The sequence below is a fragment of the Gopherus evgoodei genome, chromosome 13 (genome assembly GCF_007399415.2).
Source record: "Gopherus evgoodei ecotype Sinaloan lineage chromosome 13, rGopEvg1_v1.p, whole genome shotgun sequence".
NCBI lineage: Eukaryota > Metazoa > Chordata > Testudines > Testudinidae > Gopherus > Gopherus evgoodei.
This window is the reverse complement of record NC_044334.1, coordinates 19,381,750-19,452,632: the sequence shown is the minus strand read 5'-3', so window position 1 is coordinate 19,452,632 and position 70,883 is coordinate 19,381,750. Positions and strand designations below refer to the sequence as shown.

Sequence of the window (70,883 nt, the reverse complement as noted above, 5' to 3'; positions counted from 1 at the left end):
CTTCCCAAGTAGGGTGACCAGACAGCAAATGTGAAAAATCGGTATGGGAGTGGGGCATAATAGGAGCCTACATAAGAAAAAGACCCAAAAATCGGGGCTGTCCCTTAAAATCGGGACATTTGTTCACCCTACCGCCGAACTCGACGCTCCACAAACTCAGCACCCCAGGCAGTTGCCTGTCCCTAAATCTGCCGCTGTCTAGAGGTTCTTTCCTTAGTGACAGCCTTGGAAATCTCTAACCTTGGCCCTGCAGCTGCGTCTGCCAGGGACTGCTGTCCCCTATGGCATGGTTCAGTGGGGCTTGTTGCCACTCCCCCACTGACTACAAAGGTGCTTCCTACATCAGGGTCAGATGGCTGGTAGGGAGGACGGAGTTTGCTGGGCTTTGATTTTCCTATGATGCTCTACTGCCATTGAGGCAGAGAGCCAATAACAGCTGTGCAGATTTACATAAAGGCTCGGGATGGTTCTGCTGAGGGAAATTTAAGCTGGGAGCATGGAGCAGGTTCCAGGGTGACTGAAGAGCTTCTCCCAGGTGTGTGAAATCTCTGCACAATTCTCTGGGCTCCTGTGATTGTTCTCCTGGGGGCATGGTGCACAGGTAAAGACACCTCGCTAGACCAGGCTTTGCTGGCCCAAGGTTCTTTGGGAAGTAAAGGCCAATGAGAGCTCAGGCTAACATTTGTGGCAATTGTGTACATGGTGGTCTTGTTGTAGGCCCCAGTTCCCAGCTCGTGGTGACTCAGCCGCTCTCAGTGGCAGAACCTCCAGGAACTACAGTAAAGCTCTCCTGTGCTCTGAGCAGTGGGTACAGCATTGGCAGCGACAGGGTGCGATGGCTCCAGCAGAAACCGGGCAGTGTCCCACGGTTTGTGTACCACTATTACACCAGCAGTGACCAGGGCAGGGGCACAGGGATCCCAGTGCGATTCACCATCTCCCCTAACACCTCCAACAACCTCTGGAATTTAGTCATCTCTGGGGTCCAAGCGGAGGATGAGGCCGGCTATTACTGCTATACATGGGATGGTAAGAAGAACGCCTATCACAGTGAGACATACACAAGGGGAACTGAGATGAAAACCTCCAGCCTCTTGCACTGTGCCCTGCTTCAGCAGTAGTGTTTGAAGTAACAGTGGGAGAAATAAACACCAAAGAAGTAACAAAGGCAGAGGAGGGGGAAGGATTCTGTCAGGGAAGGGGGCTTGTATTCTTGTATGACTCAGACAAATCTCTGGTTCTGTCCCAAACCCTTGGTAAAGCAGGGTGTGGGAAGGTCACTAATTTGCATTCGAGTTCACTTGTTCACTGCCAAGAAAAAGGCTGTTCCTGGAAAGAAGAGGAGGAAAGAGACTGTCAAGGTAACACTCGTCTTCCTGCAGGGCCTTCTGATGCTCCACACTAACAGGGAAAAGCTGGAAACATTCTGCCTTCCTATCACTTTGACGAAACACCAGGGGGGCTTCCAGAGCTCCCAGCATATGGTGTATGGGACAGAGGCTTCCCTTGACAAGAGGGAAAAGGATGAGTGGGAAGCAGTAGCTGGCCGTGATCAGGGGAGCTCCGGGGCTTTGAGAGAGAATTAGAGGGTTCCAGCCAGAGACCTGTTTGCTACAGGTAGCCAAGCTCGTCTGGATTCCCCACCATGGCCTGGGCCCCTCTGCTCCTGTCATAAACAGATAAGTAAGAGTTACTAGAACAGGAGTACTTCATGTCTCTTTTGCCTGTAAAGGGTTAACAAGATCAGTGAGCCTGGCTGTCACCTGACCAGAGGACCAATCGGGGACAGGATACTTTCAAATCTTGAGGGAGGGAAGTTTTTGTGCTGTGCTGTTAGTGTTTGGTTGTTGTTCACTCTGGGGCTCAGAGGGACCAGACGTGCAACCAGGTTTCTCTCCAATCTCCCTGATACAGTCTCTTATATGTCCAGAATAGTGAGTACTAGGTGATAAGGCGAGTTAGGCTTATGTTTGTTTTCTTTATTTGCAAATGTGTATTTGGCTGGAAGGAGTTCAAACTGGTATTTGCTGAAAGGATTTTAATTTGTACTTGTATACTTAGATTGGGAGGGTATTCCCAGTGTCTATAGCTGAAAGACCCTGTAACATATTCCATCTTAAATTTACAAAGATAATTTTTACTGTTTTTCTTTCTTTAATTAAAAGCTTTTCTTGTTTAAGAGCCTGATTGTTTTTTTTTATTCTGGTGAGACCCCAGGGGACTGGGTCTGGATTCACCAGGGAATTGGTGGGGAGAAAGGAGGGAAGGGGGAGAGAAAGGTTAATTTTCTCTCTGTGTTAGGATTACTTTCTCTCTCAGGGACAGTCTGGGAGGGGAAGAGAGAAAAAGGGGGGAAGGTGGATTTTCCTCTCTGTTTTAAGATTCAAGGAGTTTGAATCACAGTAATCTTCCAGGGTAACCCAGGGAGGGGAAGCCTGGGAGAGGCAACGGTGGGGGAAAGGGTTTACTTTCCTTGTGTTAAGATCTAGAGGGTCTGGGTCTTGGGGGCCCCCGGGCAAGGTTTTGGGGGGACCAGAGTGTACCAGGCACTGGAATTCCTGGTTGGTGGCAGCGCTACAAGTACTAAGCTGGTAATTGCGCTTAGAGGAATTCATGCTGGTACCCCATCTTTTGGACGCTAAGGTTCAGAGTGGGGAATTATATCATGACAGCTCCTCACACCTGCTCACTGCCAGAATCACTGGTGTCCCACAGTGTTTCACTGCTTCCATATCTGGTAGCACCGTGTCTTTAACCATCGCTGGGGCCCTAGCAGAGTATGATGCTGGTTACTACTGTTCTGCATGGAGTGGAGGTGCTCATGCAATGATGCGATCGGATGAGAACAGAGGAAAACACCCCATAGGCTGGATGGGCTGGCAAATGTGTCTTACATATGACACTCTTGTTAATTCACCCCAGAATATTTGCTGCTTTCACAATTGCTCATATTCAGTTTGTGATCCACTATAACCCTCAGATCGTTCTCAGCAGTACTACTGCCGAGCCCATTATTCCCTAGAGAGAGTGGGCCCTGCAGACGTGTGAAGGGAAAGAGGAATTAGCGGTGATGGAGAATCCATGACTGGCTGCCTGCCGGGCTAGAAGATGGAATCCACATGGGGCGGTCTTTGCAGATATTTTCATGTGTTGCATCTGCTGGATGAAAGTGTTTCAACTGTCAAAACTGAGCGGCCCTGGAGCTCTGGGACAATATGTGGAACTGAAGACTACTAGAATAGACAGATTCAGCGTCTCCTCTACCCAATGATCAGAAGTTTAATAAACCCCTTGTGACCGGGGTCCCAGAGGAGCCACACTGAGATTACTCAATTAGGGCAAACTGCAAAGAATGGGGTAGACAATCCCCAGAGTTGGTGGTCATTCCATTACTTAGATCCACCAAGCTAGCCTCAAATAGCTTCTATAATACCCCACTCATTACCCAGAAGCCAAAACAGAGTTCCCTAAAAGCAACACAGCCTTAGGCCTCCATCCAGACACCCAAGTCAAATATGAGGAGGATTATTGAAAATCTTATTCATCATATAAGAAAATTCTACCAATCCCAAAGGATCAGACACATTACCTCCCAGGTTAATGAATATTTCAGATCTTACCCAGGTACACGCTTACAGCTAATTCTTAATAACTAAACTAAAATGTATTTAAAAAGAAAGGAGACAGAGAGAGAGTATTGGTTAAAAGATCAGTATGCATACAGACATGAGTGTAGTTCTGAGATCAATTTTATAGTAGAGATGGTGAGCTTTGTAGTTGCAAAGAGTTCTTTCAGAATTAATCCATAGGTTATATAGTCCAGTGTTCATATTCAGGATGATCCAGGTGGGACTGGAGATCTCAGTCTTACAACTCAAGCTTCTCCTGTATAATGCATCAAGCAGATCTGAGATGAGAGGATCAGGTCTTTTTATGCAGTTTTCTAGCAGACTCTTGACCATACGTCCTGGGCGAACAATAGGCTTTTGAAGTAACTTTCTACTTCATACTTTTCTAAAATGTCTCTAAAGGTTGATTCTGGGTAATTTAGCCAACGAGCTGCTTAATCCTTTCTGGCCATGTGTCACACCTCTTTTCCTTAGAATTGTGTGATGAGACCTGCCTCCAATTCACAACAACATAGTCCATGGTGACTTCCATGGACAATGACATCACGTGCCCTGGTAACACTACCACCTACTTACATGGATACCAACACTGGGAAAAGAGCTCAGATATTGCTAACCTCCTCTGATACAGTTTAGCAGCAGGCCAGCAGGGGAAGAGCCAGGACCATGTGACCAAGCTGCTCTCTGCAGATCACTAGCTAGAGCCCCATCAGCCTCAGAGTGGGACCCTGGAATCCTGCATGGTGGGAGGGTCCCAGAGTTTGTCTCCAGGCTGAACGCGGAAATCAACACAGCAGTGAAACAGACTCACAGCCTGATTTGGTGAGCTTGAGTTGGCTGGCATGGGCGAGCCGTGGGGTTTTGTTTGCGGTGCACACAGACCCACAATGAGCTGATGGTAGAGCTGGAAATTAGGCTTTGGGACCATGCAGGTTTGCAACTCCCTTTGGTGTCTCTGGGTCCTGCGTACCCATCACTGATGGATTAATCCAGACCCAAGAGTTCCTGGCTCCCAAATCTGTGCTAACTCCTCCAGACCTGTGCAATAATCAACTTGGGGATTTGTTCGTGCCACTAGTATAAAACTTGATGACAAAGAGAGCTAAAGACACAGGTCTCTAAAGCATCTGGCACAATGGAAGCATGATCCTGTTGAGGCCTCTGGGTTTCACCGTAACACGCATTAGAATAATCTGACCCATTTTCATTACCCTCTGGAGAATGGAGTTCAAAGTGTGACTGATGTCAAAGTGAAAAATCCATTTGGTGGTTCAATCAGTGTCCCCTGTTATGCCCAGTACAAATGACTGGAAATCTTGGAACAAAAGAGGCTCAGGACTGGATGCAGATGTCCGGGGAACTGATAAAACTGGGCAGAGGTTTGTGACTAGAACAATAGAGGCCTGAGAGGACAGGATTGGAATGGGAGAAGCAGGGTCAGGACGTCCCCACGATGTATCTTACTGCAGCCAGAGTGATCAGAGAGCACAGGGTTACCGGGAGAGCACAGAGCGGGACTCTGCCTGCTCTGTGTACTCAGCCCTTTGAAACAACCTCCCTTGGGTTGACTCTGCCACTTGATGACAGAGCTAGGACTGGAGAGGCAGGAGCCTTGGAGTGAGCCACAGATTTGCATGAAGGGGCCGTCCTCCAGCACTGGGGGTTTAAGAGAGAATCGCAGGGTTCCAGCCAGAGACCCGTTTGCCTCAGGAAGCCGAGCTCATCTGGATTCCCACCATGGCCTGGGCCCCTCTGCTCCTCACGCTGCTCACGTACTGCATTGGTAAGGGGAGTTGGTCTGGTGAATGAAGCAAAATAAGAATTTCTAAAAAGCTGTAGTGCTGCTCTCTCTGCAGGCAGCACTGAGAACATCGGTTCTGCTCCGGGCGAGGGGGCGTTCTGATGAGCTTGTTTCTCATGTCTCAGGTTTCAGTTTCCAGCAGCTCCAGTCACTGAAGGCGTCTGAGTTAGTGTCTCCTGGAGGGACCGTGACCCTCTCCTGCAGCCTGAGCAGTGGGGCCCTCGCTGATAATAACTACCCACGCTGGGTTCAACAGAGACTGGGGAATGTTCCTCGGCTGATCATGCACAGCACGAGTACCAGGCCCTCGGGGATTCCAGAGCGTTTCACTGGCTCCAGATCGAGTAACACCATGTCCTTGACCATCACGGGGGCCCTGGCAGAGGATGATGCTGATTATTACTGTTCTGTGTGGACAGGGAGTGCTGATCACAGTGACACTGTCAGATGGGGAAGTGATACAAAAACCTCCCTCCCCAGCCTGTACCCTGTTGGGCGCACTTAATCTTTGCACCGGGGGTCACAGGGGCAAAGCCAATGTTCTGGGCACAGACGGGTGCCAGCTTCTCTCCTTACAAACTTCCCCATGACACAGCAATACAGCCTGGGAGAACTGGAGCCTCCTTTTGAGGGCCTACAGTCGGAGTGGGAGATTAGTTTGAAAGGCGCCAAACATGGGATGAATTGTCTGGTGGTGTCAATCTGTGTAGCTCCACTGACTGCAGGGAGGCGAGGGCGATTTACACAGCTGAGAATCACAACCACAATGCCTGTCGCTGTTATCAGTTGGTGCTTGCCCCCTGTCCATGTGCCTGCAAAACCCCCAGCCCTAAAATGAAACATCAAATAATGACAATCCTAGTGATCTGCCCATGTGACCCCCAAGATCACATCCAGCCATGAACAAGTACAAGCACGAACCCCTTATGCTCCCCCTCCTGTGACCCGGTGTGCCTGGGGCAGCCCTCACTGGCAGTGCCATGTGCTGCATAAGGGAGAGCAGATACTCCCTAAACTGGTAGTTAACACTGAAGTTAGACTCAACAATCACTCACAAACTGTTCCTGATCCCCCACATTGGTTATCAAGGAGCTGAAAAAGAACCACACAGCCCCTTTATTGCATTCCAGTTCTCTGGCTCACAATCTGTGCCTAGGTCCAGTACAGTGAGAAGTTATTTTAAAAGCTCTGCTCACATATACAAAATGTGCTTCTGACCCCAAAAGTAACAACCACGTTACCAGGTCAATGTGAGTTTGGATCTTACCCAAAATACAACGCTGCCAGCCAGTCCTTTGGTGTCTAAACTAAAGGTTTATTGGAAAGGAAAAAGAACAAGAAGAGAGTTGCTCAGTGGTAAAGCAATCACATACATACAGACATCAAAGTCCATATATCAGGTTCTTAGCAGTATAGGTGAGTTTGCTGGCTTGAAATTCCCTCTGGAACTCATCCACAGTTTAAATGGGTCATTCAGGCCTTTGTTCAGAGCTTCATTTTATAGAAAATTTACTCCAGAGGTAAGAAACAAGAATGAAGAGAAAATGGAGATGATGCAGCTGCCTTTTGTATTCTTTTGCCACGTGGCTGGTACTTCCTGTGTCCCCAAACACAAGCTTTGCAGCACATGGCATGGCATGCCCCTACATGCATTGCTGACTCATCAGGTGTATCCCCTGGCTCCCTTCAATGGGTTCATGGTACAGCGGATTATGCTCAATGGGCCATCGAACAGGGTAGGCAGTGCTGATGCCAATCTGTCTGGGGTCATCACACAGCAACACAATGTACATTTGGAAATAGAGATATACCCTGAGTATCTAGAACTCACAGTACAAAGGTGATACAAACATAAAAACAAGATTATCATACTCAGCAAATTATAACATTTTCACAGATACCTTACATGGCATATCTGGTCAGATTCACTGCAATTTTATAATATTGGTATCAATAACATCACAAAGTGTTCTGCATATTCCATACAGCCAAAGCTGCCTCCCCAGCAGACTTCTCCTCAGTCTTTTCAACCATTCCTGTGTTGCTGGGAGACAATTCCTTTGTCAGAGAGGCTCCTCTGTTAGTTATTGTGAGGGATCAAAGACCCCCTCTTGGGGAATGGAATGTGTTAGACAGGAATTGCTGTCTCATTGTTTCCTTGTGCTCCCCCGTCAGTCCATCTGTCTGTCAGTCTCTCCACCTGGTGTCTCTCGTCTTCTTCACAGACTGTGAGCTCTCTGGGACAGGGACCACCATGTTTTTCTGGGTTTGTACAGCACCTGGCACAATGTGGTCCTGGTCCATGACAGAGGCTTCCAGGTGCTACCCAATGCATATAATAGCCAATAATGTTAATGGGAAGAAGGGCCTCTCTCTTACAGCAGTTTCCTAAGTAGCTCTTCTCCATGACCACTGACAGAGCCTGGGGAACGCGGCCCCTGTGCTCCGGGCTGAGCCTGTAGCGTCCCCCTGGGAGGTACCTCAGGCAAAGGCAAAGTATTTGCCCTGGTCACAGATCTGTCGCTTGGCCAGAAGAGGTCACTGGAGCTGCAGAAATCCCCTGGTGTCTGGTCGCTCTGGTGGTTAGTTTGCCAGGGTCCGCTCCCTCTCACCAGATAGCAGGGTGGAGCCTGCAGTGGTTTTGGGTTGACTCTGGATACGGCTGGCTGACGGTCCTGCTAAGCTTCAGTTCCCTGGCTGGAGGAGGGAGGGTGAAAGCCCAAATGTGTGATAATGTTACAGTGGAGTTAGAGTGACCCAGCCTCATCCCAATTGATTGGCACAATTAGAACAAGCAGACGGAGGGAGAGAAAAGGGAAAAGGAAAGAGAAGAATAAGGATCAGGAGCAATTAGTTGAAACTCCATTTCTGGGGGCAGCTTCAGCTTCTTCACTCTCTCTCCTCCTCCTTTCCCTCCTCCTCCGCTTGCCTGTTCCCCTAGACAACAGCTCTCGGGGTGGGCATTGGCTGGCAGAGTCCTGGTCCCCCTGGGGTCCTTTAGAGCATAAGAATGGCCATACAGGGTCAGACCAATGCTCCATCTAGCTCAGTATCCTGTGTTCCGACAGTGGCCAATGCCAGGTGCTTTAGAGGGAATGAACCGAACAGGAAATCATCAAATGATCCAGCCCGTCGCCCATTCCCAGCTTCTGGCAAATGGCAGCTAGGGACACTTCAGAGCATGGTTTTGCATCCCTGCCCATCGTTGCTAATAGCCATTGGTGGACATATCCTCCATGAACGTATCTAGTTCTTTTTTGAACTCAGTAATACCTTTGCCCTTCACAACATCCTCTGGCAATGAGTTCCACAGGTTGACTCTGTGTTGTGTGAAGAAATAGGTCCTTTGTTTGTTTTAAACCTGCTGCCTACTAATATCATTGGGTGACCCCTAGTTCTTGTGTTGTGAGAAGGGGTAAATAACATTTCCTTATTTATTTTCTCCACACCATTCCTGATTTTATAGATCTCTATTATATTCCCCCTTAGTTGTCTCTTTTCGAAGCTGAAAAGACCCAGTCTTATTAATCTCTCTCCATACGGAAGCTATTCCATACCCTCATCATTTTTGTGCCTTTTTTTCTGTACTTTTCCCAATTCCAATATATCTTTTCTGAGGTGGGACGACCAGATCTACAGGCACTATTCTAGATGTGGGTGTACCATGGATTTCTTCCTTTAGTCCCAAGGCCAGGCAGGGTAAGGGATGAAACTCATGGTACCTGGTGTAGATGGTGCCCTGCAGGTGAGGAGAGCCCTGCAGCGGTGACCTGGGAGCTTTCAGGGTAGCCCAGAGTGAGAGCAGGGCCAGTTACATGACACGGAGCCAGGAAGTGCAAAGAACATGATGGGGAGAGCAAGTCCAGATCTGCAAAGCTCTGCCAGGGGAGACGAACTCCGCTGTCTTGTTCTCCGGAGCAGCTCCTCCGGCTCTGTAGGGATCTCACAGAACAGGCTCATATCCCTTCTGTAAATATATTTTAAGGCTATTGCTGCGTCACTGGTCTGTCTGTCTAAGCTTTTATCCTGTGCTTATCCCAGTGGGACTGGAGCATGTGTGTGTGTTGCTGGGGGCGGACTGTGAGCCTGGCCAATGCTGCGCTCCCTGTTTGCCAATCAAGGACTGTTAGACTGTTCAGACAGCCCCATTTCTGTCTGGCCTCCAGTGACTGATCCCCAGGATCCCCTCTGAGCTCTCTCTGCTAGGGGCTGGCTTTGTGACCCTGGCTGGCCCAGAGTCACTTGGAACGTGGCTTTTACTCTTTGAGGGACTAATTCGTCCTTCTCCCCACACCTGCAGAGGGTGCACAAACGTGTGAAGCAGCAGAGCCGGAAAGGTCATGCTGCACGGCGGTGGGAGGATGCATGGAGCCTGCTCAGATTCATTTCCCACAGCCCCGTGTACCCTGCAGGGCTCCTCCAGCCCAGCGTGCAGGGGAGTTTCAGCTAAAGCCAGGGGATCTGTGACCATGTAGAACCAGACTCCCAGCAGGGGAGGTGCAGCAGCCACACAAGGGGCTATGGATCAATTTTGCTGCTCTTCATTGGCAGGTGGGGGTGGGGCTGGGTTCCCTGCCTCCCCTGCACATGGGCTGTTTGCTCAGGCTGTGCCCAGGGACCGGGCGTTTCCCATAACGGGAGTGAGGGAGCGATTGGGCTGCAGGGGCCAGAGGGGAGACCCTCTCAGGCAGGAGCCTTCTGTACTGGATGCTGAGTGATGGACGATCTACACCCCCAAGGGCTTTTCTGTCACCTATATTTACTCCTGCGCTGCAACCCGTCCTCTGCCCATTGCAGTGTCAAGTATGGGTGCCCAGGGCTCTGTGTGTTCTGCCCCTCTGAGGCGGGGAGAGGAGCACACGCAGACCCCCTGAAAGCCAAACTGCAGGAAGGAATCGTCAGCAACAGCAGAACTGGGGCATGTGTCTGATTAAACAAACGTGAACTCACTGCTTCACCGGGAAAGTTCAATCACTTCCAGCCATCATTGAATTGTGATAATTCATTGGATTTTATCTTTGATTAACTTGAAAGCAGAAAGTCCTTTACTACCTGAAATGGATACCAAACATCAGTTAAGCTCGGCTAATTAATGAATCACTAAATATCCACATACACAATTTTAAACAAGGATAGAGGCTTCTAGTATTTGTGGGAAAACAACCGTGGTTAGTACCCCTGAATTGCCCTCACAGAACGGTAGCCAGCAATCATCATAGCACTGCTCAATGCTTTATTCTGCTCGTGTGCGTACCTGGGGTCTGGGTTCAAATCCTCTTTGCCTCTGGACTTGCAAAAATGAATCTAGGAGCTGTGTCATCATCAACTAGTTCTTTCTGGCTGAAAAAAATATTAGTAATTTAGCTGTGTTTCTTGCTCTGTCTGAGATTTGCTCTCTTCATGCTGCCTTCTTCTTCTAATCTTTCTTGAGCCTCATCTTCCTTTTAAAAAAATTATCTTCTCTTGATCATGCTCTGTACCCAGTAAGCAGGGGGCAGATTTGCATGAAGATGTCGTTCTCCAGCACTGGAGGTTTAAGAGAGAATCAGAGTGTCCCAGCCACAGACCCGTTTGCCTCAGGAAGCCAAACTTGTCTGGATTCCCACCATGGCCTGGGCACCTCTGCTCCTCACGCTGCTCACATACTGCTCAGGTCAGCTGGGCAGGTTTATGTGCAGTGGGATTGTTATGGAGGAGGTGACTTTTCAAGGAATAAAGAAACTGAATTAATTATAATGTGTTTGTAATGTTGATTTCAGGGGTCAGTTCACAGGCTGTGGTGGCTCAGGAGCCCTCAGTGTTCATTGCCCCAGGAGGGGCCATCACTCTGTCCTGCAGCCTGAGCACTGGAGCCATCACCACCAGCAACTATCCCTCCTGGTACCAGCAGAAACCAGGCTCGGCTCCTCGGATGCTCATATATGAAACTAATAAGAGACCTCAGGCATCCCGCCCGGTTCTCTGGGTCCATTTCCAGTAACGACGCTGCCCTGGCCATCACCGGTGTCCAGGTAGAGGACGACGCTGACTATTACTGTGCTGTGTACACGGGTAGCAGTGGTGCACTATACACAGTGATACAGCGAGGTGGGGAACTGAGATAAAAACTTCCCCTTTTCTCCCCCTCTCTCTGCACTGGCTCTGCTGGGAACGGTGCAGGCTACAGTCTGGCTTCTGCCAAGAAAGAGTCCAACTGCTGATTAATTTCCAATTAGAATTCCAGCCCTTCTCTCCCAGGGTGTGGCCCTTTCTTGCCTCCTTCTGCCTCTCCTTTGCACAGGGAACAGCGCTGCCCTGTTCTCTAATTGCTCTCTGCAGTCTGCAGATCAGCTCAGGCAAATCTCTGTGTCTAGCCGAACGGGCCTGTGTTTTAAAACACTGGGCATGTGTCTCCTCAACTGGCACTCTTGATGGTCTTCGCACACAATCCCTGACACTGAATCACGATACACTGGGGGCCAAATCCAGAAGGGCTGCATAGGGGGGTATGAGCTAGACTCCCTTCAACACACACAGATGATTGAAATATGTCATTGTAACAGGTAAAATGCAGGTTCTGGAGTCATATTACTTTAATCCAAAGGCCATCTTGCTGCATCTATTATTTTCTGAGGGAAGATACTTTTGTTCCTTCCTGATATCTTACCTCTCCGCATACAGCAATGTACTAAGCTAGCTAGCTCCATGTTTTTTAACCTTGGGAGATAACAGGCCAGAAGTCTGATTTCAGTTGAACTGGTGTAAATGCAAAGTAATTCCATTAAGGGCAATGAAGTTTACTCTGTATCCACACTGGTGGTGTAAATGAGATCAGAATTTGGCCCATTGGCTTTGGGAAAGGGCAATGCACTGGCTGGTGTCTGTACAGTCTGCAAAGTCCATGTAACTTTGACTGAGTCCCACCCTGATCCCTTATGACAATATTCCAGCTGCAGGCTTGTGAGTGGAAAACACATTTCCCTTCCACACTCCCATCAGCAACAGCCTGTGGGCCGTGTCAGAGCTCCATTTCCCAATTAGTCACAGAGCTTCCCAGCCTGAGCCCATTCCTTCCCCACACAGCCCGGTGGGAACGGCTGCAGCTGCTGCTTGAATCTCTGGACCCTACAAGTAATCCAGGGCTACAAGTGGACTCCGTGCAATGCAGAAAATCACTTCTCCCCCTGTGCAGGGTTCTCCTCTGTACTGTGAATGAGCAGCCCTGGTCTACACTCACCAGTGTTGGGTATCAGTTACTAAACACTTGTCCTTTATGGCCCTTCTCCCATCTCAGAGTGGGAGCGCAGAGGTCACGGCAGCAGCAGCAGCCAGTGAGCAGGGAGCTGATTTGCATGAAGGGGCCGGTCTCCAGCACTGGGGGTTTAAGAGAGAATCGGAGGGTCCCAACCACAGACCTGTTTGCCTCAGGAGCCCGAGTGCATCTGGATTCCCCACCATGGCCTGGGCCCCTCTGCTCCTCGTGCTGCTCATTTACTGCACTGGTATTGAGGAGTCTTTCAAAATTACTCATAATTTTCTGCATATTTAATTTCCTCTTACTCTGGGGGCAGCGCTTCAGCTCCTCTCACTCTGTATTCTCTTTGTGATTGATTCTGTTCCAGGTTCTGATGCCCAGTTTGTGCTGACTCAGCCACCCTCAGTATCAGCGTCTCATGGGCAAACGGTTACGATCTCCTGTGCCAGGAGCAGCGGCAGCATCAGTGATAGCTGGAATTCCTGGTACCAACAGAGCCCTGGCCGTGCTCCAGTACTGATTATATATGAGGATAGCAAGCGGCCCTCAGGGATTCCAAGTCGATTCTCTGGTGCCATTGACAGCTCTGCCAATGCTGCCACTCTAACCATCTCTGGGCTCCAAGCCGACGATGAGGCTGATTATTATTGTGCTTCATATGCTGGCAGTGGCAATTCCACAGTGCTGCAAGCACAAGGGGAACTGAGACCAAAACCTCCCACAGCAGCTCAAAGAAACTCCTCTGCGTTGGTCTCACTGCGTCTTTGTGCTGCTTGAGGCCCTGCAGCGATATGAACTGTCTCTCCCCAGCCACGGTGTTACAATCCCAAATCAAGGGTACATTGTGAGGTAGCTTGTGTGTGTCTTGTTGGGGGACAGCCATGGAGGCAGCTACTCTGTGGGGATGCATTGAGGCATTGTACCGGCATGGGGTGGACATAGGCAAAGGCCTCTCAGGGCACTGGGGAGGCAGGGGCTGGTGAAAGGAGCAGCCTGTGCTCTCCCATCGCTGCTGCCCAATGCTGGCGATCCACAGGGGTGTGGCCCTGTCCACTCCTCACCTGGGCTGGCCGTGCTGCCCTTAGCATGGTGGGATGACACTAGGTGGTAGCTGACCCCCAAGCCAGCACTCCAGATAGCTCCGTATCTATATTGGGTCTGGCTCCCGTGCAGGTGCACTGAGATGGGAAGAGAGTTGGGATGTGTTTTCATGGGTGAGCTGCTCGTTCTTGAAACCCCTGCTGCATGATTCCCAAGCCAGACACACCTGGGGAGGAAGGGTTGGGCCGGCTCCACCTGGGATGGGATGTCATAGGGGATTGTACCAAGGGGCATTATAGCCAATAATAGTGTTTAAGCCTTAAACATGACTATAGAAATTCCAGGTCACAGGATGCCTGAGTACGAACGATACTTAATCAGACAGGTGCTAGGAAACCATGACACATTTTCTGAGAGAGAGAATAACTGGAATGAATTTTATCACATATGCAACTGATATGACCCCAACTCTGGAGGGGTGGCCAATATGTGGGGGCAGAATGACACTGCAAAGACATGTGGGGAGATTAAATCATTGGAGGCTGCAGGAAACCAGAGGAGACTTGGTGCTAAGAAACATAAAGCCTTCTCCCAGGGAAGGAAATGAACAGCACAGAGAGAAAGTGGGGTAGGACCACAACCAGGCAGTTCCACCCATGACACTGAAGTGATTTCTTTCTGGTTTGTATCGCTAACACTATCCTAGCAGTGACCCCTGGAAGGGGTGCGATTGGGCCTGGCATCAGAAGGGGAGGTAGCTGCAGAAAAATCTCTTTTGATAAGAAAATGACCCACAGGCTGAAGCCACTGGTGAATATACCAATGACCAGTAGGTGTCATCATTGTCCCGCAGTTTTGCCAGCTGTACTAAGGCTCCTTGGGACAGAAATGTCTAGCACAACCTGCGAACCCTGCAGGGAGATTTCCCTGTAACTGATTATTCACCCCAAACTAGGTACTTTTTGTACCATGCTTTTATAGCCACATCAGTCTCAAATGCAAATGGAAGTTATATGAAATGTTGGAGGACCCTGCATCTCCTTGTGAGCACCAGGCTGACGCGGCTTGACCACTGGGCTACACACAAACCATGGTACGTGTCCAGTGCCATCCAACGTAGACATGATGTCTACCCTCACTGTCCAGGCCGCCCATCTAGGTCTCATCTAGGGTATTTCAAATGAGGAAAAAAGCAGTTTACAGTGTTGCAGAGACGCAGGCTGAGAGCATTATCTGCTTTATTTAGTAACTCAAGGCGGGCTGGGATTGCTGCTGCCCAGCTGTGCAGATGACCTTCCTGGGGACTGAGGTCCCGCAGTAGGTGCATCACTGGAAAGAGCAGACCCCTGCTGCTCTCGCTGTTTTCATCCCCAGGGCTTTGTTGTTCCAGTGAATGTCCATCTGCTCACAGAGGCTAGAGCCTCACAGTCGATGCTTCTGGTCCTGGAGATGGGAAAGTCCCAGGTTGCTGGTTTTCTCTTCACTGCTCAGGGAAGCTTGGTTGTGGGATGGAAATTGCTTAAATCCTGCTCTGTCCAGCAGCAGGACACGTGAACAAGGGCCAATCTGGGTTCATTTGACGACAAAGACTTAATAGATTAAAGGGGTCCCTTCTCTCTTAGTATGCACAGTGGCCACTGAAGCTAGAAGGAGTTCAGGTATGTCTAGGACTTCAGGATTTTTTCCACCTACAGAAAGGACTGGGAGGATACTAGTGAGACCTTATTTCATGACTTCTAGAAGAGGTTTTCTGGAGGATTTTCCTGGAATAAATAGAGAATAAACTTCAGTTTGCGTCCATCTAATTCTCCAGAAAGTAGCAGAAAACCAAGATTAAAAACTTAATTGACACAGAGGATTTCAGACATGATGGAAGATGGACCTGAACTAAAACCTGGGTGTATCAGGCTTCATTTTGCAGTGGTCAGTGGTGGGACAGGGAACAGGAAAGCTCTCTGAAAAGTAAGAGCAGGCAGTGCTTAATTTGTGCCAGGGCTTGCCAGGGCTGAGCCCCAGCACTTCTAGGAGCGGCAGTTCATAGCTCCGCCACGGCCACTCTGGGCTTGCTGCATCAGGTATGAATGTAAAAAATTGCTTGAGCCCCAGCATCTCATTGCTTGAGCCTTGGCATCTCGGTCATTACGAATTAAGCACTGAGAGCAGGGAAGTCAATAAACTGTTTCCGCTTCACTGAGTTTAATCACTTACAAGGATGATCCCTCCTTTATCTGACTCGGGGCAGGGAGGTGCAGACATCAGCAGTCAGTGACCAGGGAGCAGATTTGCATAAAGGGGCCATTCTCCAGCTCTGGGGGTTTAAAAGCGAATCAGGGGGTTCCAGCCACAGACCCGTTTGCCTCAAAAAGCTGAGCTCGTCTGGATTCCCACCATGGCCTGGGCCCCTCTGCTCCTCACGCTGCTCACTTACTGCTCGGGTAGGTGGAGGGTTTTGCTAATAAGACTTGTCATCCCTTTTAGCTCACCTCTTTCGCTTATTCCAATAAATGGGGGAACCGGCTGATCTAACAATGTTCTCTTTGCTACTGATTTTGTTTCAGGGTCCTTGGCCCAGTTTGTGCTGACTCAGCCGCCCTCAGTATCAGCGTCTCCTGGGCAAACGGTTACGATCTCCTGTGCCAGGAGCAGCGGCAGCATCAGTGGCTACTATGTATCCTGGTACCAACAGAAGCCTGGCAGTGCCCCAAAGCTAATTATATGAGTGGAACAAGAGACCCTCTGGAATCTCCGACCGATTCTCTGGCTCTACAGACCTCCGCCAATGCTGCCACTCTAACCATCTCTGGGCTCCAAGCCGACGATGAGGCTGATTATTATTGTGCTTCATATGATGCAGCTACAATTCCACAGTGCTACAGAGCCATGGGGAACTGAGACCAAAACCTCCCACAGCAGCTCAAGTGAAACTGCTCTGCGCTGGTCTCACTGTGTCTTTGTGCTCCCTGAGGCCCTGCAGCGAAATGAACTGTCTCTCCGCCACGGGTGTTACAATCCCAAATCAAGGGTACATTGTGAGGTAGCCCCGGCTTCTGGCAAGGGAAGCCCTTGCTGGTAGACACGTTTCCACTCTGGTCAGGAGGGAGAGAGAGGTGGGTCTGTACCCAAGATAGGTGACGATTAGGGAGCCAAAAGCCTGAGGGTGGGTGAGTAGGGCCTCTGGGTGCAATTGTTTTACACATCATAATCTGTCTTTCATCTCTGGGGAGAAGAGTTGAAATCTGGACCCAGGTCCCCAGTGAAAATGAGACTGGTGGTTCCGCTGGTGTCCCCAGTTACATCCAGTACAAATGACTGGAGATCTTGATGTGAGAGCTCACGATAGGAAGAACAGAGGTGTTCCAGATATTCAGGTGGTTGCTGAAACTGGGCACAGGCCTGTGGCTAGAATGACAGATGCCTCAGGTCAGGGTTGGAATGGGAGAAGCTGGTACAGACCATTCCCATGCTCCATCCTACGGCATCTGCAGTGACCAGAGAGCACAGAGTTATCAATGAGGCGCAGAGCGGGACTCTGCCTGCTCTGTGCTCTCAGCCCATTGAAACAACGTCCCTTGGGTTGTTTCTGGCCCCTTTTTGACAGAACTGAAGAGACAGGAGCCATTGAGTGAGCAGCAGATTTGCATGAAGGGGCCATTCTCCAGCTCTGGCAGTTTAAGAGAGAATCAGAGGTTCCCAGCCAGGCACCTTTGTCTCAGGAAGCTGAGTTCATCTGGATCTCCCACCATGGCCTGGGCCCCTCTGCTCCTCGCACTGCTCACTTACTGCGTTGGTAAGCTGTGGGAAGCTATCTGCTGGATGAAACAAACTAAAAATTGATTAGCTGTAATGCTAAATATCTGTCATGTGCTCCATGCTAGGGGAATTTCTGATGGATTTCTTTCTCATGTTTCAGGTTTCAGTTCCCAGCAACTCCAGTCACTGAAGGTGTCTGAGTTAGTGTCTCCTGGAGGGACCGTGACCCTCTCTTGCAGCCTGAGCAGTGGGGCCCTCACTGATAATAACTACTGTCAATAACCTAGTCCCAGATTTGGACCTTAGCGTCCAAAATGGGGGTTAGCATGAAAATCTCCAAGCTTAGTTACCAGCTTGGACCTGGTACTGCTGCCACCACCCAAAAATTAGAGTGTTTTGGGGCACTCTGGTCCCCCAAAAACCTTCCCTGGGGACCCCAAGACCCAAAACCCTTGAGTCTCACAACAAAGGGAAATAAACCTTTTCCCTTCCCCCCCACCCAGGTGTTCCTGGAGAGATACAGAAGCAACCTCTGTGAATCTAAGCAGAGGGACTCCACCTCCCCGTTCCCAGTCCTGGAAAACAGAATACTTCCCTCTTCACCCAGAGGGAATGCAAAGTCAGGCTAGTAAATCTAACACCCACAGATCTCCCCCAATTCCCTGGTGAGCTGTAGACCCAATTCCCTGGAGTTCCTCACTAAAGAAAAACTCCAACAGGTTTTAAAAGAAAGCTTTATATAAAAAGAAAGAAAAATACATACAAATGGTCTCTCTGTATTAAGGTGACAAATACAGGGTCAATTCCTTAAAAGAAATATGAATAAACAGCCTTATTCAAAAAAGAATACAATTTAAAGCACTCCAGCAACTACAGACATGTAAATACAAAGAACATATAAATCCCTATCTGACCTTTGGTACTTACAACTGGGAAACAGAAGATTAGAAAGCAGGAAACAGAAATCACTTCTCATCCGAAGAGCATACAGGCAGAAGACAAAGAACTCAGACACAAACTTCCCTCCACCCAGAGTTGAAAAAATCCTGTTTCCTGATTGGTCCTCTGGTCAGGTGCTTCAGGTGAAAGAGACATTAACCCTTAGCTATCTGTTTATGACAACCACGCTGGGTTCAACAGAGACTGGGGAATGTTCCTCGGCTGATCATGCACAGCACGAGTACCAGGCCCTCGGGGATCCCAGAGCGTTTCACTGGCTCCAGATCGGGTAACACCATGTCCTTGACCATCACGGGGGCCCTGGCAGAGGATGATGCTGATTATTACTGTTCTGTGTGGACAGGGACTGCTGATCACAGTGACACTGTCATATGGGGAAGTGATACAAAAACCTCCCTCCCCAGCCTGTACCCTGTTGGGAGCACTTATTCTTTGCACCGGGGGTCACAGGGGCAAAGCCAATGTTCTGGGCACAGACTGGGTGCCAGTTTCTCTCCTTACAAACTTCCCCATGACACAGCAATACAGCCTGGGAGAACTGGAGCCTCCTTTTGAGGGCCTACAGTCGGAGTGGGAGATTAGTTTGAAAGGCGCCAAACATGGGATGAATTGTCTGGTGGTGTCAATCTGTGTAGCTTCACTGACTGCAGGGAGGCGAGGGCGATTTACACAGCTGAGAATCACAACCACAATGCCTGTCGCTGTTATCAGTTGGTGCTTGCCCCCTGTCCATGTGCCTGCAAAACCCCCAGCCCTAAAATGAAACATCAAATAATGACAATCCTAGTGATCTGCCCATGTGACCCCCAAGATCACATCCAGCCATGAACAAGTACAACCACGAACCCCTTATGCTCCCCCTCCTGTGACCCGGTGTGCCTGGGGCAGCCCTCACTGGCAATGCCATGTGCTGCAAAAGGGAGAGCAGATACTCCCTAAACTGGTGATTAACACTGAAGTTAGACTCAACAATCACTCACAAACTGTTCCTGATCCCCCACCTTGGTTATCAAGGAGCTGAAAAAGAACCACACAGCCCCTTTATTGCATTCCAGTTCTCTGGCTCACAATCTGTGCCTAGGTCCAGTACAGTGAGAAGTTATTTTAAAAGCTCTGCTCACATATACAAAATGTGCTTCTGACCCCAAAGGGTCAGCCACGTTACCAGATCAATGTGAGTTTGGATCTTACCCAAAATACAACGCTGCCAGCCAGTCCTTTGGTGTCTAAACTAAAGGTTTATTGGAAAGGAAAAAGAACAAGAAGAGAGTTGCTCAATGGTAAAGCAATCACATACATACAGACATCAAAGTCCATATATCAGGTTCTTAGCAGTATAGGTGAGTTTGCTGGCTTGAAATTCCCTCTGGAACTCATCCGCAGCTTAAATGGGTCATTCAGGCCTTTGTTCAGAGCTTCATTTTATAGAAAATATACTCCAGAGGTAAGAAACAAGAATAAAGAGAAAATGGAGATGATGCAGCTGCCTTTTGTATTTTGCCACGTGGCTGGTACTTCCTGTGTCCCCAAACACAAGCTTTGCAGCACATGGCATGGCATGCCCCCACATGCATTGCTGACTCATCAGGTGTATCCCCTGGCTCCCTTCAATGGGTTCATGGTACAGCGGATTATGCTCAATGGGCCATTGAACAGGGTAGGCAGTGCTGATGCCAATCTGTCTGGGGGCATCATACAGCAACACAATGTACATTTGGAAATAGAGATATACCCTGAGTATCTAGAACTCACAGTACAAAGGTGATACAAACATAAAAACAAGATTATCATACTCAGCAAATTATAACATTTTTGCAGATACCTTACATGGCATATCTGGTCAGATTCACTGCAATTTTATAATATTGGTATCAATAACATCACAAAGTGTTCTGCATATTCCATACAGCCACAGCTGCCTCCCCAGCAGACTTTTCCCCAGTCTTTTCAACCATTCCTGTGTTGCTGGGAGACAATTCCTCTGTTAGTTATTGTGAGGGATCAAAGACCCCCTCTTGGGGAATGGAATGTGTTAGACAGGAATTGCTGTCTCATTGTTTCCTTGTGCTCCCCCGTCAGTCCATCTGTCTGTCAGTCTCTCCACCTGGTGTCTCTCGTCTTCTTCACAGACTGTGAGCTCTCTGGGACAGGGACCACCATGTTTTTCTGGGTTTGTACAGCACCTGGCACAATGTGGTCCTGGTCCATGACAGAGGCTTCCAGGTGCTACCCAATGCACGTAATAGCCAATAATGTTAATGGGAAGAAGGGCCTCCCTCTTACAGCAGTTTCCTAAGTAGCTCTTCTCCATGACCACTGACAGAGCCTGGGGAACGTGGCCCCTGTGCTCCGGGCTGAGCCTGTAGCGTTCCCCTTGGAGGTATCTCAGGCAAAGGCAAAGTATTTGCCCGGTCACAGATCTGTCGCTTGGCCAGAAGAGGTCACTGAAGCTGCAGAAATCCCCTGGTGTCTGGTCGCTCTGGTGCTTAGTTTGCCAGGGTCGGCTCCCTCTCACCAGATAGCAGGGTGGAGCCTGCAGTGGCTTTGGGTTGACTCTGGACACGGCTGGCTGACGGTCCTGCTAAGCCTCAGTTCCTTGGCTGGGGGAGGGAGGGTGAAAGCCCAAATGTGTGATAATGTTACAGTGGAGTTAGAGTGACCCAGCCTCATCTCAATTGATTGGCACAATTAGAACAAGCAGACGGAGGGAGAGAAAAGGGAAAAGGAAAGAGAAGAATAAGGATCAGGAGCAATTAGTTGAAACTCCATTTCTGGGGGCAGCTTCAGCTTCTTCACTCTCTCTCCTCCTCCTTTCCCTCCTCCTCCGCTTGCCTGTTCCCCTAGACAACAGCTCTCGGGGTGGGCATTGGCTGGCAGAGTCCTGGTCCCCCTGGGGTCCTTTAGAGCATAAGAATGGCCATACGGGGTCAGACCAATGCTCCATCTAGCCCACTATCCTGTGTTCCGACAGTGGCCAATGCCAGGTGCTTTAGAGGGAATGAACCGAACAGGAAATCATCAAGTGATCCAGCCCGTCGCCCATTCCCAGCTTCTGGCAAACGGCAGCTAGGGATACTTCAGAGCATGGTTTTGCATCCCTGCCCATCGTTGCTAATAGCCATTGGTGGACATATCCTCCATGAACGTATCTAGTTCTTTTTTGAACTCAGTAATACCTTTGCCCTTCACAACATCCTCTGGCAATGAGTTCCACAGGTTGACTCTGTGTTGTGTGAAGAAATAGGTCCTTTGTTTGTTTTAAACCTGCTGCCTACTAATATCATTGGGTGACACCTAGTTCTTGTGTTGTGAGAAGGGGTAAATAACATTTCCTTATTTATTTTCTCCACACCATTCCTGATTTTATAGACCTCTATTATATTCCCCCTAAGTTGTCTCTTTTCGAAGCTCAAAAGACCCAGTCTTATTAATCTCTCTCCATACAGAAGCTATTCCATACCCCTCATCATTTTTGTTGCCTTTTTTTCTGTACTTTTCCCAATTCCAATATATCTTTTCTGAGGTGGGACGCCCAGATCTACAGGCACTATACTAGATGTGGGTGTACCATGGATTTCTTCCTTTAGTCCCAAGGCCAGGCAGGGTAAGGGATGAAACTCATGGTACCTGGTGTAGATGGTGCCCTGTAGGTGAGGAGAGCCCTGCAGCTGTGACCTGGGAGCTTTCAGGGTAGCCCAGAGTGAGAGCAGGCCCAGTTACATGACACGGAGCCAGGAAGGTGCAAAGGAACATGATGGGGAGAGCATCCAGATCTGCAAAGCTCTGCCAGGGAGACAGACTCTGCTGTCTTGTTCTCTGGAGCAGCTCCTCCGGCTCTGTAGGGGTCTCACAGAACAGGCTCAGATCCCTTCTGTAAATATATTTTAAGGCTATTGCTGCGTCACTGGTCTGTCTGTCTAAGCTTTTATCCTGTGCTTATCCCAGTGGGACTGGAGCATGTGTGTGTGTTGCTGCGGGCGGACTGTGAGCCTGGCCAATGCTGCGCTCCCTGTTTGCCAGTCAAGGACTGTTAGACTGTTCAGAGAGCCCCATTTCTCTCTGGCCCCCAGTGACTGATCCCCAGGATCCCCTCTGAGCTCTCTCTGCTAGGGGCTGGCTTTGTGACCCTGGCTGGCCCAGAGTCACTTGGAACGTGGCTTTTACTCTTTGAGGGACTAATTTGTCCTTTTCCCCACACTTGCAGAGGGTGCACAAACGTGTGAGGCAGCAGAGCCAGAAAGGTCATGCTGCACGGCGATGGGAGGATGCAGGAAGCCTGCCCAGATTCATTTCCCACAGCCCCGTGTACCTTGCAGAGCTCCTCCAGCCCAGCGTGCAGGGGAGTTTCAGCTAAAGCCAGGGGATCTGTGACCATGTAGAACCAGACTCCCGGCAGGGGAGGTGTAGCAGCCACACAAGGGGCGATGGATCAATTTTGCTACTCTTCTTTGGCAGGTGGGGGTGGGCTGGGTTCCCTGCCTGTCCGGCACATGGGCTGTTTGCTCAGGCTGTGCCCAGGGACCAGGCGTTTCCCATAACGGGAGTGAGGGAGCGATTGGGCTGCAGGGGCCAGAGAGGAGACGCTCTCAGGCAGGAGCCTTCTGTACTGGATGCTGAGTGATGGACGATCTACAACCCCAAGGGCTTTTCTGTCACCTATATTTACTCCTGCTCTGCAACCCATCCCCTGCCCATTGCAGTGTCAAATATGGGTGCCCAGGGCTCTGTGTGTTCTGCCCCTCTGAGGCGGGGAGAGGAGCACACGCAGACCCCCTGAAAGCCAAACCGCAGGAAGGAATCGTCAGCAACAGCAGAACTGGGGCATGTGTCTGATTAAACAAACGTGAACTCACTGCTTCACCGGGAAAGTTCAATCACGTCCAGCCATCATTGAATTGTGATAATTCATTGGATTTTATCTTTGATTAACTTGAAAGCAGAAAGTCCTTTACTGCCTGAAATGGATACCAAACATCAGTGAAGCTCAGCTAATTAATGAATCACTAATTATCCACATACACAATTTTAAAGAATGATAGAGGCTTCTTGTATTTGTGGGAAAACAACCGTGGTTAATACCCCTGAATTGCCCTCCACAGAACGGTAGCCAGCAATCATCATAGCACTGCTCAGTGCCTTATTCTGCTCGTGCGCGTACTGGGGGTCTGGGTTCAAATCCTCATTGCCTCTGGACTTGCAGAAATGAATCTAGGAGCTGTGTCATCATCAATTAGTTCTTCCTGGCTGAAAAAAATATTAGTAATTTAGCTGTTTCTTGCTCTGTCTGAGATTTGCTCTCTTCATGCTGCCTTCTTCTTCTGATCTTTCTTAAGCCTCATCTTCCTTTTAAAAAAATTATCTTCTCTTGATCATGCTCTGTACCCAGTGAGCAGGGGGCAGATTTGCATGAAGGGGTCGTTCTCCAGCACTGGGGGTTTAAGAGAGAATCAGAGTGTCCCAGCCACAGACCCGTTTGCCTCAGGAAGCTGAGCTCGTCTGGATTCCCACCATAGCCTGGGCCCCTCTGCTCCTCACACTGCTCACTTACTGCTCAGGTCAGCTGGGCAGGTTTATGTGCAGTGGGATTGTTATGGAGGAGGTGACTTTTCAAGGAATAAAGAAACTGAATTAATTATAATGTGTTTGTAATGTTGATTTCAGGGGTCAGTTCACAGGCTGTGGTGGCTCAGGAGCCCTCAGTGTTCATTGCCCCAGGAGGGGCCATCACTCTGTCCTGCAGCCTGAGCACTGGAGCCATCACCACCAGCAACTATCCCTCCTGGTACCAGCAGAAACCAGGCTCTGCTCCTCGGATGCTCATATATGAAACTAATAAGAGACCCTCAGGGATCCCAGCCCGGTTCTCTGGGTCCATTTCCAGTAACGACGCTGCCCTGGCCATCACCGGTGTCCAGGTAGAGGACGACGCTGACTATTACTGTGCTGTGTACACGGGTAGCAGTGGTGAACTATACACAGTGATACAGCGAGGTGGGCAACTGAGATAAAAACTTCCCCTTTTCTCGCCCTCTCTCTGCACTGGCTCTGCTGGGAACGGTGCAGGCTGCAGTCTGGCTTCTGCCAACAAAGAGTCCAACTGCTGATTAATTTCCAATTAGAATTCCAGCCCTTCTCTCCCAGGGTGTGGCCCTTTCTTGCCTCCTTCTGCCTCCCTTTGCACAGGGAACAGCGCTGCCCTGTTCTCTAATTGCTCTCTGCAGTCTGCAGACCAGCTCACGCAAATCTCTGTGTCTAGCCGAACGGGGCCTGTGTTTTAAAACACTGGGCATGTGTCTCCTCAACTGCACTCTTTGATGGTCTTCGCACACAATCCCTGACACTGAATCACGATACACTGGGGGCCAAATCCAGAAGGGCTGCATAGGGGGGTATGAGCTAGACTCCCTTCAACACACACAGATGATTGAAATATGTCATTGTAACAGGTAAAATGCAGGTTCTGGAGTCATATTACTTTAATCCAAGGCCATCTTGCTGCATCTATTATTTTCTGAGGGAAGATACTTTTGTTCCTTCCTGAGATCTTACCTCTCCACATACAGCAATGCACTAAGCTAGCTAGCTCCATGTTTTTTAACCTTGGGAGATAACAGGCCAGAGTCTGATTTCAATTGAACTGGTGTAAATGCAAAGTAATTCCATTAAGGGCAATGAAGTTTACTCTGTATCCACACTGGTGGTGTAAATGAGATCAGAATTTGGCCCATTGGCTTTGGGAAAGGGCAATGCACTGGCTGGTGTCTGTACAGTCTGCAAAGTCCATGTAACTTTGACTGAGTCCCACCCTGATCCCTTATGACAATATTCCAGCTGCAGGCTGTGAAGTGGAAAACACATTTCCCTTCCACACTCCCATCAGCAAACAGCCTGTGGCCGTGTCAGAGCTCCATTTCCCATTAGTCACAGAGCTTCCCAGCACTGACCCATTCCTTCCCCACACAGCCCGCTGGGAACGGCTGCAGCTGCTGCTTGAATCTCTGGACCCTACAAGTAATCCAGGGCTACAAGTGGACTCCGTGCAATGCAGAAAATCACTTCTCCCACCTGTGCAGGGTTCTTCTCTGTACTGTGAATGAGCAGCCCGTGGTCTACACTCACCAGTGTTGGGTATCAGTTACTAAACACTTGTCCTTTATGGCCCTTCTCCCATCTCAGAGTGGGAGCGCAGAGGTCACGGCAGCAGCAGCAGCCAGTGAGCAGGGAGCTGATTTGCATGAAGGGGCCGGTCTCCAGCTCTGGGGGTTTAAGAGAGAATCGGAGGGTCCCAGCCACAGACCTGTTTGCCTCAGGAACCCGAGTGCATCTGGATTCCCCACCATGGCCTGGGCCCCTCTGCTCCTCGTGCTGCTCATTTACTGCACTGGTATTGAGGAGTCTTTCAAAATTACTCATAATTTTCCGCATATTTAATTTCCTCTTACTCTGGGGGCAGCGCTTCAGCTCCTCTCACTCTGTATTCTCCTTGTGATTGATTCTGTTCCAGGTTCTGATGCCCAGTTTGTGCTGACTCAGCCACCCTCAGTATCAGCGTCTCCTGGGCAAACGGTTACGATCTCCTGTGCCAGGAGCAGCGGCAGCATCAGTGATAGCTGGAATTCCTGGTACCAACAGAGCCCTGGCCGTGCTCCAGTACTGATTATATATGAGGATAGCAAGCGGCCCTCAGGGATTCCAAGTCGATTCTCTGGTGCCATTGACAGCTCTGCCAATGCTGCCACTCTAACCATCTCTGGGCTCCAAGCTGACGATGAGGCTGATTATTATTGTGCTTCATATGCTGGCAGTGGCAATTCCACAGTGCTGCAAGCACAAGGGGAACTGAGACCAAAACCTCCCACAGCAGCTCAAATGAAACTCCTCTGCGTTGGTCTCACTGCGTCTTTGTGCTGCTTGAGGCCCTGCAGCTAAATGAACTGTCTCTCCCCAGCCACAGGTGTTACAATCCCAAATCAAGGGTACATTGTGAGGTAGCTTGTGTATGTCTTGTTGGGGGGGACAGCCAGGGAGGTAGCTGCTCTGTGGGGATGCATTGAGGCATTGTACCGGCATGGGGTGGACATAGGCAAAGGCCTCTCAGGGCACTGGGGAGGCAGGGGCTGGTGAAAGGAGCAGCCTGTGCTCTCCCCATCGCTGCTGCCCAATGCTGGCGATCCACAGGGGTTGTGGCCCTGTCCACTCCTCACCTGGGCTGGCCGTGCTGCCCTTAGCATGGTGGGATGACACTAGGTGGTAGCTGACCCCCAAGCCAGCACTCCAGATGAGCTCCGTATCTATATTGGGTCTGGCTCCTGTGCAGGTGCACTTAGATGGGAAGAGAGTTGGGATGTGTTTTCATGGGTGAGCTGCTCGTTCTTGAAACCCCTGCTGCATGATTCCCAAGCCAGACACACCCTGGGGAGGAAGGGTTGGGCCGGCTCCACCTGGGATGGGATGTCATAGGGGATTGTACCAAGGGGCATTATAGCCAATAATAGTGTTTAAGCCTTAAACATGACTATAGAAATTCCAGGTCACAGGATGCCTGAGTACGAACGATACTTAATCAGACAGGTGCTAGGAAACCATGACACATTTTCTGAGAGAGAGAATAACTGGAATGAATTGTTATCACATATGCAACTGATATGACCCCAACCCTGGAGGGGTGGCCAACATCTGGGAGGGCAGAATGACACTGCAAAGACATGTGGGGAGATTAAATCATTGGAGGCTGCAGGAAACCAGAGGAGACTTGGTGCTAAGAAACATAAAGCCTTCTCCCAGGGAAGGAAATGAACAGCACAGAGAGAAAGTGGGGTAGGACCACAACCAGGCAGTTCCACCCATCACACTGAAGTGAATTTCTTTCTGGTTTGTATCGCTAACACTATCCTAGCAGTGACCCCTGGAAGGGGTGCGATTGGGCCTGGGCATCAGAAGGGGAGGTAGCTGCAGAAAAATCTCTTTTGATAAGAAAATGACCCACAGGCTGAAGCCACTGGTGAATATACCAATGACCAGTAGGTGTCATCATTGTCCCGCAGTTTTGCCAGCTGTACTAAGGCTCCTTGGGACAGATAACGTCTAGCACAACCTGCGAACCCTGCAGGGAGATTTCCCTGTAACTGATTATTCACCCCAAACTAGGTACTTTTTGTACCATGCTTTTATAGCCACATCAGTCTCAAATGCAAATGGAAGTTATATGAAATGTTGGAGGACCCTGCATCTCCTTGTGAGCACCGGGCTGATGTGGCTTGACCACTGGGCTACACACAAAGCATGGTACGAGTCCAGTGCCATCCAACGTAGACATGATGTCTACCCTCACTGTCCAGGCCGCCCATCTAGGTCTCATCTAGTGTATTTCAAATGAGGAAAAAGAGCAGTTTACAGTTGCAGAGACGCAGGCTGAGAGCATTATCTGCTTTATTTAGTAACTCAAGGCGGGCTGGGATTGCTGCTGCCCAGCTGTGCAGATGACCTTCCTGGGGACTGAGGTCCCGCACTAGGTGCATCAATGGAAAGAGCAGACCCCTGCTGCTCTCTGCTGTTTTCATCCCCAGGGCTTTGTTGTTCCAGTGAATGTCCATCTGCTCATAGAGGATAGAGCCTCACAGTCAATGCTTCTGGTCCTGGAGATGGGAAAGTCCCAGGTTGCTGGTTTTCTCTTCACTGCTCAGGGAAGCTTGGTTGTGGGATGGAAATTGCTTAAATCCTGCTCTGTCCAGCAGCACGACACGTGAACAAGGGCCAGTCTGGGTTCATTTGATGACAAAGACTTAATAGATTAAAGGGGTCCCTTCATCTCTCATTATGCACAGTGGCCACTGAAGCTAGAAGGAGTTCAGGTATGTCTAGGACTTCAGGATTTTTCCACCTACAGAAAGGACTGGGAGGATACTAGTGAGACCTTATTTCATGACTTCTAGAAGAGGTTTTCTGGAGGATTTTCCTGGAATAAATAAAGAATAAACTTCAGTTTGCATCCATCTAATTCTCCAGAAAGTAGCAGAAAACCAAGATTAAAAACTTAATCGACACAGAGGAATTCAAGACATGATGGAGAGATGGACCTGAACTAAAACCTGGGTGTATCAGGCTTCATTTTGCAGTGGTCAGTGGTGGGACAGGGAACAGGAAAGCTCTCTGAAAAGGAAGAGCAGGCTGTGCTTAATTTGTGCCAGGGCTTGCCAGGGCTGAGCCCCAGCGCTTCTAGGAGTGGCAGTTCATAGCTCCGGCCACAGCCACTCTGGGCTTGCTGCATCAGGTATGAATGTAAAAAAATTGCTTGAGCCCCAGCATCTCATTGCTTGAGCCTTGGCATCTCGGTCATTACGAATTAAGCACAGAGAGCAGGGAAGTCAATAAACTGTTTCCGCTTCACTGAGTTTAATCACTTACAAGGATGATCCCTCCTTTATCTGACTCGGGGCAGGGAGGTGCAGACATCAGCAGCCAGTGAGCAGGGAGCAGATTTGCATAAAGGGGCCGTTCTCCAGCTCTGGGGGTTTAAATGCGAATCAGGGGGTCCCAGCCAGAGACCCGTTTGCCTCAGGAAGCTGAGTTCGTCTGGATTCCCACCATGGCCTGGGCCCCTCTGCTCCTCACGCTGCTCACTTACTGCTCTGGTAGGTGGAGGGTTTTGCTAATAAGAGTTGTCATCCCTTTTAGCTCACCTCTTTCGCTTATTCCAATAAATGGGGGAACCGGCTCCTCTAACAATGTTCTCTTTGCTACTGATTTTGTTTCAGGGTCCTTGGCCCAGTTTGTGCTGACTCAGCCGCCCTCAGTATCAGCGTCTCCTGGGCAAACGGTTACGATCTCCTGTGCCAGGAGCAGCGGCAGCATCAGTGGCTACTATGTATCCTGGTACCAACAGAAGCCTGGCAGTGCCCCAAAGCTAATTATATATGACTGGAACAAGAGACCCTCTGGAATCTCCGACCGATTCTCTGGCTCTACAGATACCTCCGCCAATGCTGCCACTCTAACCATCTCTGGGCTCCAAGCCGACGATGAGGCTGATTATTATTGTGCTTCATATGATGGCAGCTACAATTCCACAGTGCTACAGAGCCATGGGGAACTGAGACCAAAACCTCCCACAGCAGCTCAAGTGAAACTGCTCTGCGCTGGTCTCACTGTGCCTTTGTGCTCCCTGAGGCCCTGCAGCGAAATGAACTGTCTCTCCCCAGCCACGGGTGTTACAATCCCAAATCAAGGGTACATTGTGAGGTAGCCCCGGCTTCTGGCAAGGGGAAGCCCTTGCTGGTAGACACGTTTCCACTCTGGTCAGGAGGGAGAGAGAGGTGGGTCTGCACCCAAGATAGGTGACGATTAGGGAGCCAAAAGCCTGAGGGTGAGTGAGTAGGGCCTCTGGGTGCAATTGTTTTACACATCATCATAATCTGTCTTTCATCTCTGGGGAGAAGAGTTGAAATCTGGACCCAGGTCCCCAGTGAAAATGAGACTGGTGGTTCCGCTGGTGTCCCTAGTTACACCCAGTACAAATGACTGGAGATCTTGAAGTGAGAGGCTCACGATAGGAAGAACAGAGGTGTTCCAGATATTCAGGTGGCTGCTGAAACTGGGCACAGGCCTGTGGCTAGAATGACAGATGCCTCAGGTCAGGGTTGGAATGGGAGAAGCTGGTACAGACCATTCCCATGCTCCATCCTACGGCATCTGCAGTGACCAGAGAGCACAGAGTTATCAGTGAGGCGCAGAGCGGGACTCTGCCTGCTCTGTGCTCTCAGCCCATTGAAACAACCTCCCTTGGGTTGTTTCTGGCCCCTTTTTGACAGAACTGAAGAGACAGGAGCCATTGAGTGAGCAGCAGATTTGCATGAAGGGGCCATTCTCCAGCTCTGGCAGTTTAAGAGCGAATCAGAGGTTCCCAGCCAGGCACCCGTTTGTCTCAGGAAGCTGAGTTCATCTGGATCTCACACCATGGCCTGGGCCCCTCTGCTCCTCGCACTGCTCACTTACTGCATTGGTAAGCTGTGGGAAGTTATCTGCTGGATGAAACAAACTAAAAATTGATTAGCTGTAATGCTAAATATCTGTGATGTGCTCCATGATAGGCGAATTTCTGATGGATTTCTTTCTCATGTTTCAGGTTTCAGTTCCCAGCAACTCCAGTCACTGAAGGTGTCTGAGTTAGTGTCTCCTGGAGGGACCGTGACCCTCTCTTGCAGCCTGAGCAGTGGGGCCCTCACTGATAATAACTACTGTCAATAACCTAGTCCCAGATTTGGACCTTAGTGTCCAAAATATGGAGGTTAGCATGAAAATCTCCAAGCTTAGTTACCAGCTTGGACCTGGTACTGCTGCCACCACCCAAAAAATTAGAATGTTTTGGGGCACTCTGGTCCCCCCAAAAACCTTCCCTGGGGACCCCAAGACCCAAATCCCTTGAGTCTCACAACAAAGGGAAATAAACCTTTTCCCTCCCCCCCCCAGGTGCTCCTGGAGAGATACACAGAAGCAACCTCTGTGAATCTAAGCAGAGGGACTCCACCCTCCCCTTTCCCAGTCCTGGAAAACAGAATTACTTCCCTCTTCACCCAGAGGGAATGCAAAGGCTAGTAAATCTAACACCCACAGATCTCCCCCCAATTCCCTGGTGAGCTGTAGACCCAATTCCCTGGAGTTCCACACTAAAGAAAAACTCCAACAGGTTTTAAAAGAAAGCTTTATATAAAAAAGAAAGAAAAATACATACAAATGGTCTCTCTGTATTAAGGTGACAAATACAGGGTCAATTCCTTAAAAGAAATATGAATAAACAGCCTTATTCAAAAAAGAATACAATTTAAAGCACTCCAGCAACTACAGACATGTAAATACAAAAGAACATATAAATCCCTATCTGACCTTTGGTACTTACAACTGGGAAACAGAAGATTAGAAAGCAGGAAACAGAAATCACTTCTCATCCGAGAGAGCATACAGGCAGAAGACAAAGAACACAGACACAAACTTCCCTCCACCCAGAGTTGAAAAAATCCTGTTTCCTGATTGGTCCTCTGGTCAGGTGCTTCAGGTGAAAGAGACATTAAGCCTTAGCTATCTGTTTATGACACGCCCCCCAAATTGCAGACAGTGGGGAAGCTCACTGGTGGCGATTTCCTTCTAGAACTTTAAAATAAACAGATTACTACAACACATGCACCTTTACACATACCACTAAGTATATAACTAACAGACTTCTACATTTTAAGAACACTTTTCAGCTACTAGATTCTGGGAAACTCTCAAGGGAGAGTGCATCAGTTACTTTTTTAGAAGCTCCTGAGATGTGCTGAATTTCAAAATCAAAATCTTGGAGAGCTAAACTCCAGCGAAGAAGTTTCTTGTTGTTCCCCTTGGCAGTATGAAGCCACTTTAGTGCAGCATGGTCAGTTTGTAGTTGGAACCGCCGTCCCCAAACATATGGGCGTAGCTTTTCCAGGGCGTACACAATGGCATAGCATTCCTTTTCACTGACTGACCAGTGACTTTCCCTCTCAGACAGTTTCTTGCTGAGAAACACGACAGGATGGAAGTTGTGATCCGTTGCTTCCTGCATGAGAACTGCTCCTATACCACGCTCAGATGCATCCGTGGTTACTAGGAATGGCTTGTCAAAATCCGGGGCCCTGAGCACAGGGTCAGACATGAGCATTGCCTTAAGTTGGGTAAAGGCCTTTTGACACTCATTATTCCACTTAACTGCATTTGGCTGGGTCTTTTTGGTCAGGTCGGTCAGTGGGGCAGCGACTTGGCTGTAGTGTGGTACAAATCGCCTGTAGTACCCAGCCAAGCCTAAGAAGGATTGGACCTGTTTCTTTGACCTTGGGACAGGCCACTTTTGGATAGCATCCACCTTGGTCTGTAGGGGGTTTATGGTTCCTCGACGCACCTGGTGCCCCAGGTTAGTCACTCTGTTTTGGCCTATTTGACACTTTTTGGCCTTAACAGTTAGTCCGGCCTGCCTGATGCACTCAAAGACCTTTTCCAGGTGTAGTAGGTGTTCGGGCCAGGAGTCTGAAAAAATGGCCACATCATCAAGGTAGGCAACTGCATATTCTCCCAGTCCTGCTAGTAGACCATCTACCAGCCTCTGGAAGGTGGCGGGTGCATTTCGAAGGCCGAAAGGAAGGACATTGAATTCATACACCCCCGCATGGGTGACGAATGCTGACCTTTCCTTGGCAGGTTCATCTAGTGGTACTTGCCAGTACCCCTTGGTTAAGTCTATTGTAGAGATGAATTGAGCACGTCCCAACTTCTCCAATAGCTCATCGGTGCGTGGCATTGAATAGTTGTCTGGACGAGTTACCGCATTTAGCTTACGGTAGTCCACGCAAAAGCATATTTCCCCAGCTGGTTTGGGTACCAGAACCACTGGAGATGCCCATGCCCTGGTAGAGGAGCGGATTATACCCATCTGTAGCATGTTCTGGATCTCTCGTTCTATAGCAGCTTGGGCATGAGGAGACACCCGGTAGGGTGGGGTTCTGATTGGGTGAGCATTACCTGTGTCAATGGAGTGGTATGCCCGTTCAGTCCGTCCTGGGGTGGCTGAGAACAATGGGGTGAAGCTAGTGCACAGCTCCTCGATTTGTCGCCGCTGCAGACGTTCCAGGGTGGTTGAGAGGTTCACCTCTTCCACGCCACCGTCTTTTTTCCCGTCGTAGTAGACACCGTCAGGCCACTCAGCATCATCTTCCTGGACTGTAAACTGACAAACCTGTAAGTCTCTGGAATAGAAAGGCTTGAGAGAATTAACATGGTACACTCTAGGCTTTAGTGAGGAATTGGGAAATGCTATGAGGTAGTTCACAGTTCCCAGGCGCTCTTGGACCATGAATGGCCCTTCCCATGATGCTTCCATCTTATGGGTCTGTTGCGCCTTCAAGACCATAACCTGGTCTCCTATCTTGAAGGAACGTTCTCTAGCATGTCTGTCATACCAGGCCTTTTGCTCTTCCTGAGCATCCTTTAGGTTCTCTTTTGCAAGGGCTAAGGAGTGTCGGAGGGTGCTTTGTAGGTTGCTTACAAAGTCCAGAATGTTAGTTCCTGGAGAAGGCGTAAACCCCTCCCATTGCTGCTTCACCAACTGTAATGGTCCCTTAACCTCGTGACCATACACAAGTTCAAACGGTGAAAACCCTAAACTGGGATGTGGTACAGCCCTGTAGGCAAACAGCAACTGCTGCAACACTAGGTCCCAATTATTGGAGTATTCGTTGATGAATTTACGTATCATGGCCCCCAAAGTTCCATTAAACCTTTTCACCAGGCCATTGGTTTGATGGTGGTACGGGGTGGCAACCAAGTGATTCACCCCATGAGTTTCCCACAGTTTTTGCATGGTCCCTGCCAGGAAATTAGATCCTGAATCTGTAAGGATGTCGGAGGGCCAACTGACCCTGGCAAAAATGTCTGTTAGGGCCAGGCACACAGTGTTAGCCTTGGTGTTGCCTAGAGCTACTGCTTCCGGCCATTGGGTAGCAAAGTCCACGAAAGTCAGTACGTACTGCCTTCCTCTGGGTGTCTTTTTTGGGAAAGGACCCAGAATATCCACAGTTACTCACTGAAATGGGACCTCAGTTATGGGGAGTGGCTGGAGAGGGGCCTTGACCTGGTCTTGGGGTTTTCCCACTCTTTGGCATACCTCACAAGACCGAACATACTTGGCAACGTCCTTGCCCATCCCCTCCCAATGGAAGGACTTCCCTAACTGGTTCTTGGTTCTGTTCACCCCAGCATGGCCACTGGGATGATCATGGGCTAAGCTTAAGAGCTTCCCCCGGTACTTAGTTGGAACCACCAACTGTTTTTGCGGCTGCCATTCTTCCCGGTGTCCACCAGAAAGAATCTCCTTGTATAAAAGTCCTTGGTCTATAACAAACCGGGATCGATTAGAAGAGCTGAGAGGCGGTGGGGTGCTCCGTGCCGCCGCCCAAGCTTTCTGAAGGCTGTCATCTGCTTCCTGCTCAGTCTGGAACTGCTCCCTTGAGGCTGGGGTCACCAGTTCTTCCTCAGACTGTGGACTTGGGCTTGGTCCCTCTGGAAGCGATGTAGATGATGGGGTTGTTTCCGTTGCTGGTGAACCGCTCTCCGCTGGTGCACCTGAGGTTCTTTCAGGCTCTGGCTGAGACTTTTGGGTATGGCTGTCTGTTGCTTCTGCCAGTTCTGGCTCGCTGGCACCCTCTGGCGTTGAGTTTGAAGATGTGGTTGCACTTGCTGGTGCTGGTTGCTGTTCCAGTTCCGGGCCTGGGACTGGAGGTGCTGTGGCTGTTTGAGTGGTTGGCATGGAATCCGGGTCCACTACCTCTGTCTGGGTCTCTGGTAACACAGACGGGGTGTCTGTGGACGGCTCAGGAACAGGAATGGGTCTGGAAGCTTGCCTGGTTTGGCTACGTGTAACCATTCCCACTCGCTTGGCCCGCTTCACCTGGTTGGCCAAGTCTTCCCCCAGCAGCATGGGGATAGGATAATTGTCATAGACTGCAAAAGTCCACATTCCTGACCAGCCTTTGTACTGGACAGGCAGTTCAGCTGTAGGCAAGTCTACAGCTTGTGACATGAAGGGGTAAATTGTAAATTTGGCCTTTAGGTTGATGAATTTGGGGTCAACGAAGGATTGGTGGATAGCTGACACTTGTGCCCCCGTGTCTCTCCACGCAGTAACCTTCTTTCCGCCCACCATGTCAATAACCTAGTCCCAGATTTGGACCTTAGCGTCCAAAATACGGGGGTTAGCATGAAAATCTCCAAGCTTAGTTACCAGCTTGGACCTGGTACTGCTGCCACCACCCAAAAAATTAGAGTGTTTTGGGGCACTCTGGTCCCCCCAAAAATCTTCCCTGGGGACCCCAAGACCCAAATCCCTTGAGTCTCACAACAAAGGGAAATAAACCTTTTCCCTCCCCCCCCCCCAGGTGCTCCTGGAGAGATACACAGAAGCAACCTCTGTGAATCTAAGCAGAGGGACTCCACTCTCCCCATTCCCAGTCCTGGAAAACAGAATAACTTCCCTCTTCACCCAGAGGGAATGCAAAGTCAGGCTAGTAAATCTAACACCCACAGATCTCCCCCCAATTCCCTGGTGAGCTGTAGACCCAATTCCCTGGAGTTCCTCACTAAAGAAAAACTCCAACAGGTTTTAAAAGAAAGCTTTATATAAAAAAGAAAGAAAAATACATACAAATGGTCTCTCTGTATTAAGGTGACAAATACAGGGTCAATTTCTTAAAAGAAATATGAATAAACAGCCTTATTCAAAAAAGAATACAATTTAAAGCACTCCAGCAACTATAGACATGTAAATACAAAAGAACATATAAATCCCTATCTGATCTTTGGTACTTACAACTGGGAAACAGAAGATTAGAAAGCAGGAAACAGAAATCACTTCTCATCCGAGAGAGCATACAGGCAGAAGACAAAGAACTCAGACACAAACTTCCCTCCACCCAGAGTTGAAAAAATCCTGTTTCCTGATTGGTCCTCTGGTCAGGTGCTTCAGGTGAAAGAGACATTAACCCTTAGCTATCTGTTTATGACAACTACCCACTCTGGGTTCAACAGAGACTGGGGAATGTTCCTCGGCTGATCATGCACAGCATGAGTACCAGGCCCTCGGGGATCCCAGAGTGTTTCACTGGCTCCAGATCGGGTAACACCATGTCCTTGACCATCACGGGGGCCCCGGCAGAGGATGATCCTGATTATTACTGTTCTGTGTGGACAGAGAGTGCTGATCACAGTGACACTGTCAGATGGGGAAGTGATACAAAAACCTCCCTCCTCAGCCTGTACCCTGTTGGGAGCACTTATTCTTTGCACCGGGGGTCACAGGGGCAAAGCCAATGTTCTGGGCACAGACTGGGTGCCAGTTTCTCTCCTTACAAACTTCCCCATGACACAGCAATACAGCCTGGGAGAACTGGAGCCTCCTTTTGATGGCCTACAGTCGGAGTGGGAGATTAGTTTGAAAGGCGCCAAACATGGGATGAATTGTCTGGTGGTGTCAATCTGTGTAGCTTCACTGACTGCAGGGGGGCTAGGGCGATTTACACAGCTGAGAATCACAACCACAATGCCTGTCGCTGTTATCAGTTGGTGCTTGCCCCCTGTCCATGTGCCTGCAAAACCCCCAGCCCTAAAATGAAACATCAAATAATGACAATCCTAGTGATCTGCCCATGTGACCCCCAAGATCACATCCAGCTATGAACAAGTACAAGCACGAACCCCTTATGCTCCCCCTCCTGTGACCCGGTGTGTCTGGGGCAGCCCTCACTGGCAATGCCATGCGCTGCAAAAGGGAGAGCGGATACTCCCCAAACTGGTGGTTAACACTGAAGTTAGACTCAACAATCACTCACAAACTGTTCCTGATCCCCCACATTGGTTATCAAGGAGCTGAAAAAGAACCACACAGCCCCTTTATTGCATTCCAGTTCTCTGGCTCACAATCAGTGCCTAGGTCCAGTACAGTGAGAAGTTATTTTAAAAGCTCTGCTCACATATACAAAATGTGCTTCTGACCCCAAAAGGTAACAACCACGTTACCAGGTCAATGTGAGTTTGCATCTTACCCAAAATACAACGCTGCCAGCCAGTCCTTTGGTGTCTAAACTAAAGGTTTATTGGAAAGGAAAAAGAACAAGAAGAGAGTTGCTCAGTGGTAAAGCAATCACATACATACAGACATCAAAGTCCATATATCAGGTTCTTAGCAGTATAGGTGAGTTTGCTGGCTTGAAATTCCCTCTGGAACTCATCCACAGCTTAAATGGGTCATTCAGGCCTTTGTTCAGAGCTTCATTTTATAGAAAATTTACTCCAGAGGTAAGAAACAAGAATGAAGAGAAAATGGAGATGATGCAGCTGCCTTTTGTATTCTTTTGCCACGTGGCTGGTACTTCCTGTGTCCCCAAACACAAGCTTTGCAGCACATGGCATGGCATGCCCCTACATGCATTGCTGACTCATCAGGTGTATCCCCTGGCTCCCTTCAATGGGTTCATGGTACAGCGGATTATGCTCAATGGGCCATCGAACAAGGTAGGCAGTGCTGATGCCAATCTGTCTGGGGGCATCACACAGCAACACAATGTACATTTGGAAATAGAGATATACCCTGAGTATCTAGAACTCACAGTACAAAGGTGATACAAACATAAAAACAAGATTATCATACTCAGCAAATTATAACATTTTCACAGATACCTTACATGGCATATCTGGTCAGATTCACTGCAATTTTATAATATTGGTATCAATAACATCACAAAGTGTTCTGCATATTCCATACAGCCACAGCTGCCTCCCCAGCAGACTTTTCCCCAGTCTTTTCAACCATTCCTGTGTTGCTGGGAGACAATTCCTCTGTCAGTTATTGTGAGGGATCAAAGACCCCCTCTTGGGGAATGGAATGTGTTAGACAGGAATTGCTGTCTCATTGTTTCCTTGTGCTCCCCCGTCAGTCCATCTGTCTGTCGGTCTCTCCACCTGGTGTCTCTCGTCTTCTTCACAGACTGTGAGCTCTCTGGAACAGGGACCACCATGTTTTTCTGGGTTTGTACAGCACCTGGCACAATGTGGTCTTGGTCCATGACAGAGGCTTCCAGGTGCTACCCAATGCACGTAATAGCCAATAATGTTAATGGGAAGAAGGGCCTCCCTCTTACAGCAGTTTCCTAAGTAGCTCTTCTCCATGACCACTGACAGAGCCTGGGGAATGCGGCCCCTGTGTCCGGGCTGAGCCTGTAGCGTCTCCCTGGGAGGTATCTCAGGCAAAGGCAAAATATTTGCCCTGGTCACAGATCTGTTGCTTGGCCAGAAGAGGTCACTGGAGCTGCAGAAATCCCCTGGTGTCTGGTCGCTCTGGTGGTTAGTTTGCCAGGGTCGGCTCCCTCTCACCAGATAGCAGGGTGGAGCCTGCAGTGGCTTTGGGTTGACTCTGGACACGGCTGGCTGACAGTCCTGCTAAGCCTCAGTTCCCTGGCTGGGGGGGGAGGGTGAAAGCCCAAATGTGTGATAATGTTACAGTGGAGTTAGAGTGACCCAGCCTCATCCCAATTGATTGGCACAATTAGAACAAGCAGACGGAGGGAGAGAAAAGGGAAAAGGAAAGAGAAGAATAAAGATCAGGAGCAATTAGTTGAAACTCCATTTCTAGGGGCAGCTTCAGCTTCTTCACTCTCTCTCCTCCTCCTTTCCCTCCTCCTCCGCTTGCCTGTTCCCCTAGACAACAGCTCTCGGGGTGGGCATTGGCTGGCAGAGTCCTGGTCCCCCTGGGGTCCTTTAGAGCATAAGAATGGCCATACAGGGTCAGACCAATGCTCCATCTAGCCCAGTATCCTGTGTTCCGACAGTGGCCAATGCCAGGTGCTTTAGAGGGAATGAACCGAACAGGAAATCATCAAGTGATCCAGCCCGTCGCCCATTCCCAGCTTCTGGCAAACGGCAGCTAGGGACACTTCAGAGCATGGTTTTGCATCCCTGCCCATCGTTGCTAATAGCCATTGGTGGACATATCCTCCATGAACGTATCTAGTTCTTTTTTGAACTCAGTAATACCTTTGCCCTCACAACATCCTCTGGCAATGAGTTCCATAGGTTGACTCTGTGTTGTGTGAAGAAATAGGTCCTTTGTTTGTTTAAACCTGCTGCCTACTAATATCATTGGGTGACCCCTAGTTCTTGTGTTGTGAGAAGGGGTAAATAACATTTCCTTATTTATTTTCTCCACACCATTCCTGATTTTATAGACCTCTATTATATTCCCCCTTAGTTGTCTCTTTTCGAAGCTGAAAAGACCCAGTCTTATTAATCTCTCTCCATACGGAAGCTATTCCATACCCCTCGTCATTTTTGTTGCCTTTTTTTCTGTACTTTTCCCAGTTCCAATATATCTTTTCTGAGGTGGGACGACCAGATCTACAGGCACTATTCTAGATGTGGGTGTACCATGGATTTCTTCCTTTAGTCCCAAGGCCAGGCAGGGTAAGGGATGAAACTCATGGTACCTGGTGTAGATGGTGCCCTGCAGGTGAGGAGAGCCCTGCAGCTGTGACCTGGGAGCTTTACTGTAGCCCAGAATGAGAGCAGGGCCAGTTACATGACACGGAGCCAGGAAGGTGCAAAGGAACATGATGGGGAGAGCGTCCAGATCTGCAAAGCTCTGCCAGGGAGAGACACTCCGCTGTCTTGTTCTCCGGAGCAGCTCCTCCGGCTCTGTAGGGATCTCACAGAACAGGCTCAGATCCCTTCTGTAAATATATTTTAAGGCTATTGCTGCGTCACTGGTCTGTCTGTCTAAGCTTTTATCCTGTGCTTATCCCAGTGGGACTGGAGCATGTGTGTGTGTTGCTGGGGGCAGACTGTGAGCCTGGCCAATGCTGCGCTCCCTGTTTGCCAGTCAAGGACTGTTAGACTGTTCAGACAGCCCCATTTCTGTCTGGCCCCCAGTGACTGATCCCCAGGATCCCCTCTGAGCTCTCTCTGCTAGGGGCTGGCTTTGTGACCCTGGCTGGCCCAGATTCACTTGGAACGTGGCTTTTACTCTTTGAGGGACTAATTCGTCCTTCTCCCCACACCTGCAGAAGGTGCACAAACGTGTGAAGCAGCAGAGCCGGAAAGGTCATGCTGCACGGCGGTGGGAGGATGCAGGGAGCCTGCCCAGATTCATTTCCCACAGCCCCGTGTACCTTGCAGGGCTCCTCCAGCCCAGCGTGCAGGGGAGTTTCAGCTAAAGCCAGGGGATCTGTGACCATGTAGAACCAGACTCCCGGCAGGGGAGGTGTAGCAGCCACACAAGGGGCTATGGATCAATTTTGCTGCTCTTCATTGGCAGGTGGGGGTGGGCTGGGTTCCCTGCCTCTCCTGCACATGGGCTGTTTGCTCAGGCTGTGCCCAGGGACCAGGCGTTTCCCATAACGGGAGTGAGGGAGGGATTGGGCTGCAGGGGCCAGAGGGAGACGCTCTCAGGAAGGAGCCTTCTGTACTGGATGCTGAGTGATGGACGATCTACACCCCAAGGGCTTTTCTGTCACCTATATTTACTCCTGCGCTGCAACCCGTCCTCTGCCCATTGCAGTGTCAAGTATGGGTGCCCAGGGCTCTGTGTGTTCTGCCCCTCTGAGGCGGGGAGAGGAGCACACGCAGACCCCCTGAAAGCCAAACCGCAGGAAGGAATCGTCAGCAACAGCAGAACTGGGGCATGTGTCTGATTAAACAAATGTGAACTCACTGCTTCACCGGGAAAGTTCAATCACTTCCAGCCATCATTGAATTGTGATAATTCATTGGATTTTATCTTTGATTAACTTGAAAGCAGAAAGTCCTTTACTACCTGAAATGGATACCAAACATCAGTCAAGCTCGGCTAATTAATGAATCACTAAATATCCACATACACAATTTTAAACAAGGATAGAGGCTCCTAGTATTTGTGGGAAAACAACCGTGGTTAGTACCCCTGAATTGCCCACACAGAACGGTAGCCAGCAATCATCATAGCACTGCCTCAATGCTTTATTCTGCTCGTGCGCGTACGGGTGTCTGGGTTCAATCCTCGTTGCCTCTGGACTTGCAAAAATGAATCTAGGAGCTGTGTCATCATCAATTAGTTCTTTCTGGCTGAAAAAAATATTAGTAATTTAGCTGTGTTTCTTGCTCTGTCTGAGATTTGCTCTCTTCATGCTGCCTTCTTCTTCTGATCTTTCTTGAGCCTATCTTCCTTTTAAAAAATTATCTTCTCTTGATCATGCTCTGTACCCAGTAAGCAGGGGGCAGATTTGAATGAAGATGTCGTTCTCCAGCACTGGGGGTTTAAGAGAGAATCAGAGTGTCCCAGCCACAGACCCGTTTGCCTCAGGAAGCCAAACTCGTCTGGATTCCACCATGGCCTGGGCCCCTCTGCTCCTCACGCTGCTCACGTACTTCTCAGGTCAGCTGGGCAGGTTTATGTGCAGTGGGATTGTTATGGAGGAGGTGACTTTTCAAGGAATAAAGAAACTGAAATAATTATAATGTGTTTGTAATGTTGATTTCAGAGGTCAGTTCACAGGCTGTGGTGGCTCAGGAGCCCTCAGTGTTCATTGCCCCAGGAGGGGCCATCACTCTGTCCTGCAGCCTGAGCACTGGAGCCATCACCACCAGCAACTATCCCTCCTGGTACCAGCAGAAACCAGGGTCTGCTCCTCGGATGCTCATATATGAAACTAATAAGAGACCCTCAGGGATCCCTGCCTGGTTCTCTGGGTCCATTTCCAGTAACGACGCTGCCCTCGCCATCACCGGTGTCCAGGTAGAGGACGACGCTGACTATTACTGGGCTGTGTACACGGGTAGCAGTGGGTGCACTATACACAGTGATACAGCGAGGTGGGGAACTGAGATAAAAACTTCCCCTTTTCTCCGCCCTCTCTCTGCACTGGCTCTGCTGGGAACGGTGCAGGCTGCAGTCTGGCTTCTGCCAAGAAAGAGTCCAACTGCTGATTAATTTCCAATTAGAATTCCAGCCCTTCTCCCCAGGGGGTGTGGCCCTTTCTTGCCTCCTTCTGCCTCTCTTTGCACAGGGAACAGCGCTGCCCTGTTCTCTAATTGCTCTCTGCAGTCTGCAGACCAGCTCAGGCAAATCTCTGTGTCTAGCTGAACGGGGCCTGTGTTTTAAAACACTGGGCATGTGTCTCCTCAACTGCACTCTTTGATGGTCTTCGCACACAATCCCTGACACTGAATCACGATACACTGGGGGCCAAATCCAGAAGGGCTGCATAGGGGGGTATGAGCTAGACTCCCTTCAACACACACAGATTATTGAAATATGTCATTGTAACAGGTAAAATGCAGGTTCTGGAGTCATATTACTTTAATCCAAAGCCATCTTGCTGCATGTATTATTTTCTGAGGGAAGATACTTTTGTTCCTTCCTGAGATCTTACCTCTCCGCATACAGCAATGTACTAAGCTAGCTAGCTCCATGCTTTTAACCTGGGAGATAACAGGCCAGAGTCTGATTTCAGTTGAACTGGTGTAAATGCAAAGTAATTCCATTAAGGGCAATGAAGTTTACTCTGTATCCACACTGGTGGTGTAAATGAGATCAGAATTTGGCCCATTGGCTTTGGGAAATGGCAATGCACTGGCTGGTGTCTGTACAGTCTGCAAAGTCCATGTAACTTTGACTGAGTCCCATCCTGATCCCTTATGACAATATTCCAGCTGCAGGCTGTGAAGTGGAAAACACATTTCCCTTCCACACTCCCATCAGCAAACAGCCTGTGGCCGTGTCAGAGCTCCATTTCCCATTAGTCACAGAGCTTCCTAGCACTGAGCCATTCCTTCCCCACACAGCCCGGTGGGAACGGCTGCAGCTGCTGCTTGAATCTCTGGACCCTACAAGTATCCAGGGCTACAAGTGGACTCCGTGCAATGCAGAAAATCACTTCTCCCACCTGTGCAGGGTTCTCCTCTGCACTGTGAATGAGCAGCCCGTGGTCTACACTCACCAGTGCTGGGTATCAGTTACTAAAGACACTTGTCCTTTATGGCCCTTCTCCCATCTCAGAGTGGGAGCGCAGAGGTCACGGCAGCAGCAGCAGCCAGTGAGCAGGGAGCTGATTTGCATGAAGGGGCCGGTCTCCAGCTCTGGGGGTTTAAGAGAGAATCGGAGGGTCCCAGCCACAGACCCATTTGCCTCAGGAAGCCGAGTGCATCTGGATTCCCCACCATGGCCCTGGGCCCCTCTGTCCCTCGTGCTGCTCATTTACTGCTCTGGTATTGAGGAGTCTTTCAAAATTACTCATAATTTTTGCATATTTAATTTCTCTTACTCTGGGGGCAGCGCTTCAGCTCCTCTCACTCTGTATTCTCTTGTGATTGATTCTGTTCCAGGTTCTGATGCCCAGTTTGTGCTGACTCAGCCACCCTCAGTATCAGCGTCTCCTGGGCAAACGGTTACGATCTCCTGTGCCAGGAGCAGCGGCAGCATCAGTGATAACTGGAATTCCTGGTACCAACAGAGCCCTGGCCGTGCTCCAGTACTGATTATATATGAGGATAGCAAGCGGCCCTCAGGGATTCCAAGTCGATTCTCCGGTGCCATTGACAGCTCTGCCAATGCTGCCACTCTAACCATCTCTGGGCTCCAAGCCGACGATGAGGCTGATTATTATTGTGCTTCATATGCTGGCAGTAGCAATTCCACAGTGCTGCAAGCACAAGGGGAACTGAGACCAAAACCTCCCACAGCAGCTCAAATGAAACTCCTCTGCGTTGGTCTCACTGCGTCTTTGTGCTGCTTGAGGCCCTGCAGCTAAATGAACTGTCTCTCCTCAGCCACGGGTGTTACAATCCCAAATCAAGGGTACATTGTGAGGTAGCTTGTGTGTGTCTTGTTGGGGGGGACAGCCATGGAGGCAGCTGCTCTGTGGGATGCATTGAGGCATTGTACCGGCATGGGGTGGACATAGGCAAAGGCCTCTCAGGGCACTGGGGAGGCAGGGGCTGGTGAAAAGAGCAGCCTGTGCTCTCCCCATCGCTGCTGCCCATGCTGGCGATCCACAGGGGTGGTGGCCCTGTCCACTCCTCACCTGGGCTGGCCGTGCTGCCTTAGCATGGTGGGATGACACTAGGTGGTAGCTGACCCCCAAGCCAGCACTCATGAGCTCCGTATCTATATTGGGTCTGGCTCCCGTGCAGGGTGCACTGAGATGGGAAGAGAGTTGGGATGTGTTTTCATGGGTGAGCTGCTCGTTCTTGAAACCTCTGATGCATGATTCCCAAGCCAGACACACCCTGGGGAGGAAGAGTTGGGCCGGCTCCACCTGGGATGGGATGTCATAGGGGATTGTACCAAGGGCATTATAGCCAATAATAGTGTTTAAGCTTAAACATGACTATAGAAATTCCAGGTCACAGGATGCCTGAGTACGAACGATACTTAATCAGACAGGGCGCTAGGAAACCATGACACATTTTCTGAGAGAGAGAATAACTGAATGAATTGTTATCACATATGCAACTGATATGACCCCAACCCTGGAGGGGTGGCCAACATGTGAGGAGGGCAGAATGACACTGCACAGACATGTGGGGAGATTAAATCATTGGAGGCCTGCAGGAAACCAGAGGAGACTTGGTGCTAAGAAACATAAAGCCTTCCTCCCAGTGAAGGAAATGAACGCACAGAGAGAAAGTGGTGTAGGACCCACAACCAGCAGTTCCACCCATCACACTGAAGTGGAGTTTCTTTCTGTTTGTATCGCTAACACTATCCTAGCAGTGACCCCTGGAATGGGTGCGATTGGGCCTGGGCATCAGAGAGGGGAGGTAGCTGCAGAAAAATCTCTTTTGATAAGAAAATGACCCACAGGGCTGAAGCCACTGGGGAATATACCAATGACCATTAGTGTCATCATTGTCCGCAGTTTTGCCAGGTTGTACTAAGGCTCCTTGGGACAGATAACGTCTAGTCACAACCTGCGAACCCTGCAGGGAGATTTCCCTGTAACTGATTATTCCCCCAAACCTAGGTACTTTTTGTACCATGCTTTTATAGCCACATCAGTCTCAAATGCAAATGGAAGTTATATGAAATGTTAGAGGACCCTGCATCTCCTTGTGAGCACCAGGCTGACATGGCTTGACCACTGGGCTACACACAAACCATGGTACGTGTCCAGTGCCATCCAAAGTAGACATGATGTCTACCCTCACTGTCCAGGCCGCCCATCTAGGGTCTCATCTAGTGTATTTCAAATGAGGAAAAAGAGCAGTTACAGTGTGCAGGACGCAGGCTGAGAGCATTATCTGCTTTATTTAGTAACTCAAGGTGGGCTGGGATTGCTGCTGCCCAGCTGTGCAGATGACCTTCCTGGGGACTGAGGTCCCGCAGTAGGTGCATCAATGGAAAGAGCAGAACCCCTGCTGCTCTCTGCTGTTTTCATCCCCAGGGCTTTGTTGGTTCCAGTGAATGTCCATCTGCTCACAGAGGCTAGAGCCTCACAGTCGATGCTTCTGGTCCTGGAGATGGAAAGTCCCAGGGTGCTGATTTTCTCTTCACTGCTCAGGGAAGCTTGGTTGTGGGATGGAAATTGCTTAAATCCTGCTCTGTCCAGCAGGCAGGACACGTGAACAAGGGCCAGTCTGGGTCATTTGACGACAAAGACTTAATAGATTAAAGGGTCCCTTCATCTCTTAGTATGCACAGTGGCCACTGAAGCTAGAGGCGTTCAGGTATGTCTAGGACTTCAGGATTTTTCCACCTACAGAAAGGACTGGGAGGATACTAGTGAGACCTTATTTCATGACTTCTAGAAAGATTTTCTGGAGGATTTTCCTGGAATAAATAGATAATAAACTTCAGTTTGCGTCCATCTAATTCTCCAGAAAGTAGCAGAAAACCAAGATTAAAACTTAATGACACAGAGGAATTCAAGACATGATGGAGAGATGGACCTGAACTAAACCTGGGTGTATCAGGCTTCATTTTGCAAGTGGTCAGTGGTGGGACAGGGAACAGGAAAGCTCTCTGAAAAGGAAGAGCAGGCTGTGCTTAATTTGTGCCAGGGCTTGCCAAGGCAGAGCCCCAGCACTTCTAAGAGCGGCAGTTCGTAGCTCCGGCCACGGCCACTCTGGGCTTGCTGCATCAGATATGAATGTAAAAAAATTGCTTGAGCCCCAGCATCTCATTGCTTGAGCCTTGGCATCTCGGTCATTACGAATTAAGCATTGAGAGCAGGGAAGTCAATAAACTGTTTATGCTTCACTGAGTTAATCACTTACAAGGATGATCCCTCCTTTATCTGACTCGGGCAGGGAGGTGCAGACATCAGCAGTCAGTGACCAGGGAGCAGATTTGCATAAAGGGGCCGTTCTCCAGCTCTGGGGGTTTAAGAGAGAGAATCGGAGGGTCCCAGCCAGACACCCGTTTGCCTCAGGAAGCCAAGCTCATCTGGATTCCCACCATGGCCTGGGCCCCTCGCTCCTCACGCTGCTCACTTACTGCACTGGTAGGTGGAGGGTTTTACTAATAAGAGTTGTCATCCCTTTTAGCTCACCTCTTTCGCTTATTCCAATAAATGGGGAACCGGCTCCTCTAACAATGTTCTCTTTGCTACTGATTTGTTTCAGGGTCCTTGGCCCAGTTTGTGCTGACTCAGCCGCCCTCAGTATCAGCGTCTCCTGGCAACGGTTACGATCTCCTGTGCCAGGAGCAGCGGCAGCATCAGTAGCTACTATGTCTCCTGGTATCAGCAGACCCCTGGCCGTGCTCCAGTACTGATTATATATGAGGATAGCAAGCGGCCCTCAGGGATTCCAAGTCGATTCTCTGGTGCCATTGACAGCTCTGCCAATGCTGCCACTCTAACCATCTCTGGGCTCCAAGCCGACGATGAGGCTGATTATTATTGTGCTTCATAGATGGCAGCTACAATTCCACAGTGCTACAGAGCCATGGGGAACTGAGACCAAAACCTCCCACAGCAGCTCAAGTGAAACTCCTCTGCGCTGGTCTCACTGTGTCTTTGTGCTCCCGGAGGCCCTACAGCGAAATGAGCTGTCTCTCTCCAGCCACGGGTGTTACAATCCCAAATCAAGGGTACATTGTGAGGTAGCCCTGGCTTGTGGCAAGGGGAAGCCCTTGCTGGTAGACATGGCTGTTTCCATGGCATCGTTACATCAGAGAACCCCGCTGTTGGGAAGCCCGTTGCCAGGGCCAACGTGCAGGGGGTTGGGTCTGACCAACACCTGGGGAAGGTGAAGCCAGCACCACACCCCGCATCGCCATGGCAACGTCTCCCGGGAAAACAGCCTCGAGCCCAGCCTGCTCACCTGAGGGCAAAGGGCAGCACCACCCCGGAGCTCCACTTTCTCCAACGCGCATGTGCAGCCTCCCCACGCTCATAGGCCAATTGCGCCTGTCCTGAGCCGTGGTCACGTGCTTCACGCTCTGCCCTGTGATTGGCTGGGCGGGTCAGTCTCTGCGCGCGGTTTTCCCGGAAGCGGCCGACTCGAGCGGAGCTGGGGGCAGGATGGTGAGTGTGGGGGCCCGGCCGCGCTGTGGCAGGAACCGCCCGGGCTCCCGGTGTCTCTGAGGTGGCCAAGGCGCGAGGCGGGGGGCTCGCGGCAGACACGGCCCGGGCGGCGCCCCCACCACGGGCTGGGCTGGGCTGGGCGGGCCGGGGGGCGGCTGAGAGCCACTGAGCCAGACCATCAGCCCTGCAGAGTGGCACCCGCTTCAGGCTGGGGGTGCGGCAGCCCCGGTGTGTGAGCCCCCTGCCGGGGGGGTGGGGATAGCTATAGACCGGAGTGGACCTGCACACTCCCTCCCACACGCTCAGCGCTTGGCTTCACTTTGCCTGTGTCCTGCCCTAAATGTACCTCGCAGGAGCCATGCAGGAGAACCTGACTACGCCTCATACTTTCTAATTCACTCTAAAATAAAAAATCCCAGTCCCTCCCGAAAGGTTTCTCTTGGACCGAGGTGTGGGGGGATAGTCCTGTACCTTTACTTTTACCAGGTCTAGCTAGAAGTTTATTTTCTTTGGTGCATCATCACCAATATAACTGGCTTTCAAAATAAAGGATCGGTGTGAGGATGTATCTGGAGGCCCTAATTCTGCAACGCCGTAAGCATGTGCATAACTTCACTGTCCTCAGTAGCCTGCTTGCAGACTGTTGACCCGCTCCCTTGGTTAAAGTTGCAAGCAGGCTTTAAAGCTTCGCAGGGTTGGGCCATTAGTTTTTAAAACATTCACTGGTGTTAATTCAAAATTCAGGAGTTTGGGGCATCAGGGGGAAGGCTCCTAACCCTTTATCCAAATTAACAGTTCTAAAAGAAACACTTGAATGTGCTTTCATATTAACTTTGTAATTTAAATTTCTTTAATTGTGTTGGTTGCTTTAATGATATTTTAAAAAAACCTCATTTGGAATTACAGTTGTCCAGTTTCCTGGAACAATGTAAATCCATGAACTATTAGCTTGTGTTTAAACTGCTATTTTTGGGTACATTTTCAGATGATTTGTCAAAAGGTGATTTATCCTTATGTGAAATTCAGGGGATAGGAGTCGGGGCACTAAAAATAGCTAGCTGACTGGAATGTTACAACACGGAGCCTGACTCTTTTGTTGAGTAATAGTCTGGAAAGCTCTTCCAATATTGTTTTGAGCACAGCTGAATAAAACTGTTTAAAAAAAATTTTTTTTTCTTCCATAACATTCAAAATTCATTAATGATTAATTGCAGTTTCATTTGGCTAAAGATTATTTTCCCTTTCTGTTGCATTCTTTGTTTAACATGTTCATGTTTCACACTGTTTTTTCATTTTCCCCTTGTCTGCAATCACTTCTTCATTCCACTAAGGCTGGGCACAGAGTAAGTTTACTCCGCTTGGCTCTTGCTAACACAGGTGATGGGTGATTGTCAACGGTGCTGATGTTAAATAGGTACTGATACACTGTGATTTGTCATTATAATAGCTTTTTAAAGAGAGGTGTGTGAGAGATTCAGAGCAATGGAAACTTAAACTTTGTAAAAAAACATTCCCTTCTTGGATTTTTTTCGTTTGACCTGATTTGTCATCTTCAGACATATACTGAATATTTAAATTATTATCTTGCGAGTTGTTGCTTATTTGCTTTGTAATAATAAATGTATATGGTCACAGAGGATATGCTTTGGGTAATATATGGTATGTCTGGAAAGATCCTAATGCTATTTGGGTCAATAATCGTTGTAGGAAAACAAATTTAGTCCTACTGTAATTTTATGTGAATATAGTCTTTAAGATAGCTAGGACTCTTCATACCACTTTAGTCCTGATGCTCTCTTTCCCTGCTTTTTCCCTAAAAGAGGAAGTCCCAGGAACCTAATATCTCCGTCTCTATTAAAGTTAGAGTGCCAAGTTTATGTAATAATAAAATGTGTAGCAAAAAGTGTCAGACTGCGGTAGGAGCCAGCATCAGAATCATAGAATGTCATGGTTGAGAGGGACATCAGGAGGTCATCTAGTCCAACCCCCCAGATTCCCTAAATGGTCCCCTCAAGGACTGAGCTGACAACCCTGGATTTAGCAGGCCAATGCTCAAACCAATGAGCACTCTCTCCCCTGGATTCATTTACTCTTCCATAAATATCCAAGCTTTTTGTTGTTGTTGCAGTTATTTTGGCAGGTGGGAACTTGAATCTGGTCTAGGAGCAGATAATCCTGGGTGTCTGTCCATCCATCAGTACGTAGTAGATCAAATTCTGCTGTGACACTCATACAGCTCCATTGTCTCCAGTGAAGTTTCATGTCTCTAATTAAGCATAGTTTGGCCAGGGGTTATGTGTATATAACTCCAACAAGTATTATGTGCATATATCTCTCGAGTGTTGAGTAAAGGCCCTAAAGGTTGCCATCCTGTTATAATAATAATTTGCAGTATAAAATGAGCTGTTTAGGATGTTGGCTTAAAAATGGTGTCAGCTCACATGGCTATGCTGTCAGTTTTTCGTCGAGCTTGCATTAGTAGCCCCAATGTATTAGCTGAAATAATTTTGGGTTTAAAGTCTCCTAACACAATTGATTTTAGTGTAGGTGAGGCCAAAAAAATTTTTTAAGCTTTCTCTCCTCTCATCAATGTTTTAAAGTGAATTTTCCACCAGTAAAAGTTGTCAGTATGTCTGGCAATCCTGGGGAATAAACACTACCTAAAGAACAGGTACAGAACAGGCAGTGGCAAATCAACCTTCCCCTGCTACCTTACCTATATATGTCAACTCTGATCCAGACTGGCCAGCTGTTGGCATTCTAGGGTAGTTCGGTCTTCATGTCCATTCAGTACTTTGTGTCTGGCTGAGACTATCCATCTTCTTGTTCCTTGAGTTAATCCTGTCAAATGGGGTCTGCTCTGAGTCCTCTCCCTCCAAAGTGCTCTCTGTTCAATGCTCTATCCTTTAGCACACCACATGCTAACGTGTCTTCCATTATGACATCCCACCACTTCTTCCTGGGTTGGCCTCTGTCTTTTTCCTTCAGTCTTGCTCTCTTGGAGTCTCTTACCCCCATAGTTGTCAGGACTGCGCTTTATGTGATCAAACCACCTGGGCCAGAATGCCCTCACTTTTCCCAGCTTTGTGTGTTACTGTAACATACACATTCCTCACATGGTCTCTCTTGCTTACTGCACTCGTCCCGCTCAACATTTGCATTTCTGTGGAATGGATCCTTTGCTCATGTTTCTTCTTTATTGCCCAATACTCAGTGCCATACATTAAAATGAGATGGGCCACAGTTTTACAGACTTTCCCTTTTCAGCTTACTGGTACCTTCCTGTCACAAACTACACCCCTTATCTCTCTCTCCATTTCAGCCAGGCTCTAATTTCATCCTCCAGTTTAATGGATTCTGGAATGCAAATACTTGAAACTTTACATTTTCAGTCTTGTCTGCCCATCAAGTTTCAAGGATCATTCTTCAGTGTTCATATTATTGAAATTACATACTATATATTCCATTCTGCTTATTTTGAGTCTAGATCTCTCCAACAAATCTCTCCATTTCTCAAAATAGTCTTCCAGACTGTTTCACCTCAGTGCCCAGAATGATAGCATCTGCACTACGTGCACCGCGGTGCCTCCTTCTGGATGTTCCTTGTGAGCATGTCCAGGATGAAGATATACGAGAAAGGGCTCAATGCTGATTCTGGATGCACACTACCTTTTACCAATAGTTTGTTTCACCAATGAGTTCTGGCTATTGACATTTGCATCTACATACATGGCTTGAACAAAATGCACACAATTTTCTTTCCTATACACCACCAGAGGACATCCCTTGGAACTTTGTTAAAGGTCTTTTGCAGCTCAGTAAATGCCATGACGGTATTTTCCCACTAGCTGCTTTACCGCAAAAACTGCATCTGTTGTCAGTCTTTCTAGCTTGAAGCCATATTGATTTGTGCTTGTATCTACTTAACGTCTTAGGATATGTCTACCCAAATCCAGTAGGGGTCAATTTATCACGTCTAGTCTAGACGCTTTAAATCAACCCCTGAGCGCTCTCCCATCGACTCCTGTACTCCGCCGCCGCGAGAGGCGCAGGCAGAGTCGACGGGGGAGTGACTGCAGTAGATTCACCGCAGTGAAGACACCATGGGGAGTAGGTCTAAGTATGTCGACTTCAGCTGCGTAACTTAGATGGATCTCTTTCCCCCAACCCCCCACAGGCCTTAGTCTCTTATCAATGACTCTCTCCAACAGTTTTGTTGTATGACTCATCAGCTTTATCTCTCTATAACTAGTTCTGTTGCCAGTGTCACCTTTTTCCTTATATATTGGCCCTAAGACGCTTTCCCTTCCTGCTGAGACTGTCAATACGATTGCTAATGCAGAAGGTCATCTTAGCAACAGGAACATCTGTCTAGAGATGACTAGGGACCAAACCTCCTTCACTGAGGACACTAAACTCATCAGAAATGCTTGCTTTGATAATTTCTAATCGGTGCTGGATTTAAAAGTTAAAGAACCTGTGTCCCTTTACCAGTCTCCAGAGCCATTCCACCCACTCACCCACCCCTCTCCAGTACTTGGGTAGTTTGGACACTTGCTCAATCAGGTTTTCGTAACACAGTGATAGAAACACCTTAGGCAGTCTGCACTTGTGTTTACACCATTGCTAGCACCTGTGCAGACACAATGTGATAGTGTAAATGGGACCAAGGTTAATTTACAGTGTAGCACTGACATACCATACAGCTATCTTAGTACTTGATATTGCCCGTATCCGCAGCACCTGTGTGTACGTACAGCACCAAACATATTTTAGGCACTACCTTAATACTAATAAATACTACTACTGTTGGAAGAAGAACAAGAACCCTAAGCTTAATAATCAGTTTTATTTATCAAATTAATAGAGGTGATTGTTTTGAGACTCATTTTTCCTTTGTTCTAATGGCATAAGTTCTTTTGCTTCATAACCCTTTTCCCACATTTGTTGCTGTATAATCAAATTAAGCTTGATGTACTGATGCTATGCTCGCATGCATTTGGTTTCTTAATTAAGCTTAATTTACAAGTCGTTGCATCACATTGTTGGCTACATTTATAATCAAGGGTTAAGTTTAAAGGTATGATAAGGGGGACTTGATCAGATAGCTGGCAGTCTGCTGTGTGTAGATGGGAATGGTGTGTTACAGCCTAAGATAAATTTTATTTTATGTATATAGTTGTTGAAAGACAAATTTAACTTCTACTTGATACATTAAATACATATGGAACTGCCAAGGGAAACTTAGTAGCTTAATCATCTGGTTGATCTCCATCTTACTATCAAATCTGTTTTGTTGACATGAGATACATTCACTGTCCAGTAGATTTGCTAGAGTTGACTTCTGCTTGCCATATTCATACAAGTTAGTAACTGAAGAGACCTGTTAGTCTTCCAGGCCATCATTGTTTCTTGCGCTACTAGCTGGCCACTTTGAAAATTTTTCACAAATGGCCATAAGCCTCGGACTGCACTGAAATAGAGGCTTATATGTTTTTATTCTTTTCTAGGACAAGCCTACACAATTAAGAACTCTGTGTGGTTCACATTCTTGATTCTTAATACAGAATAGCAGAATTTCATTGCTTCTGCAAATTTGCTATGCTATATTTTTTGTGTGATTACACACAAAAAATCCAACTATTTTTTGCAAATGGGAGTTATTCTACCCTTTCTCCAGGATGCAAAGGAACGAGGTGGTCAAATATATTGTCCTGGCATGCTAAAGCTACTATGCTGTTAATAGCCTATAATCTTTAGAAGCCATAGCTTTATTTGGGACATACACAACTTTGTGGATCTGACTAACTCATAACCAGGGTTGTAACACCAGGTAGGGAATAAACAGCAAGAGCTGATGGAAAAACTGGAACCAACTGGAATTTTATCTATGGTTCTTATCACCTTGGTGCTATTCATGTGTCTCAGTGTTGAGGAATTTGAAATAATTATATAGAAGCAAAATTGTTTCTAAATAGACGTCAGTTTTCAATGAAGAATCAATTGCAGCTTGAATCTCTGTGCTGAGTAAGTGGTATCCAGCTGAAGCCACTTGGATTGACTTTAGTTGGAATCCCATACTTTGCACAACTGCGGAATTGAGTTGTTGGTATTCTGCGTGCAGGGTCAAGGAACAAGTCAGATCTAGCAGAAGTGTGCAATATTTATCGCAGCAAGGGAAGGATTAAAAAGAATATTTTGGAAATCTTCAAAAACGCAGTCTCTGCTTTTAAAGTGTTTTCTTCTCCTGGCTCTTATCACCAGCTTCTCATTCACTGTAAATGTGTAAATAAATATCATGCTGTGATAGCTGCCAGTGAGGAATGCAGGCTACACAAATGTAAGTATAACAGAATCTTAGTAGCCCTGCTGCAGAATTTGAGATTGAGAAGCTGCAGGGTTTCTAGGGATCTGGCCATATTTTATATGCTGGAACAGCCTCTTGTGCATCAGTAATGTTCAAACTGCTGTCAGTGGCTTATGTGTTTGTGGAATCTTTTTGTCAGATTGTCAGATCATCCTGAGTAGAAATGAATTTTGTTTTTAATCTCTCGTGAAATCTTCTTACTAATGGACAGTCAGTCAAAACAGGACAAACAGCTGTTGAATGTCTATAACTATTTTGTTGATGTAATTTTTAATATTTTTTCATTATCTCTGACATCTAATAAGTTGGTGTTAGTATTAGGAGACCTTCACATCCCACATCGATGCAACAGCCTGCCAGCTAAATTCAAAAAATTGCTGGTTCCTGGCAAGATCCAGCACATCCTCTGCACAGGAAATCTCTGCACCAAGGAGAGCTATGACTACCTCAAGACTCTGGCTGGGGATGTTCACGTTGTCAGAGGGGACTTCGATGAGGTAATGGCCTCTCTAAACAATGTCTGTGTGTGTGTGTGTCTAGCAGGCAAGGATAACATTTGCATGACTTTATCTAAACCACTTAACTTCAGTGTCATTAAGATGGCATTAGTCATTCTTGCATTGGGTAACACACTGGGGACAAGAAACAAACAGCACTATGTGATTATGAGATCAGTGACTTTTAAAAGTTTAGTTCTCCCTCCATACACAACAAGAGTAAATCCAGCTCTTGGATTTGTGCATGTTTGTATAATGCAGTTCAGATAATTGTATTTGAGTCATATTTGTATAAAAATAGCTAGACTTCTGGCTCTGTTTTCCCTCACTATTGCCAGATTGAAGACCCTCTGATCTCACTTACTTCTTTTGCAGCAATTGTGTGGTTTTTGTTTTTGGTAACACTATAACTAAGGTTAAGTTTTTGTCAGGGATATTTGTAGTAAAAGTCAGGGAGAGATCACAGAAAATCCACAAAAATTCACGGCAGCCCATGACCTGTCCTTGACTTTCACCACAAATCTCCTTGACAAAAGGGAGAGGCGGTTTCAGCACCCACCTCTGTTGGGGCTCCTGGGTCCGCCACCACTGTGGTGGGTGGGAGCTCCGAAGTCCCCCTGCCTGAACAGCTGGTAGCCGCAGTGTCCCCCAGCCACTGGCCATGGGTGCAGTTGCAACTGGGCAACTGCGCCTGGTCCTGGTCCTGCCAGCCGTGGCTGGGAGCTCCAGCCCCAGGACAGAAAATGTCACGGATTCCATTACCTCTGTGACATAATTGTAGCCTTAACTATAATTAACTTGGAAAGACCAGATTTTTATTGGTAAATGTGTATATGGTGAAATTGATGTATAACAAAATAAAAAATACTTATTTCCATTGATGATTGAAATTTACAGCTAGGCAAAATAAGAAAAATGCTGCTTGAGAACTTCTTAGAGTTTTTGATTTTCTGGATATTTATTTTGTATATGTTGACGTGATGTTGGCAGCTTGTGTTTTAATGGGTATAACGCTTTAACTTCTTTAATGACAGTGTATGTTGAAATTCAATAACTTCCTGCAACTGTAAAAATAAACATTGATATCCACCAAAACTATTTAAAAAAATATTGAATTCTGCCAAGCCTATCTGTATTTAACGCTATTTGGGAACAGCAGGGTTCCCAAATGTTAAGTGTTTCTGTAAACTTAGCCCATTCCCACCAGCTTCCAGTCTGTTCCTTGCAAAAGTATTCAGTTGACTCCTGCCTGGGTATGGAGCCAATATTGAGTGGATTCTGCATGATGAAGCTGAGAAAAATGTAGTTGCCCATAAGGGTATTACTCAGTCATTTGCCCGGAATGAATACATGCAAATGGACTTTCTGCCAGTGAAAGAGTATATGTAACCTGCGCTGTGTGTGCTTATTTTTAGAACCTGAATTACCCAGAACAGAAAGTTGTAACTGTTGGTCAGTTTAAAATTGGGCTGATCCATGGCCATCAGGTTATTCCATGGGGTGACATGGCCAGCCTGGCACTACTGCAAAGGCAGCTGGATGTGGACATTCTGATTTCAGGGCATACACATAAATTTGAGGCATTCGAACATGAAAACAAATTCTACATCAATCCAGGATCGGCCACGGGAGCCTATAATGCCTTGGAGATGTGAGTTAAATAAGTTTGAGGATCTTTATACTGCACCCATCACCGTAATATTTGAGCACTTATTTTATATTTGTATAGTTCTGGTGCGCCCATGACGATGATACTTAGATGTCTGTCTTAACTGTTTGTGGTTATAAGAAGCTTTAGATACTGGAACAATACTTTACCTCTTCTCTTTAGAAAGCTTAATATATGTATTGTATTCTTGAATAATTTCTCCTAGGTCTAGTGAAGGAAATGCCGAAAATGGCTGCACAGCATTTACGCACGTTTGTTATTGTCTATTCCCTTTGAATCCCAGGACTGGAAAGTTCTGAAAAACTAAAGCCCTGTATTCATCTGTATCAAATGAAATAGAGACAACTGCGCTCTGATGTTTCTAACATTCCCCTTCAGTGATATATGCCAGAGATGGGACAGCTTCAGTGGAAAAGATATTTTGGGGAGGGTTCCATGCTAATATAATGCACTGAAATTACCAAAAAAAGTTTTGCTGTTGATCTCAAGGATTATTCTAGTGTAACTTCAAAATCCCTCTGCCTGGGATGAATTGTAGCTGCAGTTTTTCTAAGTGTTGTATTTTCCATTCTTCTGCAGTAGATCACACTCGCAATGCAATTTTTAAATCCGATTCCTTGGGGCAGTTCACGAGTTGTCTAAGTTAGGGTCTGTTAAAATCTAACTGTAATGCTGCTACTTCTCTAATTGTCAAATATATGAACCAAAATGATTTGTCTTTGCAGAAACATCATTCCTTCATTTGTTCTGATGGATATCCAGGCGTCCACAGTTGTGACTTATGTGTATCAGCTCATTGGGGATGATGTGAAAGTAGAAAGAATTGAATACAAAAAGCCCTAACGCAAATCAATCATGTCCACTGGTGCTTTTTTACCGTGTCTCATTCCTTTTTCCCGTCAAATCGACTAACTAAACCATCGTGATCCACAGACTTTATTGCAACACTTTATTGGACAGTTTACACACTAACACAATCAGTTTTTACTAACTACTACTTGTAAGCTTATTGTAAACCTTAAGAGTGTAATTCGTTTACAGTACATAATTTCCAAGCACACGTCACACACTGAACTATCATCTATGTATAAAATGGCTACGCTTGTAAATATCTAGTGTTACCACAGCTGTTAAGACTGACTGATCTCATGTGCATGACTAGCTTGTTGTAATTTGAGACCAAACTTGTTACATAAATTATTCTAACCCTTAATATTTAAATAAACACTTATCTCATCTATTTGTGTCGTTTGCTTGCCATGAATATATTTTTATGTATTGTGGATCGGGCTGGAATTAGAGCATAACTTCTCAAAGTGCTTAAAGACCATCCGAGCCATTAAGAAGTCTTAATTTATTTAAAATAGCATTTATTCAACCGGCATTTCTGATAGAGATGATTGTGTAACATGTGACTTGGCCAGAACGGATGAATAAGATGCAGACCCCATGGTTAAAGTAAAACCTGTATTAAAGTAAAATGACTTCCTGTATTAAAGATGGTTGCTGAACAGCTTCCTACCCGAGCTAAACTGCAACTAATAGTCTGATTTATGTCCCTGCATTAGCTATATAGGACAAGGCAGCTCTATAAAGAGGAAGCTTCCTGTTGCTTCTCACCTGCTCCCATAAGCCAAAAAAAGAATTTTTTTCATCTTTCTCTCTCGTTCCTCTTGTAAGGGTTAAATGCCCCAGCTAGCACTATTTCAGTCTGGGCGAGGCACTGAAGCACAGCACATCTGGTCTCTGCTACCATAGAGCTTTTAGCATGGATACTCCCCTGCCCCCGCTGTGCAGAGAAAAAGCTGCAAAGGCATCCCCTGAAATCATCCATAAACATGTTAGACTTGACCTCAGCGAGCTCTAGGCCATCTTTTCTGAACACCTCAGGGAAGCGTGTGAAATCTTGCACTGAATGACCACCAAAGTTTGGAGGTACTTGGCCATCTCCCTGTTTCACACACTCCTGATCAATCCAGTGGTTCTCTGCTTTATCTGCCTCCAAATGATCTGACCAGAGAATCCTCACGTTGTCTAAGCAGCGTGAAATCCCTCTTTATCCTGATGACTAGTTTGACAAAGTTCTTTTCTACCTAATGGGCAATGCTGATCAGCCACGGGTAAGAATGAAGAGTGCAGAAGCAGCAGTAGTATGTGCTGCTACATGTGGCCCCAATGCATGATGCTGTCATTTAATGCCAGAGCCATAGAGAAGAAGTTACTTTAATCACTGCCTCCTTTGCCTTTGTGTAATGTTTTCCCCTGTGCCTTGCAGCTGATAGCATCTGTGATGCCCAATGAGTGAAATGAGATGCAGCAAACCACAGAATCTGCTGAAGTATCTTTGCATTAAGTGCTCTTGGTATTGTTCATGTTTCTGTTTCTTGAAGATTAATTTGAACAGAGTTTGCATGGTTGACCCTCTTCTGCGTCTGAAAATAGATCTGCTGTTATATTAATCTGAAACCACTAGGTGCCACACTCTCTCCTCAAATCCTCTCTTTTTGCTCTTTACTCTGCAGCAGGCTGCTTGTTCTGATTCATTCTGTGGTATAGGACACCTCTATCTCCCATCTCTCCCAAATGCATTGTAGTTATCAGTTATTATTTGTATTACCATAGCCTCTAGGAGCCCTAGCCATAGACCCCAGTTTGAGAGCCGCTGTGCTAGCCCGTAATAGGGTTGTTGTTATAGGGAAAGCAGTGCCCAGTGGACACTTCACGCAAAGTTGGCTCTAAAAGCTTTTTTCCTTTTTCTACGGTGGGGTAAGTGAAACTGGAAGTCAGTTGATCCCACCCCATGAGGATTTCTAGACTCAGGCAAGTGAACTGAGAATGAGATATGAACCTCATTCACACCAGAGGCACTGAAGGAATTACATTTTCTTCACACATCAGAGAGGATCTAATAATTTATCTGTGTAGCAGGGCGCTGGTACAAAGGCACCTAATTGGCCCCTGCCCAGTCAGCTCCAATCAGGAGAAACAGATTGGGGCTGATGGAAAAGGTCTGATGCTGGCTGAGGGTTGGCAATGCATGTGGGCCTGACGAGCCAAGGACTATAGAGGCTGGGAGGGAGTCAGGAGGGAGGGGGCAGGCAGGGAGACGTCAGGGAGGGAACTGAAGGTCTCCTAGCTGAAGGCTGCCTCTGCCTGTAAAGGAGGTGACTAATCCTGTAAAGCTTGTATATAGACAGACACCGGTGGTGGGAGAACCTTAAGTAAATAAAGACACAGGTGTTGCACAACCCTGAAGCCTCTCTGAGCCTTATTGGGGCAGCAAGTGGGCTCCAGGAAGAGGGGTGGGTTGTGAACCCTGTTACAATCTGCTTTTCCTCCCAGGTCCAAAGCATTCCCTTATTCTCCTCCTCCCTCTAAGGCATCAGATCACTTTCCATAGGCAGAGAGAGCTGGGGATGGCTATCTCTGGGATCCCTCAACACCACCTCATAGGCTAGGGCTGTGCTGGGAGGCAGCAGGACCTGCCGTTCTGACCCCAGATTTGTCAATTACACTGTGTGTGGCCTCAGGCCAGTCAATTCACTCTGTGTAATATGGTGGAATACTGCTTCCCTAAGCACCCTGGAGGAGAGTTGGGAAAAGTAATTACTTATCACTTCTACAGTGCTTTGAACGAGTAAATAATATCAATATGAGATGGGCGGAGGAGTCACTAGTGACAGAGGACAGTGCTCCACTCTTAGATTCCTGTTTTCTTGTATCTGAGCCTGTTAAACAAATGATTCATTGTTTCAAATGCCAGTTATTCCACAGACTCCAGTTGTATGATGAAAACAAAGCCTTCTAAAGGATTTATATATGGAGGTGGGGCAGAATTAGATATAAGGGAGACAGATTCATTTGTAGTTTTCTTTGAAGCTGGCTGTGGTGTTCTCTGCAATGTTACAGACGAAAAGGAAGGCAATTAGTTTGAAGTTTAAATGAATACCAGTTAACCTCTCTTTTTACCTGTCCTCTCTTCCCTTCTGGGTTATAAGAGTTGATGCTGACTGTAACATGTAAAGTGTTTCATGTTGTTTTGATGTCAGCCCATTAGGCTTTGTCTGAGCTGGAGTTCATATGAGCAAGTTTCTCAGCGTGATTGGATTAGATTAATACAGGGTGACTCTTGTGCACTCTGTATTTCTAGTGTGAAATGAAGCTGGAGAATGCGCAGAGGAATTTTTGCTCCTGTGCACAAGGCAGGCACAAATCTCTTTCCCTGGCCAAGTGGGTTTTTTTGTGTGTAATGGTGGCAATTTTCCAATGCAGCTACTGGGGTCAGTATTTTCTCAGCACAGAGACTATCAGAGGGGTAGCCATGTTAGTCTGGATCTGTAAAAAGCAACAGAGAGTCCTGTGGCACCTTTAAGACTAACAGATGTACTGGAGCATAAGCTTTTGTGGGTGAATGCACAGAGAGGATGTTTAGAGTTCAGAGTGTGTATCACATAATGAAAAAGGAGCCTAAAACAGCCCAGGGGCCCTGAGGGAATTAAATTCCCCTCTTTCTCCAGTTCAAACATGCAGGTGATTTCTCAGGCCCTCTTTCTTTACACTTTATATTTCCCAGTTGTTTTCTTTCGCTATCACATTTTCCTCACCCAGACACCTGCGTTGGCTGGGGCGCTGGGAGCAGGAGTTATTAGTGACAGAACTTTGATGCCAGAATAAGAGCCTGCCAGAAGCACATCTAAGCCTGGCCACCCTGGTGCTGATCCTGCCAGGCCTAGGCAGCTTCTGGAGACCACAGCCCCCTCCACTCCAATGGCAGGCCCCAGGAATGATGGAACTGGGCCAGTCTAGAGCACCATATTTTTTTTTGGTCTATTCTTGTGACAGAGTTACTGCTGTTCTGGATGCAAATTGGGTATCTGCACACACAAATGATGAGCTGGGTACCTAACCATCTGCATACACAACAAACATGGTGAGTGCACAACTGTGGTTATTACACACATAAAGAAAGGTGCACAAAATGCACAGGCAAAAATGAAAGCAGACTTCGGGGCTCCAGTTCCTGAAAGTCAGTCCCCAGTTCGACTGGGCCTCAGGGAGCTGGGTCAGTTGCTGAGGAGGAAATGAAGTAGAAGTTCAATATTGGGGGAAGCTGATGTTTGGTACAATTCCAGGCAGTGTAAGGGACACTCAGATACACAATGCAGTGTCTTATCAATAAAGGCAATAATCAGGATAATGGAAACCTGGGATCCTGCTCATCTCTCGTGGGTTCTTTCCAGAACTAGAATGTCCCTGGATACTATGAGCATTTATAGATATAAGGGGAGAGAGACACTATTTCAGCTGAATTCATCTGTCATGTCAATAAGTCAATATCCTCCAAAGGAAAAATTATGAACAGAGTCAAATTCTGTTCCCACTTGACATCAGTGGGGTTGCCTGAGTGCTGTTTAGGGCAGGATTCTGTCACTGAACTTAGCTGTACATTATAGTGGCTATAGGAGGGAAAGAAATGAAAGTTTTCCAAGAACTTCCCTGCATGGGACTTTTGTATGAAACTAGAAAATTTAGTCACCCCAGTACTAGAAAGTAGAAATCATGCTGCCCTTTTCTATGTAATGGCCAGGATATCTCCGCAGGTTTTCATCAGGAAAAGTGAATGACCTCCCCTTTCTGTCCCCACTGGGTTTGAATCCCTCAATAAAGAGCACTTCCATTTAACTGCAGCAGCATTGGGGATGTGTGGGGGTATGAAGGCTGTGAAATGCTACTGCAGCCACTGAACAGGGAACAGATTTGCATGAAGGGGCCGTTCTCCAGTTCTGGGGCTTTAAAAGGGAATCAGAGGGTCCTAACCAGAGACCCATTTGCCTCAGGAAGCCGAGCTCGTCTGGATTCCCCACCATGGCCTGGGCCCCTCTGCTCCTCATGCTGCTCACTTACTGCTCAGGTGCGATGATGGGGAGGGTTTACACACAATCTGTTTTGATTACTCACTTTATTCTGTTTTTCTCATTCATTTTCAGTCTCTTGCTCCTTGATTCTATTTCAGTATGCAGCCAAAGTAGAGGGTTAACTGTGATTGATTAATTCCTGTCCTCCTTGTTCCAGGGGCCAGTTCGCAGCCCACTCTGACCCAGCTGCCTTCAGAGTCAGTGTCCCTGGGAAACACTGTGAAACTCTCCTGCACTCTGAGCAGTCAGCACAGCAGCTACAACATTGGATGGTACCAACAAAGAGATGGCCAGGCCCCTCAGTTTCTTTGGTACAGTGCTAGCACCAAAGGAGACAGGGTCCCAGATCGATTCACTGTTTCCAGCTCCGGAGCCATTCGCTATTTAACCATCACCAAGGTCCAGCCAGAGGATGAGGCCACTTATTACTGTGGTGTGCATCATGGCAGTGGTAGCAGCTATAGGTAACCCACAATGATACAGTCAGATGGGAACTGAGACCAAAACCTCCCTTCACTCAGCCTGTGCTCTGCTGGGAGCTGCGCATCATACACAGCTTGGGTTACTCATAAGCCTTTATGCTACAGTCTGTAAGCCCAAAGAAAAGGAGAACAGTGGTGGGCAGGGGAAGGGATTTGCTGGAATCAGGGTGTTAGTAGTGAACTGAGCATAGTCAATAGCTGTTTAATGCCAGAGTGGCCCATCTCTGAGTGGCAGCTCTAAATGTCTCAACACGGTAGAGCCAATTGGAGACAGAAAAGCAAAATAGCACGTATCTGTGTGTCTGTTTATGTATGAGCTGGTAGGAGTTCCTGTCATATTTGGCTGGATGATGGGAGATGGCATATAGCTGCCTCAAGGGGTGGGTCTCAGAATCTGTAATGTTTTGGCTATACATCCACATTATTCCAGTCTCTGAGTAGAAGGGAAGCCCGTCATAGAAATCAGGTATAGTCCACCATGAACCCCGAGGGAGTGCTTGGAGGGGAGCTTTTGTTATCCAAGAGGCTACAGATTGTGTGGAAGCCTTGCTTAGCTCTGAGCTACTTACTTTACATTGGGATTCTATCTCAGTTATTCAGCTATAGAAACGAGCCAGAACTCAATTAGATGAGAGTTAATAAATCAAAGTTTAAATACGCTGATCCAAGGTTTGACTCTGCATAGGGCATTCTGAAAGTCGTGCAAAGACAGAGCTCTGCCCTGTACTCCAGCAAAGAATTGAGCTGAAGTGGAGGAAGCAGGGGTTATATTAATAGCTGTACATAACTTGTCACAATATCCCAGTTACACCTGAGTTTCTGCTTCAAACAGTTCACTGAGAATTCCACCTCCTCCTCGCTATTTAACAGGGAATTTCTCTTCCTGCTCCCACTCCACTGTCTGCAGAAGGACAAACAGCTCTTGCCTGTTTCTGTACTTGCTCTGAAGGGTTTTGTGGACAGCTCTCCCGACTCAGAGTTCAGTAACTGGGAAACGCAAGTTATGAATTACACACGAGGTCCTGTTCACCTCTCTGATTGGGAATGAATATCTTTGTGGTGTCAGTTCAGCCGTGTAGTTCATGGCATCTTCTCTGCTTTGATTTTCCTGGTTTGATATTGCCCCTGGATGTTTGTTCCTTTCTATGTGAAGTCTCTGGATCTCGCAAACCCCCTGAGTCCCAGGACCCATCAATGACAAAGAGATTGAGTAATCTGTCAGTTCCCACCACCCCACTTCCCAGATCTCTCTTCAGGTTCCATGCAAATGGTTAGTTTGCAAATTAATGGTTATCAGTTCACAGCCATTCTCCTGCTCCCCTTCCCACCCCCCACATAAACATTTAGGCCAGGATATTCAAATCTGTCTAAGGGAGTTAGGCACCCAGCCCCACTGAAATTCACCATGACTTGGGATCCTAACGTCTTTAGACTTACAGCTAGTCAGAACATGGCATTTTTTCCACTGACCATTTCAACTGTTTGTCAAAATCCCCCCAAATTTCCAGTTTTCAGCAGTACATTTTCTTTTTTCCAACCAAAAAAATCATCATTTTGAGGAAAGAAGACACCGTATGTGAAAAGTTTTGTTTCTGTGTGTCATAAACCTAGTCCCAGATTTGGACCTTAGCATCCAAAATATGGGGGTTAGCATGAAAATCTCCAAGCTTAGTTACCAGCTTGGACCTGGTAAAGCTGCCACCACCCAAAAAATTAGAGTGTTTTGGGGCACTCTGGTCCCCACAAAAACCTTCCTTGGGGACCCGAAGACCCAAATCCCTTGAGTCTCACAATAAAGGGAAATAAACCTTTTCCCTTCCCTCCTCCAGGTGTTCCTGGAGAGATACACAGAAGCAAACTCCGTGAATCTAAGCAGAGGGATTCCACCCTCCCCCATTTCCAGCCTGGAAACACAAGCATTTCCCTCTTCACCCAGAGGGAATGCAAAGTCAGGCTAGTAAATCTAACACACACAGATTTTCCCCTGACTTCTTCATCCCACCAATTCCCTGGTGAGCTGCAGACTCAATTCCCTGGAGTTCCCCACTAAAGAAAAACTCCAACAGGTCTTAAAAGAAAGCTTTATATAAAAAGAAAGAAAAATACATAAAAATGGTCTCTCTGTATTAAGGTGACAAATACAGGGTCATTTGCTTAAAAGAATATTGAATAAACAGCCTTATTCAAAAAGAATACAATTCAAAGCACTCCAGCAACTATAGACATGTAAATACAAAAAAAAAACATATAAATCACTATCTGATCTTTTGTACTTACAACTGGGAAACAGAAGATTAGAAAGCAGGAAACAGAAATCACTTCTCATAGCTGAGAGAGAGTAGGCAGAAGACCAAGAACAAAGGACTCACACACAAACTTCCCTCCACCCAGAGTTGAAAAAATCCTGTTTCCTGATTGGTCCTCTGGTCAGGTGCTTCAGATACTTATTTCCAGGTGAAAGAGACGTTAACCCTTAGCTATCTGTTTATGACACGCCCCCCAAATTGCAGACAGTGGGGAAGCTCACTGGCGGCGATTTCCTCCTAGAACTTTAAACTAAACAGATTAATACAACACGTGCACCTTTACATTTACCACTAAGTATATAACTAACAGACTTCTACATTTTAAGAACACTTTTTAACTACTGGATTCTGGGAAACTCTCACGGGAGAGTGCATCAGCTACTTGGTTAGAAGCTCCTGAGATGTGCTGAATTTCAAAATCAAAATCTTGGAGAGCTAAACTCCAACGAAGAAGTTTCTTGTTGTTCCCCTTGGCAGTATGAAGCCACTTTAGTGCAGCATGGTCAGTTTGTATCTGGAACCGCCGTCCCCAAACATATGGGCATAGCTCTTCCAGGGCGTACACAATGGCATAGCATTCCTTTTCACTGACTGACCAGTGACTTTCCCTCTCAGACAGTTTCTTGCTGAGAAACACGACAGGATGGAAGTTGTGATCCGTTGCTTCCTGCATGAGAACTGCTCCTATACCACGCTCAGATGCATCCGTGGTTACTAGGAACTGACCATTTCAACTGTTTGTCAAAATCCCCCCAAATTTCCAGTTTTCAGCAGTACATTTTCTTTTTTCCAACCAAAAAAATCATCATTTTGAGGAAAGAAGACACCGTATGTGAAAAGTTTTGTTTCTGTGAAAACCCAATTTTCCATCAATAGAACGTTTTCGAGCTGCCCGAATCAGGCTCCTTTGGAGATGCCAGCCTTATACCATGAACTGTAACCTGTACCATGTGTTCTGGTCTGGTGTTAACCACTCGGAGCAGGTGGCGGCGCCCTGTACGGCGGGTAGCAGGCATTCCGAGCACGTGTGCCAGCATGACAAAGTAATCGACACCACCATGGGAGGCTGTGCAAGCCAAAGAAATAAACCTTCGATCAAACACAAACAAATGCCAGAGTGCACTGAATTAGATCAGTTATGATGGACCTGAGACAACTGTACACATGGAAAGAGCCCCAAACCGGGAAGCCTTCTAAACATTCCTAGGCATGGTACTATTGGAGCCAGTGGTACTCAGTGGCCAATAGAAAAACACAAAGTGCTATTGGGCCTGTTGTGATGACATTGCTGTATATGTTGTATCTGTATGACGGCACGTTGTGATCTCACACAGCATGAGGCAGGCAATGCTAAGTATAATCCACATCAGTGACTGAACAGGCCACTGCAGAAACAATTACTACGAGAACAAGAGACCTGTGGCGCAAAGCTCAGATAGCAGAGAGCATTGGTCTGTGGTTATTACTGTTGCTAGGTGATATGTTACATTTCCATATGATTTTTTTTTAAAGGAACATGTAAGAACACCCACTAGGATCGGTAAATACCGACCTCTGTCATGTGTACAGGTATTGACCTTGCCACCCTGACCAAGAATCTGGCACAGGAGACAGAACATCAAGTTGTCCGGTATATTGCCACCACGCCAGGGCTCCTTGTTATGGCTCTGAATTTCTGGGATGCACTGAAGGAGGGAATTGTGCAGAGCAGGGCATTTGTCTCCTGTGCATGTGGTAGCTTTGACCAGGTTCATTAGCTCCAGGCCACTCTGTGCATTATGCACAGAGAATATACACATTCCGCGATCTTTCCTTGCCCAACGGTGATGTGCATAGGACACGGTTAGTGAGATCTCTAGCAATTCTCCAATGCAGTTAGCTGATGGGGAGGGGTGTAAAGCACTTTCCCAACTTACAAAGGGTATTTAGGATCCAGGGTGTGAAACCCAAAATGAACCTAATTCACCCCAGGGACCCTGAGAGAATTAAACTTCTCCTTTTGTCCAGTTTGAATGTGCAGCCTATTTTTCAGGTTCTCATTCTTTACATATTGTCTAACGTTGTGCTTTCTCTGTGTGTCCCCCTCACCACCACCCCTGCCGTTGACTGGAGCATATCAGATCCCTAGGATCAGGGCATTGGCGGGGATGGCACTTTGACTCTGGAGTTTGGTTCTGCCAGGAATACATCTGAACCTGGCCAGTTAGTTCCTGATCCTGCAAGGGGCTGAGCAGCTCCTGGGCACTGCCAGAGCCCTCAGCTCCCACTGCAGGCCCTGGAAGGGGAGGGCACGCAGTGCCTTGCAGAATCAGGCCCACGTGGAGTACAACAGAAGCATCTCTCTCTCTCCACACTTCCCACTGTCCACAGGCTTCCAAGCCCCAACCATTTCTTCTCTCATTTTAAAAAGCAGGGGCTCTTTTAAGGCTTGTTTTTTGCCTGCATTAGTGCACATGGTCCACTTCAAACTGATAACAATAGTCTAAATGCTGCTCTTGCTTACAGCCATGCTTCAGTGGCGTTCCATGTGGGTAATCAAGTGCTGAATTCAGCCACTGCTTCCAGCTGCAGCTGTATAATATAGCCTTATATTGTAAGGAGTCTGTATAGTCTAGGGACTACAAGAGAGGAAACCATGAAACCTTCCCTGCACAGGACTTTCTTGTGATGCTAGGAAGTTGTTCTCCCCAGTACAGCAGAATTCATGCTGCCCTTTTCTATGTGGTAGCTGGGGTACCTCTGCAGGTTTCCATCAGGAAAAACAAATGATTCCCTTTCTGTCATCTCTGGGTTTGAGTGCCTCAGAGAGCAGAGCTCCAATTTAAGAGTTGCTGCATTTCTCAGGGGGACTGTGAACTGCTACTGCAGCCAGTGAGCAGGGGGCAGATTTGCATGAAGGGGCCGTTCTCCAGCGCTGGAGGTTTAAGAGAGAATCGCCGGGTTCCAGCCAGAGACCCATTTGCCTCAGGAAGCCGAGCTCATCTGGATTCCCACCATGGCCTGGGCCCCTCTGCTCCTCATGCTGCTCACTTACTGCTCTGGTCAGCTGGGAGGGTTGACTTGTCCCAAAACTTTGGCCAAGGACTGTGATTATTGTGTTGTAAATTCAGGCCAATCAAATGTTTTTTTGGAACATCTCTGCTGTTGAAACGTAAAAGCAGCAGATAGTGATCTGAGATTTTCAAAACATTCTTGGGGATTCATCTGGGCTTGTGCAGCCAAATTTCTTGCTGTCCTTTGAACATCCCTAGCATGAGACTTCATAACAGATAATGGGATGTGGGGCTACTCATCATTTATATATTCCCGTTTTTATTCTTGTTTAGGTGCCAGTTCACAGCCAGTGCTGACTCAGCCCTCCTCAGAGTCTGTGTCACCAGGACAAACAGCCAAACTGTCCTGTGCCATGAGCAGTGGGTACAGCCTTAGCAGTTACAATCTGTATTGGTACCAACAGAGATCTGGCCAAGCCCCTTGCTTTGTGCTGTCAGGTACTACTAGCAGAGGTGATAGAATACCAAGACGGATTCACTGGTTCCAGCTCTGGCAATGATGGTTATTTAACTATCACCAATATCCAAGCAGAGGATGAGGCTGATTATTATTGTGCCATGTGGTATGGCAGTAGTGGAGTGTCCCACGGTGATGAAGTCATATGGGGAACTGAGACAAAAACCTCCACTGTCCTTCTTCATCGTATGTCCTGCTGTGAGTCCACTGGATAGGGAGTTTGGTATAAGAGGGAGGCGGAGTCAAGCTATTCCTCCAAAGAGATATTTTCAAAACTATTAATTCAGATTATTCAGCAAAATTTTAATGAATTGAAATATTCAAAAAAATCGGTGCTTTGAACAGTTCTGGGACAGAACAAGGAGCTAAACAGGAAGCAAAAGTTGTCATGAATGAATCATCTGGCTCTGCTGAATGGGAGTGGCTGATGGGAGTCACAAAGCTGAAATTACAAGCTAGAATTAATGTACATAATTGTCAATAACTCGGAGATTGGTTTGAAGTGAACCTGGGACCGCAACTGGCGAAGAGACCACCCCCGGCCTGCAACTCCCGGAAGTGAATCCAAGAAAAGGTTCAGCGTAGGAGAAATGTCTTTGAAAAGGTCTTGTCCGTCACCCAGTTGTAGACATTTTGAGGACGTGAGGAGCAACTGTGTGAATCAGAGCACCCCAGTGGCTGGCAAAGATTGACATAGTGATGGTAGGTGATGGCAGGCGTTTAACAGAGGGTGAACCCTGGAATCATTAAATCTGGGAAGGACCTATGTGATATCTCACTGGAACAGTAAAACGTGTTGTTCTTAAATGTCCTTCTGGTATTTCCCAGCCATGCTATTTTTGCACCCATCATTTTTATCACACTTTTAGTCTCATCACTGGCTTCCCATAATCATTTAATTGGTTGAAATCACTGACAAATCTTAGAACATCTGGAAACCTTTGGCTGCCAGCTGTGAAGCTTGTGACACTGCAGAAATAGAGTGGCAGATGCCTTTTCAAAAGCAGCTTGAGGGATGTATTTTGTCAAAGGAGGCTGTTAGGGGCACGGGAAGCATTCCAGCATGAACTGCAAGCCAGACTACAGAAGGCCATTCCCAGAGCATTCTTTGTGTCCTGCAGGTTTCACGCTCCAGTTCTGAGGGCTCCTTGTCTGGTGTAATCTAGACAAAGGTTCTCCAACTTTGTCGCAGGGGGGACCACGCCTGAATGTAGAGATTGTCTTGTGGGGTATTTTGCCTCCCATTCATGATTGTGATGACCACCTCTCCTCCAATTTGTGATCGATAGTGTTCCTGTGGCAACCACACAGTGATGGTTGACATGGAAATGCAAAAGAACAGAATGTATTTATAGCAATTTTGATGCAATTTAGCACCTAGAAACCCGGAGGAGGAGCCAGCACCATGTCCTCTCACCACCAGTGAGCATTCCAAGCACCACAGTTTGAGAACCACTGATCTCAACTGTGCTTGTCATTTTCCTAAGATCCTCCCTGTCCTGGAACATTTAGCAATCCTGGTTGTTTCTCAAGATTGGCGCAGGAAATGGTGCCCCTAGCTTGGTGAGTGCCCCCTGGTGTCAGGGCCCAATGTTGCAGACATCTTTGTTCCAGCGCCTAAGTTGGAATCCTTCTGGGGGTAAAACTAATGTCCCAAAGTCTCTTAGTGATCAGCCCTTCATTTGGGCTCAGTCTCCAATCTCCTTTCTCGTCTCCCCAAGTTCTGGTATTGAGCGCTGGCCCTCAGGCTGCCTCCCTGAGGTCTCTACTCTCCTGTGGACCCCTGTGCTGTGTCCCATTTGTCCTCGGTGGTTCCACCCTTCAGACTGAACTCTCCTTTCTGTCGGGACCTGGTGTCCAATAAGTTATTACCTGGTGCACCCCTGGCCCTCTGGCTGAGAACTTGGAGTAACTAATTAGGTATATCTATTGCAACTGTGTCATAATTCATTAACTATTAATCCCTTTCCAGCCCCTGAGGGGGTTTCACCTCATCACAGAAGCATATTTAGCTGTATTCTCATAATTCCTTCAGCCAGGAGCGACTTTTTGGCCCTGTCTATCACAGCTATTGCAACAGATGTTGCAGCCAAGCTGGCTGATTCTAGCATCAAGCTCAAGTGCTAGGAGAAAGGTGCTCCAGTGGACTGGATAAGAGCAAACAGCTATCTTTGCTTGGTGGTTTATTCTGAATATATGCAATTGCAGAGTTTCATTTCCTGAGGCCATTCTTGTCATAAATAAATGTCGTCCTAGTAGAGTGACCAGATGTCCTGATTTTATAGGGACAGTTCCGATATTTGGGACTTTTTCTTGCATAGATGTCTATTACCCCCCACCGTCTGTCCCAATTTTTCACACTTGCTATCTGGTCACCCTGTGTCCTAGGGACACGGAGGGCTCCATGCATTCTTGAAGCTTCATTCCCACAATGGGTGATGCTCTGTGTCCTTGCCAGGCACTGAACAGCAGCCTGCATAGCCAAACTGTTCTAACTAGCCCAGGCTTTGGGACACAATTCATGGCCAGGGGTTAGTCCCATCACTGGTGGGCTTTGCTCTCATATCCGGTGCTGGGAGTTGTCACACACACATATATGTATGAGGGTTCGGTACAGACCACATCGCTCAGCCAGCTGCATCTTTCCACTCCCTCAAGCAGGTCAGGGAAGGGC

At 47.7% G+C, this 70,883-nt stretch overlaps 1 protein-coding gene, 1 pseudogene and 4 gene segments (V, D, J or C); all 6 read left to right on the top strand.

Moving 5' to 3' along the window:
• The first annotated feature begins 16,066 nt into the window (after positions 1-16,066).
• On the top strand, positions 16,067-16,597 carry LOC115661069 (annotated as a pseudogene).
• Positions 16,598-22,839: 6,242 nt separating this feature from the next.
• Positions 22,840-26,022, top strand: LOC115661068. The segment is given in 4 exon segments: positions 22,840-22,870; positions 23,857-23,970; positions 24,077-24,406; positions 25,934-26,022. Coding segments are annotated over 4 exon segments (564 nt in total).
• A 15,301-nt stretch (positions 26,023-41,323) lies between these two features.
• Positions 41,324-43,325, top strand: LOC115661067. The segment is given in 3 exon segments: positions 41,324-41,369; positions 41,476-41,806; positions 43,319-43,325. Coding segments are annotated over 3 exon segments (384 nt in total).
• Positions 43,326-46,392: 3,067 nt separating this feature from the next.
• On the top strand, positions 46,393-46,859 carry LOC115660730. The segment is given in 2 exon segments: positions 46,393-46,437; positions 46,559-46,859. Coding segments are annotated over 2 exon segments (336 nt in total).
• Positions 46,860-47,397: 538 nt separating this feature from the next.
• Positions 47,398-57,236, top strand: LOC115660721 (vacuolar protein sorting-associated protein 29). 4 transcript variants are annotated; one of them, XM_030582349.1, is made up of 5 exons: positions 47,414-47,463; positions 48,795-48,806; positions 54,136-54,327; positions 55,743-55,978; positions 56,722-57,236. In XM_030582349.1, exons 1-5 carry the CDS (start codon positions 47,461-47,463, stop codon positions 56,837-56,839), a joined length of 561 nt encoding a protein of 186 aa, XP_030438209.1. In that variant the 5' UTR covers positions 47,414-47,460; the 3' UTR covers positions 56,840-57,236. The 4 variants fall into 4 exon arrangements, with proteins under 4 accessions (XP_030438210.1, XP_030438209.1, XP_030438211.1 ...); XM_030582350.1 differs by lacking the exon at positions 48,795-48,806 and having other exon boundaries at positions 47,398-47,463; XM_030582348.1 differs by lacking the exon at positions 47,414-47,463 and having other exon boundaries at positions 47,633-48,806.
• A 4,600-nt stretch (positions 57,237-61,836) lies between these two features.
• On the top strand, positions 61,837-62,495 carry LOC115660728. The segment is given in 2 exon segments: positions 61,837-61,907; positions 62,069-62,495. Coding segments are annotated over 2 exon segments (357 nt in total).
• Positions 62,496-70,883: the final 8,388 nt, after the last annotated feature.

What these genes read in the sequence shown, in the direction of transcription:
- LOC115660721 (XM_030582348.1), top strand. Translation starts at nt 48,729, where the DNA reads ATGTTCATGTTTCACACTGTTTTTTCATTTTCCCCTTGTCTGCAATCA. An exon ending in TCAGAGGGGACTTCGATGAG is followed by an intron (nt 54,328 to 55,742) that starts GTAATGGCCTCT and finishes GCTTATTTTTAG; the next exon opens with AACCTGAATTACCCAGAACA. An exon ending in GCCTATAATGCCTTGGAGAT is followed by an intron (nt 55,979 to 56,721) that starts GTGAGTTAAATA and finishes TTGTCTTTGCAG; the next exon opens with AAACATCATTCCTTCATTTG.